The sequence below is a fragment of the Ipomoea triloba genome, chromosome 9 (assembly GCF_003576645.1).
Source record: "Ipomoea triloba cultivar NCNSP0323 chromosome 9, ASM357664v1".
Lineage (NCBI taxonomy): Eukaryota > Viridiplantae > Streptophyta > Magnoliopsida > Solanales > Convolvulaceae > Ipomoea > Ipomoea triloba.
The window spans coordinates 14,088,378-14,156,124 of NC_044924.1; the positions used below are offsets into that span (position 1 = coordinate 14,088,378).

At 35.0% G+C, this 67,747-nt stretch overlaps 3 protein-coding genes and 2 long non-coding RNA genes across 6 annotated transcripts; 3 read left to right on the forward strand and 2 right to left on the reverse strand.

The window, feature by feature from the left end:
* The first annotated feature begins 11,781 nt into the window (after positions 1–11,781).
* On the forward strand, positions 11,782–13,330 carry LOC116030435. The gene is made up of 4 exons (XR_004100409.1): positions 11,782–12,193; positions 12,327–12,383; positions 13,061–13,128; positions 13,281–13,330. It is a non-coding gene; the product is annotated as an uncharacterized LOC116030435 (long non-coding RNA).
* A 17-nt stretch (positions 13,331–13,347) lies between these two features.
* Positions 13,348–15,730, forward strand: LOC116030434 (zinc finger protein BRUTUS-like). Of its 2 annotated transcripts, XR_004100408.1 has the most exons (5): positions 13,348–13,415; positions 14,131–14,355; positions 14,780–14,836; positions 14,937–15,188; positions 15,396–15,730. XR_004100408.1 is itself a non-coding variant. In XM_031272684.1 (4 exons), exons 2-4 carry the CDS (start codon positions 14,314–14,316, stop codon positions 15,053–15,055), a joined length of 330 nt encoding a protein of 109 aa, XP_031128544.1. In that variant the 5' UTR covers positions 13,348–13,415; positions 14,131–14,313; the 3' UTR covers positions 15,056–15,134. The 2 variants fall into 2 exon arrangements, 1 of the variants encoding a protein (XP_031128544.1); XM_031272684.1 differs by lacking the exon at positions 15,396–15,730 and having other exon boundaries at positions 14,668–14,836; positions 14,937–15,134.
* A 3,184-nt stretch (positions 15,731–18,914) lies between these two features.
* On the reverse strand, positions 18,915–19,909 carry LOC116028325 (VQ motif-containing protein 17-like). Its single transcript, XM_031270001.1, has one exon. The coding sequence runs from the start codon at positions 19,875–19,877 to the stop codon at positions 19,377–19,379; it is 501 nt and encodes a 166-aa protein (XP_031125861.1). The 5' UTR covers positions 19,878–19,909; the 3' UTR covers positions 18,915–19,376.
* Positions 19,910–46,902: 26,993 nt separating this feature from the next.
* On the forward strand, positions 46,903–53,112 carry LOC116030849. Its single transcript, XR_004100451.1, has 2 exons — positions 46,903–47,033; positions 52,822–53,112. It is a non-coding gene; the product is annotated as an uncharacterized LOC116030849 (long non-coding RNA).
* Positions 53,113–59,004: 5,892 nt separating this feature from the next.
* On the reverse strand, positions 59,005–59,436 carry LOC116029595. The gene has a single exon (XM_031271645.1). It carries the CDS (start codon positions 59,434–59,436, stop codon positions 59,005–59,007), a length of 432 nt encoding a protein of 143 aa, XP_031127505.1.
* Positions 59,437–67,747: the final 8,311 nt, after the last annotated feature.

Genomic DNA, 67,747 nt, shown 5'->3' on the forward strand with positions numbered 1-67,747 from the left:
ATCTTCATACCAAGAGATATGAAAAATATAAAAAAATAAAATAGACATGTACTCTACCATTTGGAAGTTCACTAAACCCATAAGTTTCATCTCCTAGCAGATCATCATCATGAGTTCAGATATGCTTCTGCATTATAATTTGTTATGTGCTTTTATGGTTTAATGTGAGATCTTGGGACTTGTTTAGTTAATTTCATAAGTTAAAGACACTTTTCATAACAATGCAAGTTCTTCTACAAAGATCTGATCACAGGTGAAGGAAGGGATACAGAGACACAGAGGTGCGAACATATGTGTTTTTAAGCTGGCGAGGGTGAGATGGGTGAGTGAGAAAAATTGGTATGCATATACCTTACCATAGAATAGAACTAATCTGCTGTCTCTTTGGAGAATACATAATCTATTATATCTTCCACTCCTAAACGGAATTGAGCCAAATCTTGCATAGAGACCTCATTCATCCAACCACCACCTGAGAATCCAATTAACCCCAGTGATCTGAATTAACCAAAATCAATAATTAAAAATAAATAAAAAAATATTTGTATTAATAAATTATACTAATTTGATCTAGTAACGGCCCACGAAAAAAGAGTGGACTGTTATGCCTTTTGACCACGTCCATAGGCCCCACCTACCTGGCCTATTGGTCGGGCCTTGACTAGCCTAGGCTGAGCATGGGGCTTGGCCTAGGCCCGCAGAGGCCGAGCGCTAAGCTCAGCCTTGGCTGCCGATACGGAGCGTTGGGCTTGGCCTTTGGCTGCCTAGGCCAAGTGCTGGGCTCGGCCTTGGCCCGCCTAAGGCCTCAAGGAGGTCAGGCTTGTCTTAATCCGCCTTATCTGATTAGTTTTCTCTGGACCCATCTCCAATATATTCATCACCACCATTTAATTTTCCCTTACCATTATTGCAATAATCCTTCTGCAACATAGGAGGATCTCCAATAGTCTGCATGGTGCAACAACTGCTGTTGCGGTTGCTAGAACTACCTCTACGACTTCCTCCATTATCCACTGCAGGTTTCCCAGTGAGCCTTTGAACAATCTCACAGAAATCATGGACGCTGGTCTTTATCACTTCGGGCGGAATCATATGAACGATTCGTATCTTCGGCTTCGCCTTCATCTTGGTGGTTGCATGTGGCGAGCCCTTGTGCGTGATGGATACCTTAGAAGATGAAGATGAAGAAGTAGTAGTAGTCGAAGCAGCTTTTTGTGACGACGGCCTCATTTTTTTGTGACGACTAAAATTAATTATCAATGAGACATATAGGGGAAACACACACCCATATATGAATTAATGGCTCAATTATGAACCTATGGTAGTATATGTATGAATGTTTTCTGTTTGCCTGAAATCTTGCGTTCTATGAAGGCTTTATATGTGTGTATGTATGATGTATCTGTGACGACGACTGTGTAAACATAAAATTTTTACTTGTTCAAAGCGATCGACATAATTGAAGTATTAAACTAAGATATTTGTCTCACTTGTTCAAGATGTAAGGGAAAGAAAAGTTCATAAGATTGACTGAAATGTAGTTGGTAATAAAATAATGTGTGACGACAAATTTAATTAGTACAATAATGTGTTTACACAGGCTAGGGAAAAAGTCAATAGTCGTGTTCTGTATTTTGTCAGTACGTGTTTGAGCATGTGTGGACTTTAAGTTGAGACCAATGAAGGGACATATAATTTATCTGTCGTATGTCCACACTTGAGTTGTTGAGTGTAAACAATTTTAGACTTTGTTCACACTTTATGCTTCATGCTCCCGACCACTACTAACATTATATTGTTTACATTTTACAGATAAAACATTTCTTCCGAATTTTTTTTTTTTGGGTGACGAGGGAAATTCATAACTACTACTTGAGAATTACACTGATACGACAAGTTCGACCGAAAGAGTGTTAGCAATTATCAACCCCATTAATTACCTTTAGGTACAATAATCATATTTTATCTAATTGGTCCCCTCTTCTAGAATTGTTTAATAGGTTACCGTTGAATTAAAAGTGGTTGAATTTTCATGGTATAATTTGCCATGTTGAATATGTAAGATTATGACCCAATAGTACATTTATTTTTACTTGGGTCACACTTGTGTGAGACCGTCTCACGGATTCTTATTCGTGAGACGGGTTGGGTCAAGGCACCATGCAAATGTCATATTTATATGTGCAAATGTTATACTTATATGCTCAAATATAACACTAATCAATACTACAATTTTTGTTATTAGAGAAAAAAGTAATACATTTTTCATAATAAGTAATGTTGACGAGTGCCATTTACTTATAAGGGCAAATATAATACTTTTGTGGAGAAACGTAATACTTTTAAATCGAAATGTAAAAGTATTATATTTTGCCTTAAAAGTATTACATTTACCCTTATAAGTAACAAAAATTTTATTCCTGATTAGTATTACATTTGAGCATATAAGTATGACATTTCTACATATAAGTGTTACATTTGCATAGTGACTCGACCCGACGACCCGTCTCATGGTGAGACGGTCTCACACAAGTTTTTACCTTTTTATTTTTATTTTTATTTTTATTTTTTTCAATTTAAAGGGTTCAAACGAGGCTTTGTTTTATTTTTATTTTCAGTTAGGGACTTAATTATAGTATTTGCTTGATTAGGGAGTTTATTTGATTCATTTTATATTTTATTAAGCTAGTCTATAGGTTATAGAGTTTTTGTTTATGTTGTGGCAGGTAACGTAACTGAAATTATGGTTAGACTAAGACTGGATCGGATCTAATTTGTCTTCTGCCTCAGGGAGTTTTCACCTATACCTAGTTTAATTTCTGCCTATTAAGAAGCAATTAAGGGATAATCAAATACAATAAAATAAGTTTATCGATCATACATTACGAATATCATGGATTAAGGTAAGTACACTATCATTCTATTTAATTATTTTTTATTATTTATATGTTTCTATAAATTATGTTGATCTTTCTTGAGGTGTTTGACAAAAGTTTTCTTAGCTTTTTTTCTTGGTCCCATGAAAGAAGAGGAGAGGGCTTGTAATTTGCCTCTCTTCAAATCGTCTAGAAAAAACTTGTAAATATTGTCCAATAAAGCATCAAGAATAATATACTTCTCTTTGTTCACCTAATAACTTAGAACTAATAACCATTCTAAATGGTGTATTAAAAGTAAGTCGAAGTCTGCAAATGATGTAGGATATTTTTTAGGTAAGTACGAGTGTTATGCCCTTTTCTAAGATTGGGGGTTATGTCACGTAATACGCAATCATAAGTAACTAGACACTAATATAAGGCAATTAACAAGAAAGTTAATCAATCTATAAATAAAATTAAGAGTTTATTACCGAAATGGTCCATCGATTATTGTGAAATTACCAATTTGGTCCTCGACAATTTTTCGTGCCTTATTAAGTCCCTTGACTTTGAAAAATTTAACCAATTTGGTCCTCCGTTTATTTTACGGTTAAGCATCCGTTAAATCGGGATCAAATTGGTAATTTTGCTATAGTCAAGGGACCAAATTGGTAATTAATTTTTCACTGAAATGGTCCATTGATTGTAGCAAAATTACCAATTTGGTCTCGATTTAACGGATGTTTAACCGCAAAATAAACGGATGATTAAATTGGTTAATTTTTTCAAAGTCGATGGACTTAATTGGGCACGAAAAATTGTCGAGGACTAAATTTGTAATTTCGTAATAGTCGAGGGACCATTTCGGTAATAAAATCTAAAATTAAAGTGAGCAATTATGACTAAACAAAATAAGACTAGCACGCCAATGACCTTGTGGTCAAGTGGCATGTAGTGACTCTCCCAAATTGGAGGTCATGAGCTAATGCCAATAAGTGGTACTCTTCTCAACACTGGATTAAGTAACCTTAATATAATACAATAAGCTTTATAGTAATAAACTAGTTTTACACGCGCATTGCGCGAATGGGTTAGTGCCCAATGTTTATATTTAAATAAATATTTGGTATATCAATGCAAGATTATATAAGAGAAATTTATACATAGGTAATTGAATGTCAAATTTTTTTATTTAAATATGTAACTTAAAGTATATGAATCCAAGATAATATAGGAAATTCATTATAATTGTTACTAAAATAAATATTTGCAACCTTGTAAAATCGATAGTTTAAATATTTGGTCTAAAAATGATAGTCTAAATAAATATTACTTTTAGTTTAAATTTTTCTAAGTGTTCTTAATTCTTTTTTGAGTAACATTGTAATTGTCTTCATCTTTACTATTTGTTCTCTTTCTTAGCTTTTTGTTGGTAGTGTGTTATTTGCAATTCGGTTATTGTTGGTAGCATATATAGATGACAACGTCATGCAAAGAGATTATGATATAGGAGCTATGGATTTTCCTTTAGGTGTTCTGTTTGGGGTTCATTTGGTTCAACCATTATTGTTGAATGAGTTATTGTAGATAAAGAAATCCCTAATTTAAGAAAAAAGATTAAATAAATTAATAAAAATTTAAAAATTTAAAATATGATGTATTCCAAAGATATTAAAAGGTAATTTCTCGCTTCAATTTGCTGGGTAATGGGTTATTTGAGTACTTTCATTGTCAACAAATTCCCAAGTAGTTAATATGATTGGTTTCAAACTATTCTTTTTTATTTTTTTCATGGTATTAATAAAATATTTGGTAAATAAATATATAACATTATTTTGTACTACGTATTATAACTTTGATATTTAACTACAAGATAGTGTAAAAAGAACATAATGGACAATGTAATGAATATCAATTGATGAATTTGAATGTACAGAATCTTTGCATTAGAGAAAATAAAGACAATATAACAAATGAAATTATTTTGATAATGAATCATTGTAGACACATAATTCTAAATTAAAGAAATACACATATATCATTTTTTTGGTGTAACTACTAATTTATTTAATTCAATTAGAGTAAAATAGAATGATTCCGCTTCAATTTGTTGGGTTATTTGAGTACTCTCTTTGTCAACCAATCCCCAAGTAGTTAATATAATTAGATTCAAATTATTTTTAAAATTTTTTTCATAGTATTAATAGAATACTTTGTAAATAAATATATAACATTACTTTGTACTATAACTTTGATATTTAATTACAAGATATTGTAAAAATAAGATAATGGACAATGTAATGAATATCAATTGATAAATTTGAATGTAAAGAATCTTTGCATGAGAGAAAATAAAGACAATATAACTAATGAAATTATTTCTCTTATTTAATTTAATTTTTTGATAATGAATAATTTTTTCAAATAAACGTATTGTAGACACATAATTCTAAATTAAAGAAATACATATGTATCATATTTTGTTGTAGTTACTAATTTATTTAATTTAATAAGAGTAAAATAGAGTGAGAAACTTAATTACACCTCTTAGTTTTCTTGTAAACTATTTGGTTGATGATTTAATGAATTAATTTCTTGTCTTAAAAAAAAAAAGAGTAAAATAGAGTGAGAAACTTAATTATGTCAAATTTGATTGAGATGAGGTTCGAACCTAAGACCTTTCTTATAGAAATTAATGAGTAAGTTAAAAGTTAACGGAATATTAACGGAGAAGAGAATATTTAACGGAAAACTTAACGGATAATCATAAAAGTAAGGTTAAATTCGGTAATCTCTATTAATAATATTAATCTGAATTATCTTAACCATCTATTTGATTAAGTAATTCATCTGAACCATCCATTTGATTAAATAATTTGACTGCCATTTTTTCTACCAATTTTAGGCCTAACTCTCTTTTGCTCTTATTAGTATAGTAGATATATGCAAATCTCGATCTTTTGAATACCATAAGCTTTAGAGTAATAAATAGATGCAAATCTCGATCTTTAAACTACATCGAAGTCATAATATAATTCTATCGTACTGTACACAAGTTCACAAAATAGAAAATTTAGCTTTAGCTACATGGGCATCAACGTTATTTAATAGCACAACACTTTCAAAAGCCCTTAAATCATTTTTTAATACATGACTCATTGGCAGCCTACAACCACCATTATATCATGTGACACAGGTCATTATCGGCATAATGGTCCAAAAAGACTCAACGATTCGGAATGAGTCAGACTAGACGATTAAGAATGAGCCGGATGGAACGTTCGAACAAATAATTGAAAACTAAAGACTCGACGATTCGGGATGAGCTCTTAGGAACGTTCCAAGCCGAACAAAACAAACAACATAATGTAGGTTGCCTCATGAGTTTGGCTAAACGTTCAAAATAATTCTTATAATCAAATAGCCCATTGTAGGCTTGTAGCAAAAACCATTTCTGATCCTTAAAAATCATGTAACAAAGTACATATCCAAAAGTAATATGGAATCCGTATAACTCATAACTTGGCAAAACAAATATGAAATCATAAACTAATAATTGTCAAATAAATTACTTGATCCTCTTTTAGAGCAAAACACCTTAGTACAAATCATACACATACAATTATAATAAAAAAAAATAGTCATATTCACTTATTCATGAAATTCATTCTTAGGCATGCCCAAAGATATCTTTAGTCATGCAAGTTTAATAGTCTAAAAACATATCACAGCAATTCTTCGAACATATAATTAATAATTAATAATAACAACCCATCCATAAATCGAATAATAGTGAAATCACACTTTAACAATCGTAACTAGCTTGATTCATATTATATCAAAAACCCAAAATGTTTTAACTCATACTAACCCTAAAATGGGTATTATTCAAGTAGTAGAGATTCTAAAATAGGTTATGGATTTTACAAAATAAGGAGAGAAGAGTTAACCACTTACCTAAAACATCCAAATCTTACCTATTTAGCTCACCCAAATACTCCTTGTCAAAATCCATAATATTTTCAAACATCAATCTTAGGGCTCCAATGATAAACTCAACTAAAAAAGAGTGAAAATGGAGGTTAAACTCACATAGAATACTCCAATAACTTGAGACCTAAGCTTAAAGAAGATGGAGATCAAAGCTTCAAGATTTTTCTTCCCCTGTCTCTCTAGTCAACTCTCCTTATCTTCTTTCAAATGAGATGTTTATCCAAAGACCAAAGTGATGATTTCTTAACCTTTAAGGGTAAAGAAGAGTAATTTAGTAATTTTGTCCAATATCAAACTTTGATAAGCTTTGACTTGTTGACCTCATTTAATAAACATAAATATAATTGTATTTTTAAGAAAGTGGGTGTTACATGGATTAGAACAACGAATTTCCCTACTCTCATGATGCACCAACTCCAAGTTCTTCAAGCACACAAGAATCAAAACCCTTAATTTCCTCTATTTTCATATAGAAAAATAGGGCTTATGCATGGAGTGACTTAGAATTTTGACTCAACTCTCATCTATTAATGATCAGTTTACTGTTACATAGTCTTATGTGTAGACCAAGTTATTAGCCTATTGTATATGGTTGTTTAGCTCCTATATTATTGTGATTAACCTTGTATTATCCTTTGTGGAATTCAATCAACACAACACTATTGTTCATTTGGTATCAGATAGCGTTAGGAAAACCTCCTCCTCTTTCTCCTCCCAAAGATGTCGACCAACTCCAGTGAGAGGACTGTGTCTGCCGCCTCCGACCACTGCTAACCCACTCACCGCCGCCCATCATTTTGTCTCAATCAAACTCACCACCCGCAACTTCCTCTTCTAGTGCACCCAGTTAATCCCTTTTCTCCGCGGCCAAGGATTGATTGGCTACGTTAATGGCGATCACCCCTGTCTTCCAGCAGTTCTCACCACCCCCGCCAAGCGAAGGCGCCGCCGCTGGTACCCCTCCCACGACTGTGGCGAATCCAGCGTACGCTCCTCGAGTTCAACAAGATCAGTCGATCCTCTCATTACTCATCTCCTCCCTCTCCGATGGGGTGATATATCTGGCAGCCACACCACTTCCCGTGACGTCTGGTTATCCCTTACGGGTAAAATCTAACATTTATAAAGTTGTTGACTTGTTTCGGGTGATGGTTGAACACCGTTTTTCGAGTTCTATAAAATCCACCCAATCTTATTACACTCTATATTCTAGTCACTAGGCATTGTTCATCGGCAATCGTGCGCCTATACGCACGAGCAAAACAGCCAGGTAGAACGCCAAAACAAACACATTGTTGAAACTGGTCTAGCCCATCTAGCTCAAGCCTCAATTCCTTTAAAACATTGGGAGTCAGCTTTTGAGACAGCTACATATCTCATAAACTGCTTACCTTCGTCTGTCTTGCAATTCACAAGTCCCTATGAGTTACTATACCATACCTCTCCACCATACACATTTCTACGAGTCTTTGGGTGTAGGTGTTACCCCTATCTACGGCCATATAATCGGCAGGGCCGGCCCTAGGCAAGTCTGCCCAGGGCCTTTGCACAGGGCCCCCAAAAATTGGGGGCCCCATATTTAAAAAAAAATAGTATATGTATTATGTATAAAGTATTACTATACAAATAAGGCATTGAGTTCACAATTACGCAGCATTAGCCCATACCCAATAGCCCTTAACTCTAGTATTTAAGCGCAACACTACAACCCTTTCCGTTCCGTCGTTCGGCTTCTTATTCGGCGGATCAACGCACATTACGCAAATCGCACAATTCACAAACAGTTGCAACAGACAAACGACAATTCACAAATTATGAAGTTCTTCAATTTTCGGTAAATAAAATTATAAAATATTTCACAATTTTTGTTTATTGTTTCATTTATATGACTTAATAATTCTGATTTTAAAATAATATATTCAAAAATTTGTTTCTTGATTAATTATTTAATTTACCCATAGAGTTTCTAAATAAATTCTTTTTTTTAAGGATTTTATAATTATGTCTTCTAGAAAATATTCATCAAGGTTTGAGAAGCGCAAAAAGAAAAGAAGAATTGAACAACTAACTCAATCTCAAAAGAGAGTTCTTGAAAAATTCATTATAAAAGAAACTCAAATAGATGTGCAAAAAGATGATGGCTAAGAAAAAATTGTTAGATGGTAATCTTCAAAGAGAAGATCAAGATGATTGTGAGATTGAAAAAAATTTAAATGATAGTGTGCACAACGATGATAGGTATTATTGTGACAATGAAAATAATAAGAGTGTTGATAGTTGTTTAGATGATGTTGGCCACAATAATAAACCAAATGATTCGCTTTATTTAACATATATGATCCAAGAAATTGGGATGCCCTTAATTCTAAATTAATAGATATTCTTGTGAAAGATGGCCCGAAAAGAGATTTATCAATAAATAAAGGTCCTAAAGATAAATTCTCTTGAAGATTTTTGTCAGCATTTTACACAAGATATTTGCCAAATGGAGAGAAGTGTGATCGAGATTGGCTTGTATATTCAAAAGAACTTGACAAGGTGTTTTGTTTTTGTTGCAAGATTAAAAAAAAGTATAGGAAAAAGTGTTTTGGCCAATGAAGGTTTTTGGGACTTGACAGATCTTGGTGCGTCTAAATGTGCACGACGCATGTCACTTTTTATATGAAATTTAGATGTATTTTTTATACAATATTTATATTTTAAATTTTTTATACAACTTTTTGCACAACTATTATTTATATATACACATTACTTGAAAAAAGGGATCCAATTTAAGATATTGCACAGGACCCCAATTTTTATTGGAATGGCCCAAACAATCGGCATAAGATAGAGTACCACTCTGCACCCTGTGTCTTCTTAGGTTATCCAACTGGTTTTAGGGGATATCGGTGCTTAGACCTACACACTAGAAAAACATTTGTCTGTCGCCATGTTAGATTTGATGAAACTGTTTTTCCCTTTGCAACAGACTCTCGCCCGCAGGTTGCGTCATCGAAGCAACCGCACAATGCCCAGTATGGTTCTGGACCCGTGGTTCCAGCCATTGTTGTTATCCCGTTAGCTGCACACCACCCGACTGATGGGCCTTTACCCATACTAAACACAAACCCAGAAACTACGGTTGATGGTGGTCCGTTAGTCCTAGTCGGGCAGTCTTTCTCAACCATGATTGTGAGATGAGGGGCACGCACTCAGCCCCTGGAGCGGGGGCATACCATGCGACTGCGGCACATGACACGGAGCACTAGTGAGCAGTTTCACGCCCTCATCATAACATTAGATCCCACGTGCTATTCACAAGTAGTTAGTCACACCGAATGGCGGGATGCCGTGGACTAGGAGTTTAATGTTCTTTTGCATAACAGTACGTGGCAGTTTGTTCCACCAACACCGGCTATGAATGTAATAGGATGCAAATGGCTTTATCGCACCAAGCGTAAAGCAGATGGCACAATTGACAAGTACAAAGCTCGCCTGGTAGCGAAAGGGTTTAACTAGGTTGCATGTGAGGATTTTTTTTGACACGTTCAGCCCCGTGGTGAAACCAACTACGGTCCGGTTATTACTATCCCTAGTAGTCTCGTGAGGTTGGACACTACGTCAACTTGACGTTTATAATGCATTCCTGAATGGCCATCTAACTGAAATCGTATACATGCGACAGCCGCCTAGGTATGAAGACCTAGCTCACCCCGACCATGTGTGCCATCTACAGCGGCCACTCTACGGTTTAAAGCAAGCTCCCCGGGTATTACTATCTGCAGGTTTCTCAACATCCAAAACCGATGTGTCACTTTTTCACTACTCGGCTCAGACCTCCCGTGTCTTTCTCCTAGTATATATAGACGACATTATCACGGTCGGTAGCGACGCAAGCCTGGTGGACTCATTGCTACGACGGCTGTCTTCCACGTTTAAAATTCGGGATCTGGGCACACTGAGTTTTTTTTTTTGGGAATTAAAACTCTGAATGTATCCGATGGCCTTCTACTCTCTCAGCGTCGTTACATGGAGGATATATTACACAGGGCTGGGCTGACTAACTACAAACCACTTGCCACCCCGGCAGCTCTAACTCAAACCATTTCACCGTTAACGGAGTTATTTGACAATCCCACGCAATACCGACGTCTAGCATGAGCCCTTCAGTACCTTACCATTACTAGGCTCGACCTTTTTTATGCCGTTAATCGCCTGTGTCAGTTTATGCATGCTCCAATCGAGGAGCACTGGGGTCTTCTAAAGCGTGTCCTACGCTATGTAAAAGCAACGCTGCAATTTGGGTTACGGTTAACGAAGTCTGCGTCCTATGATGTGCATACCTATTTCGACTCCGACTAGGTCGGCTGCCCCAATGACCGGAAGTCCATGAGTGGGTACGCAGTCTTCCTCGGCGCCAATCTGATCTCCTGGGTATCAAGAAAACAGCGGACTGTTGCGCGCTCTTCGACGGAGGCCGAGTATAAAGGCTTGGCGGATGTCGCGGCTGAGGTTACTTGGGTGGTGTCACTACTTCGGGAGCTCGGTTTACACTCTGGCACGCCAGCCACCCTCTGGTGTGACAACCTCAGAGCCACTTATCTTGCAGCGAATCTGGTTTTCCACGCCCGCACCAAACATGTGGAAATAGACACTAGTACAAAATGGCACATAAAACAGTCACATTTAGCTACTGTTCTTGAAAGAACAGTTGTGTATTCTTAAAAAAAATCGCGCGGTGGCAATTCCGTAAATAAGTGAAGAACAATCCGCTACCGTTGTTAGTAGGAACGAATGCGAATTTTTTTTAAAAAAAGCGCCCTTTACATTTCGCTACCGTTTCTACACGAAACGGTAGCGAAATATAAGTTATTAAAATTAAAAAAAAAAGTGAAAAATACATTTCGCTACAAACATACACACAGATCCCAGATCTGCTTCAAACAAATTAGATCCACGGCCACAGACCACTGCTTCCACACAAACGCAACTAGACCACTGCTTCCATCTCCACACCACCGCAGCCTCCACCGCTACCGCATCCGCCTTCCACCGTCGCAGCCACCACCGCTGTCGCAAACAGATCTGCCGCCCGCACCAGCCACGACCTCCATTGCAGCCTTCGTCCACTACCTCCGCCTCAGTCACAGCGACCGCACCTCCGCCTCCATCGCCTTCGCCGTCGTCTGCCTCCGCCACCAGCGAGCCTCCGTTGTAAGCACCACCACCGTAGCCACCATCCATTTTCGCCTCCCCCGCAGCCAGCCACCAGATCTGCGCAGCGCAACCACCACCACCGTCCGCCATTTTGCCCTCCACAACAGCCACCACCGTCCGCCATTTCCGCCTCCATTGCGCAGGTTACATTTTTTATTAATGTTTTTTTGTTTTAATTTGTTGACCTAATTGATGATCAAGTGAATAATTGAAGTCTTTTACTACTTATTTGATGCCTGCCTTATAATTATATTCTTTGTGATTCTACTTGTGTAGGTACAAAATGTTGACGACATAGTTAAAGATTTGCTAATGCAAATCCAGAATGGTGAGGTAATAATTTGGACTGAATCTCTCTATCTGCTTCATTCTATTTTTAGTGAGAATTGGTTTTACCTTTTAGTTGATAGTTCCATGTTAGGTTAGTATATCTAAGAGTTGTTTCTTCCACTTTTAAGGTAATAGTTCATTAGTTCTAATTGATTCGATCTAGCCAATGTACTGTATCTGTCATTCTGTCTATAATTCTATATAAGATTCTNTTTTTTTTACACAAGAAACATTATTTCAAAGGCTTTGCTTGACATAGTGGAAATGTGCTTGACTAAAAGAGATCAAATGTTAAATTACATTGTTCTTCCTTTTAAGACATGCATGGTCAAAGCCTTTTGCATTGGGCTTGACCTCTAAGAGGCATATTATTAACATTATGCCATCACTTGTCCAATTGTTAATGGAGACATTTATTAGCAGAGAGCCAGAGATTGATACTTACATTCTATGTCAGACAATTTAGTCTCGTCCTATCATACGAACATGCCCTAGTAGTTCATCTTTTTTGTGTATGATGTTTTTTTAATGATAATCATTTCAGCTAGTGCATTCTCATTATTTTTTTGAATATGTAGTTACTGAGATTTGCTTGCAACTTTATGTGTACTGCATTTTCTCTTTAAATTTATTATGCTTCTTCTAGTTATACTTTAATTAAAATTCCGTCTCCATTGCAGGCAGTAGATCCAAAAGATATTGATGGTCTTAAGCGAAGAAATTTGATTGCCCAACAGTAATTATCTAGGTGTTTGTTAGATTTCTGTCCTTTATACTTCTCAAGTTAAAATCTTTTGTAATCTCCATATGTGTTAATCTTCTCATTTCTTGACTGTGTCAATTTGCTTCTCCTGTTAATCTTCTCATTTCTTGACTGTGTCAATTTGCTTCTCCTTTTAGGAGTTGGAAAGGCTACTCAGTAAGGAAGGGTCCTAAGTATGCTCCCAAAAGGATAAAAGAAGCTACTAAGGGTCCTAAGTATGCTCCCAAAAGGATAAAAGAAGCTACTGACCTCACTCGGGAGAACTTGCATAGGTAATTTGCTGAACTTATGGCTCTGCCATTAATTTGCTAAACTTAATCTCTGCCATTAATTGCTGAACTAAAATCTCTGCCATTACTTGTGGTTTTGAGTTCCAGCTATGCCATATAATGCCATGACATTAAGGCAAACTGTGGTTAGGGATCTCATAAATTTAGAGGTTCAATTTTTTAGTTTGGCTATCTCGTTGGCTGCTTAGTTCTTACATCTGTAATACATACTTGAGCTTGGAAGTGACTGAAGATGGAAAAAGAAATTGCTTTTCCACATCCACCTTAGTTGCTTGTTAGGTGTGGGGGTTGATGTATGGACTTTCTTTTCTCTCTTAAGTTAATTATAATTTATTGTGGAGTTAATATTAAATGGGAAAAGGGTCAAATAGACCCTCCAACTATTGGTGAAAAAGCATTTAGGCCCTCAAACTTTAAAAGTTAATTATATTACGACACTTCTATTCCCTTTTTTGACATTTTTCTTTCTATATAAGAATACTTGCCTTTTTCTTTTATTTGCAAATTTCATATTTTAATTATTCTCTTTGACTTGCCTCAATGCTGCACGTGCCCCAATTTTTACATTTTTCCATGTGCATTCTTTAATGTAAAATTGGAAATTTTGTTTTCTGTCAAAATGATAAGCTCCTAATGATGGTTTATAGCATTATGCTTTCCTATTCTGAGGTTCTGAGCTTATCCTGTCTGACTGCAGCATCGCTGAGGACAAAGTTATATTCCCTGTTGTAGACACAGAGTTGTCTTTTGCCCAGGAGCATGCAGAAGAAGAAAATGAGTTTGATAAGCTCAGGCCCTCATAGAAAACATTCAGAATGCTGGAGCTAACTCACCTTCTACTAAATTTTATTCGAAGTTATGCTCTCATGCTGATCATATAATGGAGATAATAGAGAAGCACTTCCACAATGAGGAAGTTCAGGTGAGTGATTGTCTGATTGCTGCTTACATACTTTTGGTGTATTGTAGCTCAAGTTTTCCAAAAGATGGATAAGTTTCCTCTCATAACTGTTTTTGAAGGCTGTGAGAGAAAGCATGACTTATCTATGGACTATGACTCTATGAGTTCTCTGCTATCTATTAAGATTTTCTTTTCCATAGAAAACCATTTACAAATGGTGATATTTTCCTTCTTGCATTAATAATACGAGTAAATTTTGTTTCCTGTCCATTTTGATTTTGAAAATTGAAATTCTAAATTAATTACTTATTTTTGTCACTACACCTGCAATAGGTTCTTCCGCTTGCACGAAAACATTTTAGCCCAAAAAGGCAGCGGGAACTACTTTTTCAGAGCTTGTGTGTGATGCCACTTAGACTGATTGAATGCGTCTTACCGTGGTTAGTAGGATCACTAAATGAGGAGGATGCAAGGTCTTTTCTGCACAATATACATATGGCAGGTACTGTGTTTTTTCTTACCATTCTTTAGTTAGTATCTATTACTATTATGCCTTGTTGAAGAGGATCCACGTTGCCTTTCTCATTTTGTATCTGATGCAGCTCTGGCATCAGACACTGCGTTGGTAACACTTTTCACTGGTTGGGCATGCAAAGGCCGTACAGGAGATACTTGCTTGTCTTCTAATGCAACAGGTTGCTGTCCTGATGAAGAACTGTAAGGAAATCAAGATTGTATAGGCCGATGTTTTTGTGCCAGAAGTGAATCTTTCTCATATGCCCAAGAGGATTGCCAGGAAAGATGTTCAAGTTCCACTTTAGGAGAGAGATGTGATCCTTCTGGAACATGAATTGGTATGTTATTTTTTATTTGTTTTTTTTTATTTGCCGAGTTATAAACTTTTACTGCTTATTTTATCTGCCTTATGAGTTATAAACTTTACTTTTACATACCTTTTACTACTTATTTTATCTCAGAAGCTTGAGCATGTAGGATATAATTCTATTTTAACTAATTTAAGTGTTATTGTCCCTTAAGCAGTGTGATTTAATCCCTTGTAGGCTATGCCTTGGTGCATGATCAGACCATGGCAAAAAGACAGGTGGTTTTTATGCATGCAATCGCTATGAAGCAGCAAAGCACAGGGGAGTGGTATGTCCAAAATTATGTTTGGTCAATTTTGGATGTCTCATACGTTTGTTTTCTGGGTCGTTTAATGCATTGATATTGAGTTAGTTGATGATGCTTAATTTAGTTACCAACTTTTGTTTTGCCTATTATTGATTATAGTATGATGAATCTGAAAGGAGGAGAGAGATGTCCAAAAATTCCTTGGACTAGAGTACTAGACTAGTATTTGGTTGTAATTTCATTCTCTCTTCTGTAGCTTTCAATTATTTATAATTTGGAATTGTAAACTCTTCTGTAGCTTTCAATTATTTATAATTTGGAATTGTAAACTCTTCTGTAGCTTTCAATTATTTATAATTTGGAATTGTAAACCTTTAATTTCATTGATTCTTTTTTAAGCTTTGAAGTATTGTAGTTTAATTTCATTGATTCTTTTTTAAGCTTTGAAGTATTGTAGTTTGAATTGATCATAATGTTTGTGTGAGAATTGCAGGTTGAATATTACTGTTTTGGTTTTAAGTAAAATAAATAAATTAAAATATTTTTAAAAATATATATATAACCATCCGTTACTAGCGGATGATTTTTTTTATTATTATTATAGATCATCCGCTACCGTTCCTAGCTAGGAACGGTAGCGGATGCTTAATTTTTTTTTAAAAAAATACTAATTCTCTACCGTTCTTAGTTAGGAACGGTAGTGAATGATCAAATATTAAAAAAAAAGTTTAATCCGCTACTGTTCTTGTAAAGAACGGTAGCGGATGATCAGCCTTTTCGCTACTGTTGTACAACGGTAGCGAAAAGTCAGCGACATTCAGAGACTGTCCCATCCGCTACTGTTGTACAACAGTAGCGAAAAGTCTTTTACAACAGTAGCGGATGTGCAGTTTTGTACTAGTGAGACTTCCACTTTGTTTGAGACAAGGTCGCTTTTGGGGAATTTGTGGTCCACTTCATTTCTACAAAAGATTAGCTTGCAGACATCTTCACGAAGCCACTCGCGGCCACTCGGTTCTTGGCTTTAAGGGACAAGCTCAATGTGGTGCCTCACACACCTTGTGCTTGAGGGGGAGTATTAATGATCAGTTTACTGTTACCTAGTCTTATGTGTAGACCAGGTTATTAGCCTATTGTATAGGGTTGTTTAGCTCCTGTATTATTGTGATTAACCTTGTATTATCCTTTGTGGAATTCAATCAACACAACACTATTGTTCATTTCATCACGTTGTAGATAAAATTCATCTACAAGCTTGCTATTGAATGTTCTACACTATGATACAAATACAAATCGTTCAAAAACTCAAGAACCCTAGGTTGGCAAAATTTTGCTTTATGCAATAATCAAGAATATGACATCTAGATGGATAATACAACCTAACTCAAGTCCATAAACTAATTTTTCACACATATTAAGCAAAAACACAAGTATAAATTAAAGCATAAACATTACAAATGAAGATATCGATAACAGGGAAATGGAACTTATCAATTGAAATGAAAGTGAAAGGATGAAATTCGGCCAAAATTCAAACCCTTTATCACAAGCCTCCGAAATGTTAAAGAACCTAAATCTAAGTCTAATCTAACCAAAGAATATGAAATAAAAAGTGGAAAAATAGCTAGGGTTCGAGTATGAGTCGAAATCGTGTGTAAAAGGCTCAAAACAAGCATAAATACAAACAGAGCAAGGTAGGTATGCATGGGTATTAGCACGGCCAAGGCCGAGCCCATGTCTAGAAAAGAATGCACACTGGAATGTCGTCATGGGCATAGGCACGGGCGCGGCTAATCCTGTGCCTGCTACTAGCTGGCCAGGCAGAATTTTTGTGCAACTTATTTGACTTCTAGGATTCTTTTCAGCATTTAAACCTTTGAATTTGCCTTTATAGTCTATATAAAAGTTGTAGGACTTTGAGTCGATTTACCAATGACTCAAGAATCACTTGATTTGAACATTCCCAAGCTGATATATATGGTTGAAATACTGAGCAATGGTCTTGTTGTGCGAGAGTTTCAACTCTTTGGTATTTTGCTCAACTTTTGCCTTGGTTTGCCGATGTTATCAAATTTATTGAAAACACCACTCTTCTCTAAGAGGTGTTGCCCCCATCTCTATAGCTTCACATTAGCTCCCATTGAATCTACATGCATCCGAAATGCTCCAAAAACCATTCAATTCATCTAAGTCATCAATAATTACACCTAAACACACACATACATATGAATTAAATGAGTAACACTTTGGACAAAAATAAAAATGGAAAGCAAAATAAGCTTAAATGCATTGTAAAAATATGAACAATTATACACTTATCTACAAGCTAGCCCTACACTGCTCCACGGTGAAGCGAGTTAGTGCTGAAAAGTTTTTGCCTACGAAGTAGGGCTTACGGGTTGGGGCCCTAAACAAATAATAAAAAATAAAAAGAGAAAACTTAAGAGTTAACCCTTAAACAAATAAAACTAATCGAGCATTTGATTATAATGAGAGAATTATGGGAAGGGGCGAGGTAGGGGAAATTGGATTTTCATACTAGATAAATAAAATAGGAATTTAAATTCTATTATTTGATTGGTGGAAATATAATTATTAGGAATTTCAATTCTAGTTTAGGGTATACATGCATGGAAATTGAAAGTAAATAGTAAAAAGACCAACATGCAATGTCTATACATAACAACAACAATGATATAACAAATTAAATTGAAATAAATTTTATAATGAACTAGCTTGGTTGTGAGCGGCCGCGCGTGCACTCTCGTCCCTTAATAGAGGTCAGGAGTTTGAACCCCCTCTCGTATGCAAAAACTAATATGACTAGCACTTTGCCCCTTAATTGCTCTGGCCCGGTGCGAACATGGATTAATCTGAGTATGGTACGAGGGCTTAAAGGTGTCTCTACTAGCCGTTAGAGCCGGCTCAGAACACCTCGTGGTGCTATAGAATCCAATAGCTAGGGGCATGTCAAAATGGACTCATTTGCCTCATTTAAAGAGATCTTCTAGGGCTACATTCTACTTGTATATAATATAGGGATCTTCATCCCTTATTGTAAACATAGTTACATATCATTGTAGCCTTACTCTATTGAAATATTAATACAATCTCTCATCCCGTATATTTTTGTATCTCCATTATTATTGCTTATTTATTATTATTCACAACACCTTAACAACATGAAAAATGCTCTCAACAAACTCTTTTGTGAATGGTATCTTTTGTCATATTTATTTGTTAATAACGTATATGTGATTTCTTGAATTCACTATGTGCTTTAATTGATTAAAGATGTCTCTGTAAATTAACATTAATTATTGTCTTTGGAGCTTTTGGATATGAGTCGTTAGTATAAAGTTTAGTCAAATAAATCAAGAAAATAGAACACAATATTCAACTCGTTACAGGCCGGAATACAATAGTTGGCAAAGGATAAGATGGTAAAATTCAGAAGTAATTAATTATATATAACAAAATATTCAACTCCTTACCGGAACAATATTAAAACAATTCCTATCCCATAAATATATTAACACATTACCAATTTCTAAACGTTAACAATTACTGCTTAGCTTAATACAGTGACCTATACATAATGCATTAATGCCACATGAATAAATATATTCAACAAGATTTGAAGTCATAACTCATAACTTAAATGTCGAAGAGATCCTTTGTGCCATAAAAGTCATTTTTTGTCTTTCACCGAATAAGATTAATTCAGTCCAAACTCCATCTATCGTGATGTTTTTGAGCAAGATCAAACCTAAATACTCCAAGATCAAGAAATCTGTCTTGTTACCGTCAATCCCAAATTAAGCAGAGGAGTCGAATCTGAATTAGTCTTATAACGATCGCTGAGATAGGAGATGCCTTCACTAAAAAAAAATTAAACAAGGAGCCAAACCCTAGAAAAGTGGCATCTCACCAAAAACTGCATTGAGATGGGAGGGTTTGAAAGGAAACACTGCAGCAGGCAATTGACAAAAATCTTCAACAACAAAGCCATCCATTCCAAAACCACCTCCATATACTTGATGTTCATCATCTTCCTTCTCGCCCTTCATCCTACCAAGGTGACTCCTCATCATCTTCATCCGCTCCGCCGGCGGCGATTCCGCGTTGATCTTAGAGCTGCAGCCGCCGCTTCCTTTCCCTTCATCGGCGGCGGCGTGCCTGCCGGTGAGCCTTTGCACGAGATCACGAAAGTTCTCCACGTCTGTCTTTATGATCTCCGGTGCAATAATGTGAATAATTCGTATCTTGGGCTGCGACGACGACGACTTGCCGCAGTTATGCGAGTTCCTGTGCATGGATGATAGCTTTGATGATGAATTGATGCTATCGTTATCACAACTTGATAACGACTTCATCCCTTGATCTGCACCCTCCAATGGAAGTTTATACATATATATATATGTGTATAATAATGGTGAAACAGATCTAGACCTACACAATTGGGCGTGATTTGGAGAAGAAGATGGGGTTATATATAGGAAGAGGGAAGTTTTTTTTTTTTTTTTTGAGGAAGGAAGAGGGAAGTTAGAAAGTCTTGTTTTCAAATCAGCTGACTTGCCTTTTGGAAGCAAGAATGGGATCGGAATCGGATGACTATAATAAAATAACAGCAATTTTGTCCACCAATATGTCAAGTGTGGTTTGCATCTTCCAATCATTCTCCTTTGAATTTAGTTATCAACTATGGTAATTTTTATCAATTTAATCTTAAATGACTTTTTGTACTTAATTAGATTCTCGACTTTAATGAATTTATCTAATTGAGTCCTCTGTTAAGATAGCTTGTTAGTTTTACTTCTCTTAATATCAAATTTTGTTATCAATTATAGTAGTTTTATCTATGTTAATTAGCCATCGACTATGATGATTTTTACCTAATTTAGTCATCGACTATGATGGTTTTTATCTAATTTAGTCATTGACTATAGTGGTTTCCCAATTTAGTCATCGATTATAGTGGTTTATATCAATTTAGTCCTAGATGACTTTTTGTGCTTAATTAGGTTCTCGACTTTGATGATTTTACCTAATTGAGTCCTCGGTTAAGATAATAACTTGATAATTTTACCTCTATTAATATCAAATTTTCTTATGAACTATAGTAGTTTTATCCAAATTAGTCATCGATTATAGTGATGTTATCTAATTTAGTCATCGATTATAGTGGTTTTGCCCAATTTAGTCATCAACTATAGTGATTTTTCTCAATTTTGCTCTTGACTCTAATAGCCAAAGACCCAATTGGATAAAATCATTAAAGTCGGTGACTTAATTGAGCACAAAAGTCGTTTAGGATTAGATAAAAAAATCAATATGTAGTCGAAGTCTAAATTGAGTATTAACACATTTCTCTTTTTACAATATCATAACATGATTATATTATCATATTTTATAGCATTGTTCGGCGGAAGTTTGGATTAAAAAAATCAACATCTTTCCATAAAAGCGTGTTACTGGTTGTTACTGAAATTTTTGGTATATTAATAAACATTTTAACAGTCCCACATGGATGATGGGAATGTGTTCGAGCCTCAGTACAGTGGAGGCAACTCTTGACTCGTTGTGTTTCAGTAGATTGAGAAAGTAGCTATGGACAGATATTACATTGTAACAGAGTTAGTAGTACTCAAAAAATAAACACTTTATTCTAATAGTTTTTCTTTTTTTCGTTAAAAAAAAATGAAGTTTTCTATTGGAGTGTTTTTTTTTTTTTTTTTTAACAGTATATGCCACTCGTACCTATAAATCCATAGATCCTTGCTGTCCAAGAAGCTAGCCCTTATAGATAACACCAAGTGTCATTAATACCTAATTGCACATGTTGTCAATACACCAATTATTGTTTAAATCATAAATCCAATCCAATGATTAATTAATAATTTGTCAACCCTTTCTCCTTTTTTTTTTCTTCTTTTCTTTTCACCAACACTTATTATTTCTTCTTCCAAATTAGATTAATACCAGTGCGCACAAGGGATCTGCTTACTTTAAGCAAAATTCTCACATTAATATTATTGCTGAATTGTTAACATCGGTCTATTCTTAAAAATATTGCATACTGAATCAGTGTACTAAGTCTGTACAAACAACATTTATTATTTCTTTTGATACTAGATGCTGATGAGATTTAATTTAAATTTACTATTTGAATAAAGGTGAAATTTACTGATGAACTATACGATTATTCCATAAATTAAACCCACAACATGTAGTAATATACACATAGAGGGATAACGCTACATTATCAAATATTTTCTATTGAATTTGATACTATCCAATGATGAATTCATTATATTATTTGATTAACTTGTTTTAGTTTCAAATAATTTAATTAAAATGAAATGTTGCAACACTTATGACAAATTCTATCATAATTATGAATAATAATATTTTTCATACGTATAGTATATAGATATTAATGGTCATCCGTGTATAAGTAAAATGTGTGTTTCATCTTAACTAAAATTTTTAATTTATAATAAGAGATGCACGCTTAGTAATTGATATATTTCATCTTTTATACACCTTGTTTTAAGTCAAAGACCCTGTGATCGAGTAGTATAACTATAGCTTCTCTAAGAGATCTTAGGTTTGAACCCCAGTATGAGGGCATTGACTTTTTGAGTATGTATGTGACAGAGTCAATAGTACTAAAAAAAAAAAAATACACCTTGTTTTAATATAAAATTGAAATATATACTCCATCTCAATTAAAATTTTAAATTTTAACTAAAAATATACATTTAGGGTGTGTTGGGCTAATATAATAGGTTTACACATTAGGAATAGAAATCAAAATCATAGTGTTTGGTTGACAACTTTTTAAAACACAACTATATATTTTGACTACCCCTTCAATTAAAAATCACATTCTCTAATTTAAAAAAAAAAAATGTATCATTCTATCTTATTGGTAATCTAATTTTTAAGTTTTGATTAGTACTTTTAGATATTTGTTTGCTTTTTTTTTTTTTTTTTTTCATATTGTTGTTTTGGATGTCATTATATTAGGATCAATCTCCTTGCTTTTTTTTTTTTTTGTTCATATTGTTGTTTTGGATGTCATTATATTAGGATCAATCTCCTTGCTTTTTTTTTTTTTTGTTCATATTGTTGTTTTGGATGTCATTATATTAGGATCAATCTCCTTGCTTTTTTTTTTTTTTGTTCATATTGTTGTTTTGGATGTCATTATATTAGGATCAATCTCCTTGCTTTTTTTTTTTTTTGTTCATATTGTTGTTTTGGATGTCATTATATTAGGATCAATCTCCTTGCTTTTTTTTTTTTTTGTTCATATTGTTGTTTTGGATGTCATTATATTAGGATCAATCTCCTTGCTTTTTTTTTTTTTTGTTCATATTGTTGTTTTGGATGTCATTATATTAGGATCAATCTCCTTGCTTTTTTTTTTTTTTGTTCATATTGTTGTTTTGGATGTCATTATATTAGGATCAATCTCCTTGCTTTTTTTTTTTTTTGTTCATATTGTTGTTTTGGATGTCATTATATTAGGATCAATCTCCTTGCTTTTTTTTTTTTTTGTTCATATTGTTGTTTTGGATGTCATTATATTAGGATCAATCTCCTTGCTTTTTTTTTTTTTTGTTCATATTGTTGTTTTGGATGTCATTATATTAGGATCAATCTCCTTGCTTTTTTTTTTTTTTGTTCATATTGTTGTTTTGGATGTCATTATATTAGGATCAATCTCCTTGCTTTTTTTTTTTTTTTTGTTCATATTGTTGTTTTGGATGTCATTATATTAGGATCAATCTCCTTGCTTTTTTATTTTGGTATTTTAAAAATATTTATTCCAATTATAGAGTCGTACACAACCAAACATTAATATTGGTAATCATTCTAATTTCACCAGACTAAAAAGCATGCAAAATACTTTCACCAAAATTCATTACTATTATCAAGTATTTGATTCGTATTCGATTCCAATTTCATGTGCGAACCCAAACACCCTTGATGTTTATCCAAAACCTGTATTGTATATGTCAAAAGTGATGATGATGGACGAGTTACGATTTAGCTTTCGGATGATGACACACCATATAATTTAATCATAAATTAATTAAGTCAAGTCAATGCTAATAGTTATAATGGTTTAATTGACCACTTGTCCAATTCATATTTTTTGAAAAATTTCAATTTGCCGATTGCAAAGCATAAATAATAAATTAAATATTGATCAAGTAGACAAATAGTTGACGATATTTTAATTGAAAGCACCGCCACAACAGTGATAAGTCTTCTGCGCCAGAGTCAACTTGAACATGGCACCATGAAACAGGAAAATTTTAATAAACACACATTCTCCATGCTCTTATCTCGTTCACATTTTTTTTTCCCCTTAGGGTATGTTTTCAATGCAAAGGAAGTGATGAAATGAATTAAAATGGGTCTATATTAACCAATCTCAAATAATGAACAAGATTGAAATAATGTAATGAGAAAAAGAATGTTTGCATCCAGTTAAATTGTTTGTGTGATAGAAGAATGATGTTAGAATAAGACAAAGAGCATGTCCTTGATGAGATAAGGACTCTACTATTTAAACTAACTCTTCTAATCACTTCTCTCCCGAATAAGCGGCAGCTAGTTTAGTTGGGTCATAGCGGGTGTCAATGTGAATAATGAAAATCTATTGGGCTAAGGAAGCATGAAGCAAAATGTTAAAGATAATACAACCAATAAAATTTGAACCCACAACCTCAAACATAACAACACAAGTTCTTAACCACCAAGCTACTCAAGATCTTATATGTTAAAGGGCAGGAAGCTCTACTTATGCATGAGAGTGTGCTAAAAGCAAAGTAGTGAGGGAAAACGTGTGTGGCCAATAATGAAGGCTTCCCAATATCGTTCATTTGTCAAATCTGTGCATGAGTCCTCCAACAATATAAATAGGCACCTTACCCCTCTTTAAAAGGCATCTCTTGGCTCACCAAGCGTGTTCTGCTCCAGGGTTTAAGTATTCTCTTTCCCGCTGACACGCTAGGGTTCGAGTCCTGTTCATAACATATTTAGTTCTATTTTATTTATTACTTATCTTATTTAATCCTATTTTATTTATTACTTCCCTAGCTTGTTTATTTATTAGTTGGGCTACTGTTTTAGGCCGAAATCTCGAGCTTTGTACATATTCTTTTGGGTCTAGTGCCCCGAGTAATAAAACCTGTACTTCTATACTCGATTTATTATGGACCCGGTCTTGATAAAACCATTGATTACTATGCGCTTCTTTACTACTAGGAGTGGGAATAGGTCAGACACCTACGTAAGGGCCTACGGCCTAGCCTACTTAAGGCCTGGCCTGGCCTATTTAGTAAAAAGGTCAGGCCTAGGCCTATATAAAAGCCTATTAATGTAAATAGGCCCAGGCCTATATGTAAAAGCCGGGCCCACGAGCCTGCAGGCCTGGCCTTATTTGGTTGAATATATATATATATATATATATATATATATATATATATATATATATTCAACCAAATAACCCTAATCGACTAATCCCCAATTTGCTTATTCGCATTATGCCCGAATAAATCATCGACCGTGCGTCCGTGCTTGCTCGAGACTCTGAGCCACTAGTCACTACAGCGGTGACCGGTGAGGCAGCGACTTGCGAGGCGGGAGGCGGAAGGCAGCGAGGCAGTAACTCCAAAGAGGTTAGTGCGTACTGGACTACTAGTTCTTACTTTTCTTTCCGTGCACTGCGTATAGTAGTGCGTACAGCCGTCACTGAGGGCTGAGGCAGTAGTTGCTGTTGTGTCCTTCAGTCGCAACTGTTGTTGCGTCCTTCAGTCGCGGCTGTTGCTGGGGTCCGTCGGTCACGGCGGCGGTGCACCCGGAGGCGGCTGCTGTAGAAGTAGAATTGGCCTGGTTTTATTGGTTTACTAGAAATAATCTGTTACTGTTGGAGTTTACTAGTTCTGTTTATAGTAGTTTTATTGGTTTATTTGTTAAGTTTACTAAATTGGTTCTGTTTATTTGTTTATTAATTCATTCAATTGGTAAGTAATAGACTAATTTGGTTTTGTTGGTTTACTAAATTGGTTATGTTAGTTATGTTTATTTGTTTATTAAATTATTCAATTGGTAAGTAATAGACTAAGGGTGTGTTTTGAAGCCCGGAAAATGATTTCCGGAAATCATTTTCCGGGCTTTGGGTGTTTGGCAACCACTGGAAAACCCAGTCAACGGAAAATGATTTCCGTTGACTGGGGAAAACAAGCTCATTTTGGCGGAATATGACTTCCGCCAAAATTGGGTGGAAGTCATTTTCCGCCGTTCAATTCCTTACGCATGTCGGATGTTTCCGGCGGAAACCAGGGGGTGGGTTGTTTTTTTTTTTTTATTTAAATTAAAATATTAGTTTTAATATTAATATAAATATTTTAATATTTTAAATAAAATAATAAAAATATATAATTATACAATTCTACCCATTTTCCAGAAAATAAACCAAACACAAAAAGACAGTTTTCCAAACTACATCCAAACACGGGAAATGAACCTGTTTTCTGGAGAATGACTCATTTTCCAGAAAATATTTTCCAGAAGTCATTTTCCTGCTTTCCAAACACATCCTAAATTGGTTTTGTTGGTTTACTAAATTGGTTCTGTTAGTTCTGTTTATTTGTTTATTAAATTATTCAATTGGTAAGTAATAGACTAAATTGGTTCTGTTGGTTTACTAAATTGGTTCTATTGGTTTATTGGTTTTGTTTATTTGTTTATTAAATTGAATAAGTTTACTAGTTTAGTAATAAATTACTTACCTTGTTGAGTTGTTTAATGTTTATAAAGTCATTTGTCAATTTGAAGTGCTTGATTGCTTAGTTGGAGATTTGTTTAGTATGTTTACTTGTTTAATGTTAGATACTTTATATAGGATGAAAAGTAACAATACAAATGAATCTATTCCTGAACAAGTTAACGTGCAAGTTACAACTACAACTCCTTGAATTTCTTCAAGTCAACCAATTGAAAGTAACAATTCTGAAGAAGTGAGTAGGGGTGAACTAGCTAATAATTCAATCATATAAAAAAAGTGGCAAAAAACATCCGCAGTATGGAATGATTTTGAAGAAATTGAACTTGATAATGGTACAAAGAAAGCAATGTGCTTGTATTGTAAGGATAAATTATCTACTAGTGGAAGGGGTGCAAGCACTAGCCATCTTAAGAGGTACTCAGAGATTTGCTTGCAGAAAAAGTTGAATATCTCCCGAGAAAATAAGCAAACAACACTACAATTTCGCCCGCCTACTGAATCTAGAGAAAATCCTTTTATTATTCCTGGTAGTAAATACTCTAATGAAAAGATGAGAGAGATTATTGCGAGTGCAATCATGGTGCATGAGCGACCATTTAACATCGTAGAGGATGGCGTGTTCATGTGGACTTTTGAATATGAAAATTCAAATTTCAAAAAAGTTACTCGTAAAACAGCAATTAAGAAATGATTGTTTGCAATTGTATGAAGCTGAAAAGAATACTTTGAAAAAGATTTTGAGTAATGCGAATAAGGTTAGCATTACAATAGACATGTGGAAGTCAAGTCACCAAATAGTTGAGTACATGGTTGTAACATGTCATTTTGTTGATGTAAGTTGGAACCTTCAGAAGAGAGTTTTGAAATTTGTCAAAGTGCCTCCTCCTCGATGGGGAACAGATATAGCAAATGCTATTTTCAAATGTTTGAGAGGATGGGGTATTGAGAATAAAATATTCTTAGTAACCGTTGACAATGCATCTTACAATGACTCTTGTGTAAGAAGTTTCAAAGAAAATATGTCTGTAGACATAGAAAATTTGAAGCCGACAGATGGACTGATTCATATGTTATGGGTTTCATTTTGATGTAATTGAGCTAGTTATTGATTTATTTGGATGAATTAAATTGTCCAATTAAATTAGTACAATTGTTCGAATTAAATATAATTGAAGGATGATGGGTTCGAATTATGTCAATTGGACTGATTAAATGAAGCTAGCAAGTAATGATGGACTGATCCATATTTGGCCCTGCAAGAAATATTCATATATTTAAAATAATTATTTAATTTGAATATGTGATAAAATATTCATGTATTTAAATTAATTATTTAATTTGAATATGTGATAAGATCATGAATTTGGATGCAATGGTGGCTAGGTACATTCTGGATAAATATTCATATTATTCTAAATATTAATTGATAATATAAGGATAATATTGAAGAGTTTGAAACCCAGCGAAAGTCTCTCATATTCTCCCCTATAAATAGAGCCCTTCATTCATTTCAAAAATCACACTTGACGAATTGAAGACACCTGGAGAAGCTCTGGATTGAAGAAATCAAGCCAAGCTAAGCGGGATTGTAGAAATCAAATCAAGCTAAGTGGATTGACGATCAAGCAAGCTAAAGAAGATTAAAGATCAAATATCCAAGAAATCAAGCTAAATGAATTGAAGAAATCAAGGAAGCGAAGCTAAGTGGATTGACGATCAAGCAAGCTAAAGAAGATAGCAAGATTAAAGATCAAATATCCAAGAAATCAAACTAAGTGAATTGAAAAAATCAAGCAAGCGAAAGAAGATTGAAGATCAAATATCCAAGAAATCAAGCTAAGTAGATTGACAATCAAGCAAGCTAAAGTTGATTGAAGATCAAATATTCAAGTGTTCAAGCAAGCTAAATCAAGTGGACTGAAGATCAAGCCAATTTGAGTCCGGACGCCCTTCAACGAAGATCAAGCAACAAAGCCCTTCAACGAAGATCAAGCAACAAAGCCCTTCTTTGAAGAACAAGCAGCGTTTCGGAGGCCCTTCAGCCGAAGTTTCAAGTCAACTTAACCAAGTGAAGAATCAGAGGATTTTCTTGATAGAGATCTTGCACCCGCGCAACATTTGAAATTCAAATATATATTCTTTGTTCACTTTTTCTTGTTCACAGATTTTGCCACTCGACCCCACAATTGCCCCCTCGAGACTTGCCGAGACATGTTGCTTGATGTGCTTAGAGTGAGGAAGTCTCAAAATTTAATTAAAGAGTAATCATCTAGGATTATATGTTAGTGTATTTTCATCTTTCAGGAGCTAATTAAGACCACAATAATTTTCAATCATATTGGGCCTAATGCATCTAATTTTGAAGGCCATTTCATTTTCAAAATCCATCAAGGAAATAGCCAAAAATTATAGGCTATTCCAATTTCAAAACCTTGCTCAAATTACTGCAGAATAAATACTCTTCCTTGGACATGATTCTAGCTTAGCAGTGCAATTGAACTCTGCATCTCATCAAATTTTGAATCCCAATCAAACTTTAAATCCTTATTAATTCAGACTCTCATCTTAACTTTGAACCCTAATCAAACTCAAGGTTTCAATTCAACTCAGATTAAACCACCAAGAACACCTGGAGAAATCTGATGCTGTTTGGGATTTGCGATTTTCTTTCCTCGCCGAAAATTTGCTTCGCCGGAGAAGGGACTTTCCAGCTCTGCGATTTGTGGTGTTGTCTGCGATTTCCAGAACTGCTTCTTGGCTTAGAAGAACACAAATGGCCGCATTATTGCGTGGAAACAGGTTCTTGGAGTCCTTTTAATTATTTTGACAAATCCCATGCCTGAGTGATTTTAATGCTTTGTCCTTTGTGATTTCACTTTGCTTTCTCAATATCTTGCCTGTGTGATTTTTAGGCTTGATAGACAACACCACACTGCAGCACGTGGCTTTGAAGGAAATTGACTTAAATTGCTCATCATAGCTTTCTTTCTTTCCCTCAACTTTGATTTTGACTTTTTTCTTTTTATTGTTTTACTTCAGCGCATAGCACATATACACATATATAATATGCATACATACACATATAATGCAATATAACACATATATACGTGTATATTATATATGCGATACTGGACGTGCATGGCCCATAATCTTCTAATTTTATTCAGTACACACATATATACATAATTGTATATGATGTGCAAGATTATTAGATTAAATATGTTCACTTCTTTCACTGCCTCATTGCATATATAATAGTGTGGTCCACTGGTCATGTTTGCAATTTCGTGTGCTGCATGCATAAAACATACATATGTTTGGCTTCTACCTTGCAAATCATGAAATTTGAGCACAGAAAATCCTGGACAGATTCGCGCCTTCACTTTCCATCAAATTTTCGACCCTTCAAACGTTGTATTCAAGCTTAGATGTCTGCATGTAAGTTGTAGCTCTGTAAGTTAGCTTTCCAAGGACACCTAGATCGCCTCAATCGGATCAACATAGGCTGAGATATGATTAAAATACTAAACAGTGGTCAATTGCTGCGGGAATGCATGCTTTGACAATTCTCTTCCATTCCAAGACTTGCAATGCTCTCCAGACTTCTCCTCTTCTTTTCCATTGCCATATTGCTTGTCTTGAATTATAATAAAATCACCATCTTGGAAACGAATTGGAGTTTTCTTTTGTTATGACTGAACTCAGACAATAAAATTTCTAAGCTACCTACATACTCCCACAAATGAGATCAAGTCAAACGTAGTTCAAATAACTTTTTGAATAGTTAATGCCGTACACAGTTTAAACTCTTGCGGACCAAGAGCTTACCGTACGTAGTTTAGACTCATGCGGGTCAGGAGTGTCCATGACTTGGGCCCAACCATATACAAGTGAGATGGTTAGCAGTTTAACCACGTGCAACATTTTTGGTGGATTTATTCTCATTCATCAAAGAATCATGGCCATGTGATCACCCTCCAACTCTTGGGTGCCTCCACATCTTGACCATTTTGATATATTGCGTAACTCGATTTCATACTTTCTTCGTTTTCTTCTTGCACAAATGTGTGCGCAATAATCTTCGGCCGAGCCTTTAAAACTTCGCCACACAGAACATTGACATCGGCTTCTCGTTTCATACGAGAAGGGACTGCACTCTTCATTTCCTTTGATGGTTCTATGCCAATAGGGGACTTGGTATTCTTCTTAATGATAGTGACAGGTCCAAGTCTCTCATGCACATGCTTCCTCTTGACTTCCTTAGGACTTGCCCCCAACATGTTAAAGACTGATTATCGTGACTCCACCTTACCAATCCTGTCAAAAACAGAATGCTTCTTATCTTGACTTTGCTCCTCAATAGTGATGCAGTTACTTATAGCTCTATTTATGAATATCTTCACGGGTTTTGGTAGAACATACCCCAACCCCTTACATGTATGAACTTCCTGCTGTTTATAAATTCCTTTGCCACCAACTTACGGGATAAGCCTTCCCAACCTTTGTGGCTCCTTAGAATCGTAACCCGACTTGGCTAGGAGTTTATAAGCATTTGGATCAAAGCTCTCAGTGCGCTGCGTGGGCAATACTTGATTTGTCTTATCGTTGTTTCTATCTTCAAGCGACTCTTCTACGCGGGCTTTAAGCGTGTCAATCCTTGTAAGAGGAAAGACAAGTTCCTTGCTTGGTTGATGTTGCTCAACAACTTGTTTCCCTTCCACTTTGGGTCAGGCGACGCATCAACTTCACTTTCATTAATCTCTTCTATAACAATTTGCTTCTTCATATAGAACTTCACATCAGCAAACTAAGACTCAGCCTCAGTGAATGGGCTCTCATCACCAACGACCTTTTCCACTACTCCATTTTCTCATACATCAAACATTGATGCCACGAAGATGGAACCACTCCATTCTCGTGTATCCATGGCCGTCCCAGTAGCAGGTTATAAGATGGTCTCGCATCTATAACATGACACAATGTGCTTTAACTCAGCTTTCCAACTGTCAAATCAAGTCTAATCACACCCAATGCTCTTTGCCCCCCTTGATTAAATCCTTGAATCATCAGGCGACTTTGGGCAAGATCATCTATAGAGAACCCGAGATCTTTCAAAGCTCGAAGCGACAAGATGTTGACAGCCGACCCTTGATCAATTAAAATCCTTTTAAGTTACTTCTCACATGCATAGCCCTCAACGAACAATGGGCGATTATGAGGTATACCACCAAGTAACAAATCTTCATCGCTGAATGTAATCTCAGCAGTATAAGAAGTAGCCTTATACATTTGAACTTCCTCCCCCTCGTCTTCTACATGGGACGAACATTCTCCTACTTTAACTGACGCATCATTGGTGTTCAAACATGAACTAGACATGCATACTTTTTCCAAATCAAACCCCTTCGGCATGTATTGAGCCAGTGTCATAGCGGTTCGCGGTTTGTTAACATCCTTCTTCATCTTTAGCTTGTAGATAGGGCCTTTTGATGGATCCTTCTCAATCCATTTCCTTGCTACTTGCCTTGGCAATCTCACGGGGTTGACCACCTTCTTATGCGTAATAGTCACCCAGTAAACCCTAGAGGTATCATCAACTTGTTACAACTATGGCTGAGCAGCATGCTTAACGACGAACGGGAGTGGACGCTTTTGTTCTCCTCCTCTCCTTCTTCTAGAATCTTCCTCGAGAAGTGGAGCAAACCTTCCAAGTGATACCGTAAATTTATTTGTACTTTCAGTAACATCAGCAAATTCTATCTTTCCATTTTGAGCTAACGCCATGACTCTATCCTTGAAAACAAAGCACTTTTCAATACGATGACTAATGAGGCGGTGATACTTGCAATAATTAGGGTCTTCAACTGAAAGTTGATTTTAGTGGTGATTAAAAATTAAGATTATCGTCCTCAAGGAATGACTTAATGGGAATTTAAGTAATGAGGGTTCAAGCATAGGTTCATGTAGTGTTTGAAAGCTAACCGAAAGATATTTGAGTAGTGCATGTTTAAGAAATAAATAATGAGAATAAGTAAGGGAATTAAAAGATAATAAATTGAATAGAGATTTGAACCGGACATCCTTGAATAAAATCCCGTTTATGTCTAAAGTTTAAGTTATGCAAGTCTAGATGATGAACTTGGGGAAATGGTTTAAGTATCATTGTCACTCTCGTGATCACTTCGACTATCAAGTAATCCTAAGTCTTATTCTCATGGCAACTTGGCTAGAAGATGCAATTTAACAAACACTTTGTGTGCCTATTTCCTTCCAACTCCGTTTTCTCAAAGGTGAGTAAGAAATATGGGAGGTATGGCTATGGTGTAGCCCTATTCTCATAGGTGGAACACCAATTCCAAATATCTCTTGCATAATTTGGCCATAATTGTGAAGAGTCAATTCAATTCTACCCAATTCATAACCAAGTTCAACATTAAGACAATACAAAACCTAATTTATGCAATTTAATTCATATTGGGATTCATACATCAAGGAAGTTCAATTCAAATCCTAAATATGTTTAACTATTCATATTTGGAATGTAAAGCAATAAGCCATTGAAATAATAAACATATAATTCAAAACATAAAGATATTTCAGAACTAACAAAATGAAATAGAAACTTAACTTGATTATACTTGCGAAAAGAATTCTGGAAATTGAAGTTGAATTTCGTAATTACAATGGAATTCTCCCTCTAAATCTTCTCATTGATGATGGATTCCTATGTAGAAGTGTTCTAAGATGGGTTTGTGGAGAGAAATCTAGATGGAGAGTTCAGACATTCAAAAGTAATTAGAAAATAACCACCAATAGGTATTTATAGCTTGAAGTTCACGCCTTTTCGCACCCTTCAGGACCAGGAGTCACGGTGTGAGTCCCACCGTGAGTCTCAACGATCAGAAACTGATCATTGAGACTCACGCTGACACTCACACTGTGAGTGTCAGCGTGAGCCCTCAGCATGGTTTCTAATCAGGGACTCACGCTGAGACTCACGGTGTGAGTCTCAGCGTGAGTACGCTGATCAGAAACTGATCATTGAACTCACGCTGACACTCACAGTGTGAATGTCAGCGTGAGTTCTTCTAATTGACCTCTACGCCATTGTTTTACTCCTTTGGTCCCCAGTGTGCCCTCGGGTGTTTTCCTTGTGCTTTAAATTCCCGTTTTCTCTCAAGATTAACATATTTTCATGCTCGCTTGCCCCTTACTCGATCTTTTCTTCTTGCAAACAAAATACAACAAATTAAGCATTTTTCCACATTCTTTTATATAGCATTTGAATAAAAAGCAAGCATAAATGAGCATAAATATGAGGCTATTTAATGATATATCATCTACTCTAGAAGCTTCCTCGGGACGCTTCATTTCCGGTAGCTCAATCAACTTTAATTTAAGAAGTTCATCAAACATAGGGGAGACATCGGACTCCAGGAATAGATATTGTTTCTCTTGTCTCTCCTCTATAGTCATAATCCTATTTCCACTTGGTGGACCATAAAATGGTCTTGACTTGAGAAGTTCAGCTGCCCTAGCAAAAACTTTGATAGCTCGAGCTTTCACATTCATTGCTTCTCCTTTTTCTTGCTTCGGAAAGGGTTTGCCCCCGTTCTTAAAATCCTGCTTCCCACTATCTTTCGAAGAGCCTGGTATGTTGAGCGCGCTCAACCCACCTCCGGCCACGATATTTAATTCCATATTATGAGCTCGGCTAGATAGTTCCACAAATGTTTTAGGCTTAATCCCTTGCAGGATGTAAGTAAGCTCAAATCGCATTCCCTGAATACACATGTCAATAGCAGCAAGTTGTGATATCCTTTCTTCACAATTTAAGTATAAGCTTCTCCACCTTTCAATGTAGTCAACGGAAGGCTCGCATTTCCACTGGTGGGTAGTGGTGAGTTCAACGAAGCTGACAGTTCTTGTTGTGATGTAGAAACGATCTAGGAATTCACGCTCTATGTCGTGCCAGTTGTCTATGCATCCCGGCTCAAGATTAGTATGCCAATCAAAAGTTGTTCCCTTCAACGAGCGAACAAACTGCTTAACTAGGTAATCACCATACGTCCCAGCCTCGTTGCAAGTTTCTACTAAATGGGCAATGTGTTGCCTAGGATTTCACTTCCCATCAAACTGTTGGAATTTAGGCGGCTGATACCCAAGCGGCATCCTTAGCTCCTCGATCCTTTGAGTGTAAGGCTTGGCATATGTGTAAGAATGTTGTCCCAACTCAAGCCTTTCTTTGATGGCATGCATGATGTAGTCATTCAGTTGCTTAACGGGTATCATGCCCCCAGAGATCGAAACGCTCTTTTCAGCAGGTGGGCGAGATACATTTTCTTCTATCCCTGCATCGTCGGGCCTACCGTCATGCATTGGTGACTCTTTATCAACTTCATCCTCTTGAGTTTGGGGTTGTTTCCCAAAAGCTCGACTTGTCTCTCCATTCCTCCCGCTTTCAACCTTTTTACTGAGATCATTGAGCATCCTTTCTTGACTGTGAAGAAGCGCATTCATTCCCTCGAGAGTTTTGGTGATGTTTGCTAGTTGCTCCTCCACCGAAGCTGCGTTCGTTGTCATAACAGGCATGACTGTGTAGACGTGAGTCCATTCCGATGATGGCTTCCACATGGGTGATAGCGGAGATGAGCTTCCACTGCTAGTGGTTCCTTTTGAAGGAATGGGGGAAGGACTTTCGCTTCCAGTAGCTTCGTTTGAGAGAGTAGGACTTCCGCTTCCGGTAGCTTTCGTTGAGGGAGTAGGACTCTTGCCACCAACAGTCTCTGTTGTTGAGGATGAACCCCTATCATATGTAGCTTTCTTTGAGCTGGTGGATCGGCCTCCAAGCCTTCGGACGACGTTGCGAGCAATGCTTTGGGTCTCGTCCAACTCCACCCCTAGGTCCCTCGCTCGACTCCGAGTCAGTCCACCTTGCACCTCGCGTGTGTCAGAGCCGGCTACAGAAGATGCCTTAGAGCTGGTAGCTTGAGCGTAAATCTTTTTGGAGAAGGGATTTCTTGATGCTATTTGGATACTTGTGAAGAGATGAGAGGTAGAGTTGTCCCACTGGGAATAAGAAAAAGTGAACAAAGAATATATATTTGAATTTCAAATGTTGCGCGGGTACAAGATCTCTATCAAGAAAATCCTCTGATTCTTCACTTGGTTAACTTGACTTGAAACTTTGGCTGAAGGGCCTCTGGAACGCGGCTTGTTCTTCAAAGAAGGGCTTTGTTGCTTGATCTTCGTTGAAGGACGTTCGGACTCAAATTGGCTTGATCTTCAGTCCACTTGATTTAGCTTGCTTGATCGTTAATTCACTTAGCTTGATTTCTTTGATATTTGATCTTCAATCTTCTCTAGCTTGATTTGATTTCTTCAATCCGGAGCTTTTCTAGGTTCTTCAATTCTTCAAGTGTGTTTTGGGGTGTGAAATGAGGGCTCTATTTATAGTGGAAAATGTAACCACTATCCCTCAATAAACTCCCTAAATAAATAATTAATTAATTAATTATTTAAGGAAATGAACCTTGCCAAAATCAAGTCTAAGTTCAAGATTCTATCATTTAATTCAAATTCAAATTAAATTATAATTATTAAATTCAAATATAATAAAATTATATTTAAATTATAATTATAATTATAATTAAATTCGAATATCAATCAGGCTTGAACCAATTAATTAATTCAATAACCCAACAACAATTTAATTGGGCTATTAAATTAATTTAATTATCATGGCCCAATTAATTAAATTGGTCCAATAGTCCATCTCAAACTGAGCCCAATAATAATTTAATCGGTCCATTTTTCGGCTCAAATTTTCTGTGTCTACGTATGCAGTTTAAAGTAGATGCCATTTGAGTAGTAAGATGGTACTTGATGGACAATTATTCCATGTTAGATGTTGTGCTCACATTCTAAATTTGTTGCGGCTTTAGCACTATTAAAGATGTCATTCTCAATGTTCCTGAAAGTGTCAAGTTTATAAATTCTTCAGATGCAAGGCTAAAATCATTTCATGAAGTTGTTGAATTAAAAAGGATTGAAAGAGAGGAATCTTGTTCTTGATTGTCCAACAAGATGGAACTCTACATACTTGATGTTGTGTACTGTGGCTAAATTTAAACACGTCTTTTCATATTACAATGAAAAAGAGCCACATTATAAGTATGCACCATCATTTGAGGATTGGGACAAGATTGAAAAGGTTTGTCAACTTTTGGAGGTTTTTAACGATGCCACACATGTCATATCAGGTAGTGATTACCCTACTTCTAACTTGTATCTTGCTGAAATTCAAAGGGTGAAAAAGGTTATTGATAATGCAGCTGAGTCTTTTGATATGTTCATGAGTGAGATGACAATACATATGAAAGCAAAATTTGAGAAATATTGGGGGGAATGTAATTTGCTAATGTCTATTGCATGTGTTTTAGATCCAATGATGAAGTTAAATGGTATTAAGATAACTTTTCCCTTTTTGAATAAAACAAAAAGTGATGCTGAAAAGAATGTGGAAAGGGTGAAAAGGGCATTAGAAGAATTATATCTTGATTATGTGAACTTGTATAGTCAAGATGCTTCCTCTACTAGTGGACATAGTGAATTAAATGTTGAAAGCACCACTGTGGTTCATGGTGTACGACAAATGGATAAAGGGATGCAAGAGATATTGACTATGATCTACCGAAGTCAATCAATGCCTCTTACAAAATCAGAGTTGGAGACTTATCTTGATGAAAATCTTGTTATTCATTCTTCTTCGTCTTCATCTTTTTGTGCCTTGGGATCGTGGAAAGATAATAGTTTTGTCAAAGATGGCTGCTGATATACTAGTTGTTCCGATTTCAAGTGTGGCATCTGAATCCACATTTAGTGCTGGGGGAATGGTGATTGATGAATATCGTGTTAGCTTAAATGAACAATCTATTGAAGCTCTTATTTGTGGTGGGTATTGGCTTCGTAACAAGTATGGGCTGAAGAAAAAAGAAAAGGTAAGAATCTTATTTTATATTACTACTTAGTACTTTTTTAAAGTTTAAAGTTTTATCTTGTAATGGACTTACTTATTTACTATCATTTTTTTTTAATTGTGTTTGTGTAGGAGGATTCTGGACAAGAGGAGATTATGCTTAAGCCATGACTTGTTTCATTTGAAGTTTAAATATTATTATGTTTACATTGTTGTTATTATGTTTGTATTGCGGATTTATGCTTTTGTTGTTGTTAAACTTGTATTTCTGTACTTGTGTTGATCCGTTGGACTTTTGTATTATGGACTTGTGGTGCGGAATTTGTATTGTAGAATTTTGTATTACGAACTTTTACTTGTGGTGTTGGTCATGTTGGATAATGTATTATGAAATATGAACTTTTATGGTTTTGTCATTTGTAAAATTTGTACATATACACTTTAAAAGGCTTAAAATGTAGGCCTTAAATAGGCTCAAAGCCTATTTAGGATCTATTTACAAGCCTTTTTAAAAGCCTATATGTTAAATAGGCTTTTAAACAAGCTTCACCCCAAGCCATGCTAACTGTAGGCTCAGGCTTGAGCATAAAAAAAAAGCCTGCATGCAGCTCATGCCCAGGCTTTAGATTTCTATTGCAAGCCCAGGCCTAAATTTCTAAAACCCGGCTTGGCCTAGCCTATTTTCACCCCTATTTACTACCTATGTAAAGATGCATATTGTATGTGTATTATAAAAATCTTATATGTGTCTTTACTATATATTAAAGATGCATATTGTTTTTTAATAATATTCATTACTATACGCTTCTTTATTACCTATGAAATGAAGCATATTGTATGTGTATTTAAAAATTATGTTTCAATATTAAAATTGAGGATAACACACTTCTTGGGTATCCTTCGTTAACACCAACTTTCCCAAGGTAATCTTCTGAGCTCATAATTAGTTTACCCGACCTCCCTTTGTGACCAACCCCATGGTTAGCCCTCGATCTGCTTGCTTTACCTTGAATTTGTAACACGCCTTTTAGGCTTAAAAGCTTGGGTCAACTTTGACATATCCACACTACTACAGAATTAGTTTACTACGGCACTTAACAGACGGTGGTTATTTAAATAACCGCCATCTAATATAGATTGTGATATTACGTATTTACGTCACATATTAGACGGCGGTTATCTAGATAACCGCCGTATATACCTTAATTAATTATGTTACGTCACTTATTAGACGACGGTTTTTTGAATAACTGCCACATATACCTTAACTAATTTTTTATGTCACATAATAGACGGCGGTTCTTCAATAAACGGCGTATATATTTTAATTAATTTTTTTATTTTGTTTTTAATTGGTGTATATACGGCGGTTATACAATTAACTGCCGTATATACCTTAATATATTTTTTTTTATTTTACCTTAACCACATATACATTAATGTAAATATTTTATTATTTTTTAATTACATATATATATATATATATATATATATATATATATATATATATATATATATATATATATATATGGCAGGTATACACAAACCGCCGTATATGTGATAATTTAAAATTTTAATTTAATTTTTTATAATATATATCTTAAATAAGTTAACTAAAATATATAGAAGTTAACTAATAATAAGTTAACTTAAAAAATAAGTTAACTAACTAAAAATATATATAAGGCTGTTAAATTAATTACACCAACCGCCTTATATGTATTTTTTAAAAAAGATTTTTTAGATTTTTAGATTAGGGTATATATACGTATTGCGCTGCACTTCTATCTTCATTACTATACATACAATCCTCCTAATTAGACTACGCTTAGAGACGACACTAATTAAACGTGAACTGCAGAACATATCAAACTATGCTAATCCTCCTACTGTAACACCCCGACTCGGCTATACCGTACATCCGGAGTGGTTACCGCCACACCTAGACTGAACCCAATCAAATCCAGAAAGAGTCCACTCTAGATGCACAGGCTAAAGAAGGAAAATTGTTTCACACACTTTCTACTTGACAAAAGCTTTACGTAGATATTGCAGCGGAAGAAAGGAAGGTAGCTAGGTTAGCTACTACTATATATACAAGGATCGACCCATTGGGTCCAAAAACATGAAAGTTTAAGTTGTCCACAACTTGTTAGCCATACTAGGCTACAAAAGATATTCACACAACAAAAAGGAAGGAGTTATTCTAAACAGTGTACTTCGGAATGGGCGGAGCAGGAGGAGCCGGAGGAGCATAGGGATCATCATCAAGCAGGAACTGCACCTAATCATCATAGTCCAACACTGGAAACACAACTTAGATGAGCTCTCAGCGCTCATCGGGCTACAAGAGCCCACGCTAGACAACATCTGATAAGAGACACGGTGAAGTGTAGTTAGCGCGACGGCTAAGTAAGGATATCCATGGGTTATTCAAAACTAAATAAAGGTTTTGTAAAAATTGTTACATAGAAAACCCTATACCTTACTCATCGGCAAATATTCTACCTGCAACAGTTATAAAGAGCAACTTGCATACACTATGAGCAAAATTCAATAACATCTCATATCATCTTCCCTCTTGACAAGGTCATTTGGTAATCATTTACATACCCAATAATATATTGATAAACAATTAAGCATACTAGTAAGTAGTAGAAAACATAAATCACACATCTTGCTTGTAATCACTTTAATAGAAAAACCTAGTACTGGCGCGCCCCCAAGGTGATACACTTGGTCTGATGAATTCTTTTTCCAACCGTTCTGCCGATTGCGCCTTCCGCCCCTCCATCTCTCTGGGTGGCATTCGATAAGGTGCTTTCGAGATGGGTGAGTTTCTCGGTACGAGATCGGTGGTGAACTCTACTTCTCTTTCCGGCGGCATTTTCGTGAGGTCGTCAGGGAAATACGTCAGGAATTCGCATACAACTGGGATTCGATTAATCTCAGGTTCTTCTATTTCGGCATCTTGCACCAAACAGAGATACACTACGCATCCCTGGTGAGCGTACTTTCTCAATTTCTGTGTTGTCAACCACTTTGACTCGGGTTGCCTGCCAATTCCTCGGTAGGATATTCTCCTTCCCTTTGGTCCTCGTAGGACAACCTTTCGCTCATTACACGCTATCCGGGCTTTATACTTATCTAACCAATCCATCCCACGCACTACATCGATGCCCTCAAGTTCAAAACGAACGAGGTTTTCGGGACAGCCAGATCCCGCTATTTCTATTGCAACGTTGTCATAACTCTCTCTACGGGTCACTACTATTCTTAAAGCGGTTTTGACATTTAGATCTAACCTAACGGTAGGCCATAACTTCCATCTATCCGCAAATGTAGATGATATAAAGGAATTGGTAGCTCCCGTATCAAATAATACTGAGCTAAGCATTGGGTTTATGAGAAAGGTACCGGTTACGACGTCGCTAGCCTGAGCTTGCTTGCTGTTAACGACGTAGATCTTGCCCTGGTTTAAGAATCTTCATGTGCTTTCTTAATATTATTATTATATATGATTTTGGATTTTTAAAAGTTTTTTATTTTTATGTGATATTGTATGTCTTAATATTTTCTTTTCAAGAATATATGTTATTTAATTATTTGTGAATTTCTTTTTCTCTAGCTAAATCACAATTGTGTATAGATTTATTTATGCGTAGGAGTTGCTTGAAAAAAATATCTATAAGAGAAAAAGAAACAAAATCCAACTAGTACATAGTTAAATAAAACATTAGGGTATGGCTAGGCAAAACGGTATGGATAACCCGAACCAAATTGGTTTAAAACCGAAAAACTAAACGATTCTAATTTTAGAAGAATCGAACGGTTCGGTTAACAACCAAACCAAAAATCGAACATTTTAAAATAAATATAAATATATATTATGTATAATTAATTAATAAATAAATATATATAATAAATAATATATATTTTATATAAATTCCTTTGGAAATTCATTCCAGGAAAAACTAGAATGAATTTCCAATTTTGGAATTAAAAATATAGTTTTATTTTTTATTTTAATTTGTTGAATTGTTAATTTGCTTTAGTTGCTAATTAATTTAATGTTTTAGGAAGTGAAAGATTATGAATCTTGAATGCAGGTGATATCCTATTTGGTTCCTACTTTGTTTTTAAAACAAATTAAACATCTGTGTTAATAATTGTATTAGATACGTAATAAAAAACAGTGCAGAAAATATAAATGGAACCAGGATATGTTTACGCAGTTCGGAGCACTTCTCCTACGTCTGCGGGGCCACACAAAGGTGAAACCCAACTCCTCTAGATGATCAACGATGTTACAAGGTTCACCAGATATCCATCCACAATGATGGCCTAATCTGTTACACCTACAAACATAACAATCTCCTGAGTTGGTAGTGTGTCAACTTCTTCAGCTTTCCCGGGCCAATCAACAAGCCTTCCACTTGATGTAGGAAACAAGACCACAGCACAAAACTAGTCTAGGAAGCCATATTACAATGAACTTGAGTCTGTATTAGTGTAACAGACTATACATAGTAAAATAGTAGGCTAAAGCTAATATTAAAAAAAAGCAGGGAACTTGGCGATCTTTTGTACGAAGCTGACAGTTCTTGTTGTGATGTAGAAACGATCTAGGAATTCACGCTCTATGTCGGCTAATATTCAAACTCTGAAGCTTCAGCTCTATTTATACTTGAATTCCTGAGCTCCTTCCCTGTACTTGATCTCCTCAATTCAAGGTAACTCACTCAATTACATCTTGCCTTGATTTTCTCATCTCTGACATTTTTTTGTTTGAATAAATATAAACCACACATCACATACAAATAAACAACACTAAAAACTATACCTTAGGCATAATTAATTGGACCACTTAATTAACAAATAAATTGCCAATTAAATACTATACATTAATTTCCCTAACAGGAAGTCCTTTTTAATGGATTAGAGTTGGATAATAGCATCTCGTATTAGTGATGAGTATGAAGATAGGGTTAAGAAATTTTTAGAATTTGCAAAAAAAATCTTCCTAACAATTGCGGAAACTTCCTTTGTCTTTGTATGAAGTGTTGTAATGGTATAAATTTGGATGAAGATGATATACTCGACCATTTAATTTGTAATAGATTTAATCCACGATATACAAAATGGATATGGCATGGAGAAGATCTATCAAATACATCTAGCACATATGTTGAGACCGAAGGATATGAAGATGAGGACACAGAGGATCGATTAGAAGATATGATTCGTGATGTCGGAGAGGAGTTCATTAATCGATCAGAAGAGTTGAATAGCTATCAAGTGATGTTTAGAAACCTTTGTGGCCGGGGTGTAGTAAATATACACGGTTATCAGTTGTTTTAAAACTATTCAACTTAAAAGTTGGGAATGGGTGGAGCGATAAGGATTTTACGGCCTTACTAGAGATTTTAACAGATATGTTTCCGGAAGGTAATGAACTTTCGAAAAGTTCATATGAGACCAAAAAGATTTTGTGCCCAATGGGTATGGAATATAAACATGCTTGTTGTAACAGTTGTGTATTGTTTAGAAACGAATACAAAGCGTCCCATGTGTGTCCAATATGTGGGGCATCTCGTTACAAAGAAAGGAAGGATGTTGATGGTGAAGTGATCTTGAATGGGCCCCCAATTAAAGTGATGTGGTATCTTCCAATAGTTCCAAGATTGAAACGTCTGTTTGCAAATCCAAGTGATGCGAAAAAACCTAACGTGGCATGCAAATAAAAAAATTTCTTATGGGAAGATTCGACTCCAACTGATTCTCTTCAATGGAAAACAATTGATAATTTATTTCCTGAATTTGGCAATGAGGCAAGAAATTTTAGACTTGGACTTTGTACCGATGGAATTAATCCACACGGTAATCTTAGTAGTAAGCACAGCTCGTGGCCTGTTATGTTGGTTATTTATGATCTACCTCCTTGGCTATGTATGAAACGCAAATATATACTTTTGTCTTTGATGATTTCTGGACCAAAACAACCGGGGAATGATATAGACATCTTTTTGGCACCTTTGATTGATGATTTGAAAAAGTTGTGCGATGAAGGTGTGGTAGTATTTGATGCATATCGAAAAAAGTCATTTAAGTTGCATGGAATGATCTTTTGCACAATAAATGACTTTCCAGCATATGGTAATTTGTCTGGGTATAGTGTTAAAAGGGCATAAAGCATTTCCTATATGTGAAGAGGATACATGTTATCAACAACTTGTTCATGAAAAAAAGAAGGTCTGCATGGGTCATCGGAGGTTTGTTGATAGATTTCACCCTTATCGCAGATTAAAGAAGGCTTTTAATGGGTTACAAGAATATGCTGATGCTCCATGTGCACTAATTGGGATGCAAGCTTATGAACGAGTAAAAAATTTAAATGTTATTTTTGGCAAGTTTCAAAAGCTTAAATCTCAAAAAGGCAAGAAGCGAAAAAAATCTAATGTTGAAATACATCCAGCTGAAAAGAGTCCACGGAGAAAAAGATCAATATTCTTTGATCTTCCATATTGGAAGTTATTAGATATGAGGCATAGTATTGATGTTATGCATGTTGAAAAAAATGTGTGTGATAGTCTTGTTTGAACACTTCTAGATATAAAGGATAAGACTAAAGATGGACTCAAGGCTATATTAGACTTGGTGGAAATGGGAATACGACCCCAATTAGCTCCACACCCTATGGAGAAGAAGACTTACTTGCCTCCAGCTACTTATACTCTGTCAAGAAATGAAAAAAAAAAGTTTTTGTGATTGTTTGCATGGTATTAAAGTGCCACAATGGTATTCATCAAATATCAAAAGGTTTCTGAACCTCCAAGATTTAAAATTGGTGGGGTTGAAATCTCATGACTGTCATGCCTTAATGCAACAATTATTACCGGTGGCTGTTAGAGCTGTGCTTCCTAAAAAATTGAGACGCACAATTATAAGTCTGTGTTTCTTCTTCAACGCAATTTTTGGGAAAGTTATTGACCCTCACACATTAGATGAATTGGATAATGGAATCATTATTACATTATGTCAATTAGAGATGTACTTCCCACCTTCCTTTTTTGATGTAATGATTCATTTACTTGTACACTTGGTGAGAGAGATCAGACAATGTGGTCCAGCTTACTTGAGGTTGATGTATCGATTTGAACGGTACATGAAAGTTTTAAAAGGGTATGTTAGGAATCGATATAGGCCAGAAGCATCTATTGTTGAAAGCTATGTAGCTAAAGAGGTTGTTGAATTTTGTACTGAATACTTGGCAGGTGTAGAAGCTATGGTCTCCCCAAGTATCGCCACATTGGCAGAATAACAGGTAAGGGTACTCATAGAGGCAAAGTGTTGACTATGAATTGTGAAGATGTTGAACAAGCCCATTTGTACATCTTGCATAATATGAGTGAAGTTGAGCCTTATATGGATGAACACATGTCCCTAGTAAAGGAGCAAAATCCTCGAAGAAATAACATGTGGATTGCAAGTGAACATAATCGTTCTTTTGTTGAGTGGTTTAAAACTAAAGTTGCTGCTGATAATAATGTTTCTGAAACTATACAATGGTTGGCTCATGGTCCTCGGATGCAAGTCATATCTTACACTGGATATGACATTAATGGATTTTCTTTTTATACTGAAAGGCTGCTAGTAATTAAATTTAATTCGTATTTTATATTTAAATTTGCATTTAATCTATTTCATAATCATTAAATATAGAAGGATATTTAATGTTATGAATGCTAATCGATGGAATACTAACTTTTTATTCAGCCAATGGTTTCTTTGAATATTTAATATCATATTACATTGGAATGCTAATGCTAACCTGTGTAATGTGTAATCAATTTGAACTGATGGATTTTTGAAACGACGCATTGAATACAATTTAGCTTAATAATTATCTGTCCAAAACGCAGTGTTTTCACTTGGCAGGAATATTTTCCTGATTTTATTTACTAAATGGTTCTGCTTTATTATAGTAGAAGATAATAAATTTGTATCCAGTAATCATTGGATATTGATGTTAAAAAAAAAATCATTGGATATTGTATGTAATTTGTCTTGAATAGTTGAAAGTGTACTCTTTTGATTCTATTGAAGGAAACAAAGAACGTACAGATATTAAGAAAGTAATTGACAAGTAGGTAAACCATTTATTTTTATATATATTGCAAAGTAGTATGTTATGTTATGTCATTTATTTAAATAGATGTATTTTTTTTATTTGAATAGTGCACTCAAAACATTACAAGTAAAAAGGAAACTGAAGTCAAATAAAATCAAATTCACGATATGGATTAAATGCCAAGTATGTATTTAATATTTATATAGAATGCATGTTAAGTATAGTTTATTTTGTTGCATTAGTATTGTACTCTAAATTTGTTGCAGTGCCCGAAACAACCCGGATCCGTTGAGTGTGGTTATTATGTGATGAAATATATGTTTGAAATTTACAAATACAATTAGATGAAGGATTAGAAAAGGTAAATAATGATCACTTCAATATATTTTTAAAATTAGATTTAATTCTTTATATTATACTAACTTTTTAAATTGATTTTAAATTTGTAGGTCCTCGGTACTCAAAGTTATTCAAAAGAAGAAATTGATCATATAAGAAATTTATGGTGCAAAGGTTTTTGTGATTTTTGGATTACATCTACATGATGAGAGTGAATTGTTATTTAGTTATTAATATATTGTATTTGATAGTTGGGATTGATTATATGTTTTTGTAATCGTTATACTTATTATTATATATATTTAAGTGTATTATTCTGAATATTGAATTATTGTAAGCATTTTAATTTGATAAAATTTAATATATAGCATATTATTGTATTTTATATTGTAGATTTAAAAATTGTGAAATTATAAAAAAAAATTTAAAAATATATTTATACGGCGGTTTGCCCGTGGAACCGTCATATAAAGTATTTTTAAAAAGTAAATATACATGTATATACGAAGGTTCTATTTTAGAACCGCCTATATACATATATTTTTATTTTTTAATAAAGACTTACGACAGCGGTTATTACTCAAAATCGCCGTATAAAGTACACTATAGATGGCGGTCATTATTCAAAACTGTCTTATAAAGTATATATGTAATGCGTAAATTTGTTTTATACAAAGGTTATTATTCGAAACTGCTTTATAAAGTACATTGTAGACGGCGGTCATTATTCAAAACCGTCTTATAATGCGTAAATTTATTTTAAGGGGTAGAATGTAATACCCCGTAAAATCATTTCAAATAAACGATATTATTTTAATACAAACACTTTCAAAAATAAAATTTAGTTTTCAATCACAAATATTTTTAGTTTAAATGCTATTAAAATCAATTATTTTTCTTTAGGCTTTAAATAATCTATTTTATGATCTAAAAATATTCTATCAAAAATATATTTGAGAGGAGTCTGTTAACATCATTTTTATAAATATCAAAGTCTAGAGCCCAAATATATTTTATATTCCTAAGCCCAATAGTTTTTTAATGAGCCCAAATCTCTACCCATAATTTTCTAACCAAAAATTTAATAATTATAATTTTCCCCATCAAATAATCCTAGCTATAAAAGGCACAACTCATCTTCCTTCCCACATATTTTCCTTCGTGTGTCTCTCTCTTCTTTCACAATTCTTCTCCAAGAAGCAAGATGATCCTAGTCATCTCCTCCTTTATGTTGGTGTTTTGGCTTGAGAAAAGAAAATGAGGGTGTAGAAGACAAGATTAAGAGATGGATTTTTGGAACTTTAGCTTTGGAGGTAAGGATTTATGGATGTCCAAACTATTTTGCCCTAAGTTTTATTGTTGAAATTATTGGCTATTTTTGCTACTTTAAATCCATAAAAATGTGTTAATATGGTGCTATTTTGCTTTTAAAATAGTGTATGTTCATGTTTTAAAGTTTGGAATTGTTGATGTATTCTTGGAGTTGTGTTTTGAGGTGTTTGAAGTGGATTTTGGGGCTGAAATTTCGAAATGGAGCTGCTGGTTTCCGTTTCGGGTCTAATAAACCAGCCTACGGAACTGGGTTACCCTTCTTCTTTTTATATTTGTAAAATGTTTTATTTTGTTCAAAGTGAGGTTTGAACCCCTTACCTCATGATTAATTTATAAATTAAATTCCTTTCCAATTAAGCTAATCTAACTTCTTGATATTATTTTAGTTGAATTAATTATTATATCATTTTTAAAGGGTTATGTTTTGAGAAAACTATTATTTTAAAAAGGGTTTATAGTTGATAAAATTCTTAGTTTGATAATCTTAGCTGCCATATTTGAAAATATCATATAAATATTTTGAGAGAGTATAATACTTGAAAACTTATGTACAATTAATTATGTCTAAGTATATTATCTTTGGAGAACATAAACTATACTTATTTGGAGGATTTATCTACATTAAATTTATATAAATGTTTATATCTATGCATATATATATGTATATTTATTTTTGAGGATATATATGTTTTTGGAGAAAAATTATTCTTGTGTATATAAATTTATCATTGTTGAAGGATTTGAGAAAGTAAGGGCTTGTGACCCTATTTGATTAAATATATAAATATACTTTAATATGAAGGTTACATACTATTTTTGAAATATGTATGTGTATGTATTCTATTTGGAGGATAAATACTATTTTGGAAATAAACTCTACGCTTATAGTTATGACTATCATCGAGTTATACACCCTACTTGACTTTGAGAAATTATATTTTGTAATAGCCTATGGGGAATGAAAATATTTATGCAAACCTATTTTGAAAGAATATTACTACCTCCGTCCCAAAATGGTTGTCTGGTTCGTTTAACGAGGCTTGACTGAAGTAATTTTTAATCCAATTTTTCATGATATTAAGTTTAGCATTAATATTTAAAATTAATATTTAAAATTTTTAATCCAAAGAGTTGGTTTGACCAATGAATAGTAAATAGGATAGGTAAAATGGGACAGAGGGAGTACTATCTAGGAGGAATGATATAAAAATGTACTTATTTTGGAGGTTTATCCATTTCTTTGTTGGATTGTGATGTGAATTGTTCGGGCTAAGGCCCAAATGTTGGAATTAAACCTGGTAGAAATCATCCTAGGTTAGTATTTGAGGGGTAACCTAGTAGAAATCATCATGGGTAACTAGGATTGGTTTACTACCCGTTGGGCTTGGAATCCCAGTTAGGAGGTGTGCACACTTAAGGTAGTGGTCCTGTTTTCACTTGTGGTAAAGTGGGGGTTGTGTTGTGTTCAGTAGAGGGTTGTTGTTCACTTAGGGCTTCACTTAGATGATGTCCTTACCCCACTATTGTGATATTGAGATTGAGATTGATATCTCCATACTTGTGATTGACTATAATTGGGATACCTCCACTTGTTTATTATGATATATTGATATTTGAAAAAGATGATTTGAATTCATCCCTATCCATGATTATTGACATATATGCTTTTGAGAATGATTTATGAGAAAGTCTATACTTGAAATGATTACTTGATGAATATTGCTATATGAAGTTATGATTTTCTCCATATCTATATTATGTTTTGAAAATACAAATGAGAGAAAAATATATGTTTTGAAATTATTATTATGTTGAGAAGTATATCTTGTGAGAAATGTTATTTAGAAATCATTAATACTTATATAGTAACATATGTTTTGAGAAAGTATTATACTTTGATTGGCATATATTATTAGCGCTATGTTTTGGAAATGACTAGAAATGATTATGAAATGATTATAGAGTTTTGAAAGTATTAGATACTTCCTTATTGGAGAGCTATTATGATACGAATCAAGCAGGAAAGGGAAGTTATCAAATCATTCTAGTGACAAGGAAGCATAGAATAATGGATTGACTGATTATGTAAATCCTTGCTTATTTTATGGAGAGTATAATTAGGGATTAAATATGATGTAATCAGTAATTGATGCTCTTGCCTTATTTTACATATGGTAATAGATTATAAATAGGGACCATCTCTTAGAAGAGGGGGCATCTAGTAGAATTGGAATAATTAGCTCTAAGTAGCTGTGGGCAAGAATTTATTCTTGTTGGAGGGATATTCTTTGAATTCCCTTGTTTTTCTTTCCTTTGGTTTTACTTTCTAATATCAATCTCCTAGATTTCTTGATCCTGTCTCTTTACTCTTATCAATTGGTCCGACCTGCCAACCAACATGACACAATTGGACTCAAGAGTTCACGCATTAGAAAAGAGTCAGGGAACAGGACACATTAAATTGTGTCAAGAACTCACCAAGTTGAAGGAATCCGTCACTAAACTAACCAAGGTGGTTACCTTGTGGCTGCATAGTAATGGGCATGACGTATCCAGTCTTGTCACCAAGGCTGGCTCCAAGATTGAATCCCCAATAGAAAATTCCAACACCACCAAGCCATCCCTCTACCCCACCACCACAACTGGCCCCCAACTCACTACCATGAGGATTCAAGTTCCTAACTTCAGTGGGATTGATCCGAGTGAAGATTGATATTAGAAAGTAAACAAAGGAAAAGAAAACAAGGGAATTCAAAGAATATCCCTCCAACAAGAATAAATTCTTGCCCACAGCTACTTAGAGCTAATTGTTCCAATTCTACTGGATGCCCCCTCTTCTAAGAGATGGTCCCTATTTATAATCTATTACCATATGTAAAATAAGGTAGGAGCATCAATTACTGATTACATAATATTTAATCCCTAATTATACTCTCCATAAAATAAGCAAGGATTTACATAATCAGTCAATCCCTTATTCTATGCTTCCTTGTCACTAGAATGATTTGATAACTTCCCTTTCCTGCTTGATTTGTATCATTACCGACCCTAATGAAACAGCCTTGTCCTCAAGGCTGGAGTGCAAAGAATGGGTTGTGTAACATGCCCGAGTTGTGACCCATGAAAAACATGGTGTGCTCAGTGAGTGCACTTAATTTTTGCAAAATTCTAAAAGGCCCATAATACCATGGAGCTAGCATTGCGTTAATACGACGTTGGATTGTAGAGTAGCAATGAGGTTGGAGCTTAAGCAACACATTGTTACCCTTAGCAAACACTAAGTCACACCTTTTGGCTTGGGTCATCTTGTCCCTGCGTTGTTGAGCGTGATTTAGATTGAACCAGAGTTGCTTGGCAAAAAAGGTTGCCAAGAGCTTTGGTGGTGAATTGATGGCATAGACCTGTGCTCGGTATTCATTAGCAAATTGATCGGGCTGACTTGATGAAGAACAATTGGTTGTTCAACAAGAGGGGTGGAGAGATCACTATTGAATTTGTCCATGAGTTCCACCTTAAAGTTCAATGTTGGGGTTTGTTGTTGTGACACATGGAATGTTGATCCTTCCTTACTAACAAAGGCTGTTGTGCCCTTCAATTCTTCACGTGTTTGTAGTATAGCAAAGGAATGCTCTTCTTGAGCAAGGTAGTCACTCGGATCAATCCCACTGAAGTTAGGAACTTGAATCCTCATGGTAGTGAGTTGGGGGCCAGTTGTGGTGGTGGGGTAGAGGGATGGCTTGGTGGTGTTGGAATTTTCTATTGGGGATTCAATCTTGGAGCCAGCCTTGGTGACAAGACTGGATACGTCATGCCCATTACTATGCAGCCACAAGGTAACCACCTTGGTTAGTTTAGTGACGGATTCCTTCAACTTGGTGAGTTCTTGACACAATTTANTAAATTGTGTCAAGAACTCACCAAGTTGAAGGAATCCGTCACTAAACTAACCAAGGTGGTTACCTTGTGGCTGCATAGTAATGGGCATGACGTATCCAGTCTTGTCACCAAGGCTGGCTCCAAGATTGAATCCCCAATAGAAAATTCCAACACCACCAAGCCATCCCTCTACCCCACCACCACAACTGGCCCCCAACTCACTACCATCCTCTACCCCACCACCACAACTGGCCCCCAACTCACTACCATGAGGATTCAAGTTCCTAACTTCAGTGGGATTGATCCGAGTGACTACCTTGCTCAAGAAGAGCATTCCTTTGCTATACTACAAACACGTGAAGAATTGAAGGGCACAACAGCCTTTGTTAGTAAGGAAGGATCAACATTCCATGTGTCACAACAACAAACCCCAACATTGAACTTTAAGGTGGAACTCATGGACAAATTCAATAGTGATCTCTCCACCCCTCTTGTTGAACAACCAATTGTTCTTCATCAAGTCAGCCCGATCAATTTGCTAATGAATACCGAGCACAGGTCTATGCCATCAATTCACCACCAAAGCTCTTGGCAACCTTTTTTGCCAAGCAACTCTGGTTCAATCTAAATCACGCTCAACAACGCAGGGACAAGATGACCCAAGCCAAAAGGTGTGACTTAGTGTTTGCTAAGGGTAACAATGTGTTGCTTAAGCTCCAACCTCATTGCTACTCTACAATCCAACGTCGTATTAACGCAATGCTAGCTCCATGGTATTATGGGCCTTTTAGAATTTTGCAAAAATTAAGTGCACTCACTGAGCACACCATGTTTTTCATGGGTCACAACTCGGGCATGTTACACAACTCCATTCTTTGCACTCCAGCCTTGAGGACAAGGCTGTTTCATTAGCGGTCGGTAATGATACAAATCAAGCAGGAAAGGGAAGTTATCAAATCATTATAGTGACAAGGAAGCATAGAATAATAGATTGACTGATTATGTAAATCCTTTCTTATTTTATGGAGAGTATAATTAGGGATTAAATATTATGTAATCAGTAATTGATGCTCCTACTTTATTTTACATATGGTAATAGATTATAAATAGGGACCATCTCTTAGAAGAGGGGGCATCCAGTAGAATTGGAACAATTAGCTCTAAGTAGCTGTGGGCAAGAATTTATTCTTGTTGGAGGGATATTCTTTGAATTCCCTTGTTTTTCTTTCCTTTGGTTTTACTTTCTAATATCAATCTCCTAGATTTCTTGATCCTGTCTCTTTACTCTTATCATATTATCTACGCCTTGTTTTGAGTATAATGAAATGGTTATGATGGTCTGGAATGTTAAGTACTCTTATCTTGAAATCTACTATCTTATGTAATATGAATTTTTTTTGTTGAGATTAAGTGTATTATGGCTAGTGCCTATTTTATCCTTGGGAAAAAGAACTATTTTGAGATTCATATACTATGAATCTTATCTAATGCGTTGACTTGAAAACTACTTCACAAAAGCCGTGGTTTAAAGTAGTTGTTATTACTTGGTGTTGTAACTAGAGTCTCAATTGTTGTATTTTAAGAAAAACCTGTCTTCGGTTTGATGTGCGTACTTTTGGGGAATAAATGATCTTAAACCCTTGTTTTGGTGTGAGTTGTACTTGTAGTGTCTCCCTCTCTCCTATTGAAAAACCTCTTATCTGGTCAAATGTTCTTTGAAAGTGTTCCATCGAAGCCTTTGGCTAAAATGTTTTGTAAATCGTGGTATATATGAGTTTCAAAACTTATTTACAAGTATAAACTAAAAATGTACATATTTTACAGGGCAAAGTGGACCTTACTTAGCATTTTTATGCTAATGTTGTTTGCGTTTTGAAATCTTATTGTTTTCAGGAATGGAGTCTGTGGCTAGCTTTGAGAGCGCATTGTACAGGCATAGTGATATTTCTGATGGTATTACTTTAGAACTGGTGGATTGTGTAATGTATTATATTGGAGATTAGTCATTTATGGTTGTTTAATGTTTGTAGATTCATTGATAGTTAGATAGAACCTTTTAGCCTTTGCGTTTGGGTTTAGTGAGTTGACCCGAGTGTGGCGTGACACCCATAGTTTAAGTTTTGATTTCGCTTTCGCATTTATTTTCAGTATGGTTAGTAAGAAAGATTGTTGATTTATGCTTTATTCTTGTATTAGAATTTGGGGGTGTTACACCCCTAGTGGGAACGATGTGCACACTTCAACCAACCAACCACCCTTTACGCCAAAGCCCAATGCATAAGAATAAGTGAGGGTAGGGACATGGACCGCTCACTGCCAATGGTTTGGGTGGACTCTCTTTCTTCTCAACCCGCTTGGATAACACCATCGGGCACCCGACTTCACATGGAGCCCCATGCTTTTTCGAAGATCGGTGCAATGGGTACCCGAATCCCAGTGGGGTGGCTCACCTCCTCTCTATTTTCTCATCTTCTAGGATAACGTCGTTGGGACAACCGACTTCACGTAGAGCTCTACGCTTGTTCGAAGACGGTGCAATGCTTACCCCAAATCCTAGCAAGACGGCTCACCTCGGATTTTACCTCTAGGAGTGGCCAATTTTAGCCTTTTTCAAACATTCTCCATTTTAACCCCTCATGCCTTTTACTTGGGAATTGGGATTTACTCACATTTCTCACCATAGGCTCACCTTTTGCCTCATGCCCTACCAAAATTAGTTCAATTCCGGGCTTCACTTTCATTTATCTTTCTAAAATTAAGGGGTGCAAATCCCACTTCGAGAGATCATTGACTAAGGTCCAAGCAAAAGAAGAGGTGAATATCATTCAAGCATACAAGAATTTAAAAATCATTTGGTCTAAGCAATTGATTGGTAAAGAAGGGGTACTTCCCATGGATATTCAAAGAGAAAAACTTTTTATTTTTGGCACATGATTAACATTCTCCCTAGATAATGCGAACAATGACACACTCTCCAAAGATCAAACACACCTATAAGACAAGACCAAATCAATCAAGTAACAACACAATTTAAGCACAAGGTGCATCATTTCCACACTTTAAAACAAACATCGTCCGCGATGTTGCCTTGAGGTCCAAGTGGAATAAAGGAACACGGTCATTCAAAATCAAGCAAACCCCTTTCCACACTTTAGAAGTGTTTTTGGGGGTGTGGGGTATCAACAACATAGCATTATGAGGTTGCAACATAGCAAGTGCTTATCAAGTGTGCAAGGAACGTGTACAACAACTCTAGAATTGAAAAACGTGGCAAAAAAATTAGAAGAGATAAGAGGTTTACAACCAAGTGAGCATCCCTTCCTTTCCACACTTTAAGCTTCCAACATCTATTTAGCCTCTGTTCTCCAAGCTACATGAAACAATGTTAGTGCAAGAAGACAACCAATTGAAGTGTAATGGTATGGCGGAACTCCCTTTATTCACAATGAAAGCATCAAAGCATAAATAGTAACTAAAACAAAAGTAACAAGGAAGACATGTAAAACAAGAGAAGAGATGATTCTTGGCACAGCCAAACATTGGAGACTCTTAAAAATTGGATGAAAAAAGAGCACAATGCACAACACCCTATCGAACCTTGTCCAGTGGGCTCCACGCGTAGCAGAGCTACGTGGACCAGTACTAGAATTATTCCACGTGGTCTCCACGCGTGAGAGCTACGTGGACAGCAGTGCTGATCACTTTTCTTCGTCTCCTGGCTTTTGCCTTCCACTTTTGATCAATTTTAGCTCAAATTCTTCATGGCTTAGCACCAAGAACACCTGCAATGTTAGCGCAAACGGGCTATTCTAAAAAGAAAGTTGCTAATAAACGAAGAAAAAGAAAAAGAAAAACAAGAAATAAAGTTCTAACATCTAAGGGATAACATTGGGAATGCCTCCCAAGCGCGCCACGTTTAACGTCCCTGGCGTGTGCCCTATCCTTCGAAACACACCAATTTCGGGACATTACCAAGCGTCCCATGTACCTTAGCTTCAAAGTATGTCCGAAGGTGTAGGATATCCTTGAATTCCCAACCAAATAAAGGAAGAACAATTTGCATAGTTGGAAGAATTTTAGCCTCACACACCATCCTCAACCCCTCTAGGATGGTGTGAACTTCCCTTATTTCCTTCGTGTCTTCTCCACCCTCAAGGATCTTTTCATTTTTAGCACACTTTTGATACCATATCACCTCACACCATTTCTCACTTTCAAGCTTGGTAACATCACCCCACTTAACTCTCTCAATTATGCCAAAAGTGAAAATCCCTTCGTTTTCCACCATCTCCTCTTCACACTCACTCATCTCATGCTCCCACTCAATTATACTCAAAGGCTCACCTTCATCCTCACAAGAGTAAAATGAAGCGTCGTCCCCCTCACTCATCAACTCATTACTAAACAAGTCTAAGGATTCATCTTCCCAAAAATTGAAAGAAACATAATCATCATCACACAAAAGAGAATCCTCACAATCATCAATTAATGTATCACAAGTTTCTATGGAATCATCCTCCCAAAAATTAAAGCAAGCATAATCACAGGTATTAGAAATATCATTGCAAAGGGAGTCATCCTCACAAGAATTCCAATTATCATCATCAAACGAATCAACACTCTCACACTCATTAATAGAATCATCATCAACAAAGCCTATGGAATCATCCTCCCGGAAGTAAAAAAAAAAAAGTATTATCACAAGCATATAGATCATTATTGCATTTCAATGGGAGTCATCCACACAAGTGTCAAGAGTGTTTTCAATAAGAGCACAAGAATTTTCAAGAATATTAACACAAGAAGGATTAAGAATGTTACCACATGTCGGCTCTTCATCTTCCCACACTATCTCTATGTCCTCATCTTCATTCTCCATCTCTATTTCCTTTTGATTTTCCAATTTGGAAATTGGAACATCTTCAAGTACCGGGGTGTCACAATCCACTATCTCTTTAACACTCACCTCTTCACAATCATTTTGTTGTTTTTCAACCTCATGTATAACCATTGGATTGGCTTCCAAAGTTGGGAGATCATCTACAATGGTGTAGTTAACCCGTAATGAGCTTGTCTTCATGAGCTCTTCCATCATAGATAGCATTTTCGTTTCCATCTCGTCCAATGGAAGACCTTCCTCCCGGAGGGTAGCAAGATAATCTTTCAATTCGCTCTTGATTTCGGCTTTTAAATTAGTCGTGTCCTCCTTGGCCATCTTTGTGAATGCTTCTATCTTTTCCTTTAGAATCTCAATCTCGTCCTTGGCTAGTGGGAGCTAATCATAAGGATTGGTAGGGATAAAATATGGAAAGGAGGGTGGTGTTTCATAGAACTGTGGAGCATTGTTTCCTTCATTAAATTGTGATGGAGGTGGGTAGTGGGTGTTTGGGTGGGAATTGGGGAATGAATATGGCTCGTGAGTATAGCTTGGGTCGATCTTTTTCAACATTTGGACAAGCTTACTCTCAACACTTTGGAATAAAGCTTTAAAGCTCACCGAGTCCTCTTGAAGAATAGGGGATTGTGGAGGGAGTTCTCCTTGACAAGGTGGAGGTGGGTGTGCATATGGTGGTGGATGATGGCTATGCACATAAGAGGTGGAATATGGGTATGGAGGTGGTGAGTAGTGGTGTGAAGATGGATAAGGATCTGGAGGTGGGTAGTGATATGTTGGTGGAGGGTACGTATAAGTAGAATGGGGGTAATAGGGATATGGTTGGGGTGGAAAATCTCTCCAAGATTGTCCTCCATGGTGTAGATAACCATGGGGATATATATGAGCACACATTGGTAAGCTTTCAATTGATTTTCAACAAAAATTCACTACACAAAGCTTAGCCAACAACAAATCTTTGCAACTAAAAGTAGTTGCAAGTGAGCCACAAGATATTCAAAGACAATTAAGCTCACCTCTCCAATCAAGTAACCAAAAATAGGAAAATAAAACAAACAAAAGAAAGCAATTCAAGAACTCTTAGGAAAAAACTTCCTAAATGTCAAACACAATTCAAATACCGTTTGCCATCCCCGGCAACGGCGCCATTTTGATGTTGTTAGTTTAGTGGTGGTGGAATGTAGGTGGTAAAACGAGGAAGAAGTTCCCCAAGTGTCGTGTTCTCAAGGATGACAAATTGGAGTTGAATTACGTGTTGGCATTTAGGAAGTTAAGAGATAAGAGTTACATGAATGGCTAGAAAACAAAAGAATCATAAAGACGAGGAGAAGCAATGGTAAACTAAAGTAAATAAGGAAAAGGAACGGGGATTGGAAGTCTTAGCTAGCTCATGCGGTTAATCTTACTACGGGGATTATAAACAATGTGATTCGGACTCAAACGAGGGAGCTCATGGCACCATCACCGAGTGGCGTCACACTCGGACTCCCAAGTCCTCATTCGGTTGGGGCATTTCATCAAACACTTGGTCTACTACTCCTCCCAGGCCTCATCCTCTCGGATTAAGGGCGGGGATGTGGTTGATTAGGACTCGTGTGGATTCGCTATCGCGCAATCCACACTTCCCGTAACTTTGCTACCTATTAAGGCCTTAAATAGGCCCAAATCAATCCAATCATCAACCACACAAGACATAGAACCCTAATTTATCATGTCTACAATCATATGGAAGCATTTCAACAAATCAATCACATTAACTAGGTTGGGGCAACCAATCCCCTAAACTAATCTATGCAATTATCATTCAAATCAAAAGAAAACCTAAATCAATCATCAACTAAATGAAATTGTAATTAAGAGAATTAAAATTGCAAGACAAAAGAAGGAGATTACCAATATAAGAGGATTCAATTACACTTCATTTCACCTTGAGATCCAAAAACCAAAAGCTTGATCTACATTCTAACCTAAAAACTAATGGAGAAGAGAGAGTTTCAAGGGATGAAGAGAGAGAAACTAAATCTGAAAACTATAGCTAACTCCCCTATCAAAATGAGGATCATGCTTTAAATAAACCGCCATGTAGCCAATTCCCGAAAATGACCTTAATGAGGCGCTTCACGCAGGCTCCACGCGTGGACACATACTGGAATGATTCCACGTGTAATCCACGCGTGGAAGCTGCGTGGACCAAAAATTTGCCTTTGTTGTCTTCTTCTAGGTTGTAGCCCTTGAATTTGTGGTTGCATAGAAACTTGCATCATCTCAATTGGACACTCCTAGCTCTGGTTATGCCCGTTTTATCGAACTGTCGCCGTAATGCCTACGAAATTTCAGCTTGTACTATTTTTAGCAAACGCAACCTCAATTAGTCCTTAAACCTATATGCAATGAAATTGAGCTATTCTAGCATGTTGTAGGCCTAAAGAACTTCAATTGTAGCATATTATCTTCATACTTACCCCACAAAAGAAGGCTATTTTTGGCACTTATCACCGGTACAGACCATTATAGCGATAATTAATCTTTACTTATACTAAAAACATATATTGACAACAATTTTAATTAAATTTGATTGGTATTCACGTTATTGGAATTCAATCATCGATTTGTATCCATGAACAGGTGATAAATATATAAGGACAAAACGTGTATGGTCTGCATCGCATTCGAGATTGGATAAGAAAATTATAAATATCTTGTACAAAACGTATCTTATCAAAACATAAACCTTATTATTTTCCATTCAAATATTATACTAACTAATTTGAGTCGCGTAATTAACTCATTGGATAGATCATAGTTTTTATGTGTGTACAAGAGACTAATTTAAACTTTCAATCATCTTTCAGTCTTTTCTCATACATGTTTTTAGTGAAATTCAAACTCTACACTATTGATCACCTCCAATCATGACATTTAAGTCATCACAAACCAACTACGCTAAACGTAGGAGTCAAGATACACTTTTTCTTGCCTCACTCTTGTCAATCTGATCTAATGTATGTGGTTGAAATGGACAAGAGGAAGGTAACAATATTTTTATTTATTTATTTATTTTTGGTTTTATGGTGTGCACATATTTTAAAGATATTATAACAGCTTTTTGAAATACGAGATTATATATAGTTCTACTATTTACAACAAAAACTGATTAGTAGAACCAATGGAAAAATGAAAATTTACAGGGCATAAGAGCTGCAAAGAACATCAGCCTCTAGATCGGAGTAATTAAGGTCAAGGAACAAATCAATAGGGAACATCTCATCAACCTCAGTACTAAACGCCGCATGATCATCCAAAAGCTCCGTCAGAGATTCCGACGTTGTCGTCGTGGCCGCCGACGACTCCCGGCCGGAATCAGTCAATGAAAGACGGCCGTCGTCTAGATGATTATCATCGGGGAAGGTCTCGAACTCCGTGGTCCCATTAGTCTCCATAATCCGGTAGATGTCGGAGTGTCTCCCGGTGAGTTGTTGGACAAGAGATTTGAATTTGGAGGCGCTGGTGGTCACCTTCATAGGAGTAGAAATGTAAACAACCTTAACCGACTCGTTTCTCCTCGCTCTTCTCTTGCTGTTCCCACGCTTCATTGCGGCGTTTCGGCTGTCCATTTTTTCCAGAACTTTGAGTATGAAGCAACCTTAAATCTCCAGATTGGAGGTGTCTACAATGCAGTAACTGATTAGTCACTGACGACTAATCGTAGATACCTAGGTAACACCAAAAAAAGACCAGAAAATTTTGGGTATGGAGCAATCTTAAATTTCCAAATTGGAGGTGTCTACAGTTCAGCAAATGATTAGTCACTGACGACTAACCTAGAAAAAAAAAACAGACAATCTTGGGTATGGAGCAATCTTAAATAAAGAACAACAATCTTGGGTATGGAGCAATCTTAAATCTCCCGATCGGAGGTGTCTACAATTCAGCAACTGATTAGTCACCAACGACTAACTGTAGATACCTAGGTAACACCAAAAAAGGAACAAACAATCTTGGGTATGGAACAACTTTAAATCTTCAAAAATTGCTACAATTCAACAAGGGATTAGTCACTGGTGTTCAACTGTGGATATTGGGTAACACAAAATAAAAAAGAACAGACAACCTTAAAAATGCTAATTTTGAATGTGAGATCTATATTTGTAACTGTGTTCTTGTAGCTGTGGAAAGTGGGAATGGCGTGGAGGGTTTTATAGGGTCCGATATTGAAAATGAAAGCTGACATGGGATCTTCCTGGAAGGAGAGAGAGAGAGATTTTATGTATTAAGGTCATAAGTAAATGAATATGGGAAATAGGAAAGTTTGAGGAAATAAGCTAAGAGAAGTTTCTATTGGAAAATGTTGCAATTGGAGGACTGGGAAAAAGTTATTATACGGTGCCTTGATGCAGCCGTACGCGGCCCGTGGTCATTTGTCCATGTTTAATAAATGATTTGCGTAACAATCTTGATTACTTACTATCTCACATCAACTATCATTTACATTCCCTGTTTGGCACAACTAATGTATAAAACTAATTATTAATTAATTGTTGGAAAGCTAAGTGATTACTTAATATATAATCTTTTAATGATGTGCTTTTTAGAAGACAAAAACTAATAGCAATAGATTGAAACTAGTCTTTGAGTTATATGATTTTCGATGTTTCTTAAGTGATCATGTAATTAATTTTCATGTCACAACAATCATCAGTTTTGTTAAGAAATTTACACATATTATGGTCTTTTGTGTTAAAAATGTTAGTGCAAGTAATACGAGAAATTAGAGTTTGCATGAAGTTTATAAAACATAATAATTAACACTTAATTTTGATGATATGAAGAACTAAAATAATCACTTAAGCTTTAAAGATGACATTTGTAACATCATATAACCCACATTTACAAATTACTACATCTTTTAAGGACTAAAAGCATTTTATTGACTCGTTACGCTTCAGTAGGTTAAGAAAATATACATAAACAAATAATATAAAAGGGGGCAAATTATTGCATGGACCATGGTCCACACAATTGTGTGGACCAAAAATAAAAAGTACATTATTTTTGTACTGAAGGTACATTATTTTTGTACTGAATGTACATTATTGATAGTATATATCAAATAATGTACTTTCAGTACAAAAATAATGTACCCTAAAATAATGTACCTACAGTACAAAAATAATGTACCTTCAGTACAAAAATAATGTACTTTTTATTTTTGGTCNTATAAAAGGGGGCAAATTATTGCATGGACCATGGTCCACACAGCTGTATGGACCATGGTCCATGCAATAATGATTGAAGAATAAAAGGGTCAATAGTACTAAAAAAAAAAAACAAATTTTACTTTTCTTNTATAAAAGGGGGCAAATTATTGCATGGACCATGGTCCACACAATTGTGTGGACCAAAAATAAAAAGTACATTATTTTTGTACTGAAGGTACATTATTTTTGTACTGAATGTACATTATTGATAGTATATATCAAATAATGTACTTTCAGTACAAAAATAATGTACCCTAAAATAATGTACCTACAGTACAAAAATAATGTACCTTCAGTACAAAAATAATGTACTTTTTATTTTTGGTCCACACAGCTGTATGGACCATGGTCCATGCAATAATGATTGAAGAATAAAAGGGTCAATAGTACTAAAAAAAAAAAACAAATTTTACTTTTCTTATTTATATGTTATTGGTTGAGTTTTGTATAAAATGATGAAGAGCCCATTCATATAAAAGACTATGAAGTGGGTGTAGGCTGCTTTTTTTTTTTTTTTTAAATTATCTTCCAATTATATGGCAGTAATTGTTTTTACCTTGTTTATTATAAGTTGCAAATGTAGTCACCCTAACTGATCAGTCCTTATACTGTGGACCATGGGTCATGGTTGATACTGCAGTTGTGTTGAAAGGATACTGCAGTTGTGTTGAAAATGAACTGCAGTTGTGCGGAACAGAGGCCGTGTCATTCATCTGGAACTGCAGTTGTGTTGAACGAATACTGCAGTTGTATTGAAAAGATACTGCAGCTGTGTTGAACGGATACTGCAGTTGTGTGGAACGGATGAACGACCTCTGTTCCGTGCAACTGCAGTTTCCTTTCAACACAACTGCAGTATCTTTTCAACACAACTGCAGTATCCATTCAATACAACTGCAGTATCAGTTATGATCATGGTCCACAATGCATTGTGGACCATGTTCCACGATATAATTTGCCCTAACTGATGAGTATATATAAAGAAGATATGAGATAGTGTGTAAACCAGAGATTGCGCACGGTCACGTGCGCAGACGTTTGAGACTGAGAAATTTGGGAAACAGAGAGGAAAAAGGAATCCATATAAAATAACCACACATCTCTTCTTGCTTTGATTTCGCAAGACCAACGTGACAATATAGACCTTTTGGACCATCAATGATTTCTGATCTCTTTCCTAATTTGAGTTACTTGCAATAATAATATTCCTTTTTTATAATGCTCATAGGGAAACAAATAGGCCATCCAATTTTAATGAGAAAGTAATTTTTATTTTTTTTTGAAAATAATGAGAAAGTAATTAGAATCTCCAAACTTAAAAAGTTTCAGTTGAACATATGAATATAGTAAAATAGTACAACCAAGCCTCTTTTACCCATTTCTCTGTTAATTTTAGGTTACCTTACGCATCATTTTCCAATTGTACATTTTGCATTATAAGAAAATTTAATTTTTAAAAATATTTTATTTACATCTAGTTGATGTCGTAAGCCGAGATGCTCATCACAATTAGAAGATCACATTCTCCCGTCTAAAACAAAAATGCAACGTTGTTGTCTTCTTCTAAGTGAAGAAATAGTATCACCATAAAAAAACTCCTTTCTGAGAAATGGCAAACTCCGATCCATAACTTTAGAAGGGAAGAAAATTGAGAAATAAGATTGAGATTCCATGAAAAATGTGATCTTCATTATAGGAAAATGACAAATTTATTGCCAAAAATGTGTTCTCCATTGAAAGAGAATTGAGAAGTAAGATGAGATTGAAAAACGTTTTATTAAAAAAAATTACAATTTTAACAAAAAAAATGTCATGTCATCACCTTTTTACTAGTAACCTATTCGCTATTAGTAAAAATAACTTGGTTACACAATTTTATTGAAGTTCGTATATTTAATTACAACTTTTTAAAATTAGAGAACCAAATTACTTTTTAATCAATAGTTGAAGGATCAATATGATTATTTTTCCTTTTTAATTAAATTTTTATTATTATGTTAACTTTTTGTTAACTCCAAACAAAATTGATTAATTCACAGCTAGTTAATAAAAATAACAAAATTTTCTTTTTGCAAAATTTGTAAACAATCTATACTATTAATAAAACCAAAATCCTGTTTGTAAAAAAATAATAATAAATAAAATAAAAACAAAATCCTCCTTTGCAAGTTCCCGTCCAAACAATTAATAATAATAATGTTAGCTCTAAACAACGGAAAAGAATTAGTAAGGAATATAAGGAAAAGAATCTTTAATGAAATGTTAGCCATGGGAATCTTTTCGACGCGTTATTTTACTATTAATCTTTAAAGAAGATTTTGAAAAATGAAATAGAATCAGTTATTAATAATTTAGCCTTATTTTAGTATTAATTTTTAAGGAAGATTTTGTGTAAAAATGGAATAGAATAGGTTATTAATAATTTCTTTATTTCACTATTAATCTTTAAGGAATTGAAGATTTTGCGAAAAATGGAAAAGAATCAGTTATTAATAATTTAGATTAAAATAATGGTACATATACTTTCCTATCCGTAATACAATTCTAGTTATTATTTTACAAAATCTCCTAATTATAATAGTTGTTGAAATTACACTATAAATACTTCCCTAACATTATTAATACAATTGCACATGAAACATTCAATTGTAAATAAATCGCTCCATAAAAAAATCCATAATTGATCATAATATGAAATTGCAACTATACGTCAAGATTTCTCTATAACCCGCCACATAATATGCAAAATCATCTTTATTTTTGCAAATAATAATGCTCCATAACCAGCCACCTAATTTGCAAAATCATCCTTATCTATACTATTAATAAAAACAAAATTCTCCTTTGCAAGTTCCCGCACAAACAATTAATAATAATAAGGTTATTAGCTCTGAAAAATGAAAAAAGGAAAATAATCAGTAAGAAATATAAGGTAAAGAATCTTTAAGGAAATGTTAGCCGTGCGAATTATTTTACACGTTAATTTACTATTAATCTTTAAGGAAGATTTTGCGTAAAAACAATGGAATAGAATTGGTTATTAATAATTTAGCTTTATTTTACTATTAATCTTTAAGGAATATTTTGCAGAAAAAATGGAATAGAATCATTAAAAATAATTTTAATTAAAATTACAATACATATACTTAAATGTTGAGACAAATTAAACCATTGGATATTATTATATTCACTAATGAAATAATAAATAATAAGTTATAAAACATTAATAAGATATTGTGTGTTCACAGGGATTAACCGACGTTGAACACACAATATCTTATCATGTTTTATAACTTATTATTTATTATTTATTATTTTATTAGTGAATATAATAACAAATTCAATTTAAAATTTGATTAGAATTTATTTTTGTTGAAAATCGCAATCAAATCTCCTAAAGTAAAGTATATTGTATTGCAATTACGATTAAATAATTATTGTTTGAACTCTCGATAGAATAAGACTGTAAGTCTGTAATAAAATATGTTATAATCTATAAATGTATATTAAACTAAGAATAAAGTTACTATTATAAAAAGTCTAAAGTTTCACAGATGCGTACATCTACACATTGTTTATTAATGGGTAATTATTCGCTCGAACTTAAGCAAGAATAACATCAGAAAACACAATTAATCCAATCCATTTCTTCAATTACACTATATAATATTCAATATTTTAATTTATATAATTGTATATTGATCTAAATATTTTTAAAATATTATAACAAATTCATTCCGTAGCTATTACAAGTGAAATTGCTAATTTTACAAGAGTAACATTAAGCGGGGAAATAACATTTTTATTTCTTAATTTTTGTTTACTTCCAACTTTATGTCGTTAATATTAAGACACGTTATGTTGGAAGACTTGATTATTAAATGTGAAAACAAAAGATTTGCTTTTGGTTTTAACGTCAAAGAAACCCAAATATGGAGACTCTTGTGGCCTAGATATAAATGCTTTTTAAACGCAAATATGTAGACTCTATGGACCTAGAGATAAATGCTTTTATATATAATATATAATATATATATATATATATATATATATATATATATAGGGGCTGGATCCAATGAGATCACCCTTGTAAATGAGATTGTGAGATTCCATCACAACCATCTAAAATATTAGATTTAATGGATGAGATTGAATTTCAAATGTCATTTATATAAGGATATAATTAATACATAAGGGTGGCATTGTAATTTCATTATATTGTTAGAATTTGATTATAAATGAAATAGAATATTTTCCTAATTTAAAGGATCCTATCCATGGTAGGAATAAATTCTAGATTTTATTTATAAAAATAAAAAAATAAAAAAAATAAAAAACGCAACAGCCGTGCTTAGAAGAAACTACCGTTGCTGCCGTTTAGATTGCGTCCATGGACGAAGAACTCGCCGGTGTGTGCATATTACGGAACAAGTGTGTGCATATTACTGAAAATGTCCATAATAAAGCGGTGGGTGCATATCACCTATTCAGCGTGTGCATTCTCGTGTGTGCAATAATGACGTTAGGTGTGTGCATAATCCGCCCCCCCCCCTTTTTTGCAACTAGTATGTTTTTTTATTACGAAGTACGTCTAAATTTCTATGAAAGAAAAATAAATGGGTTTCCAATGTTATGTGTATTGCAACATTTTTTCTTTTTGTTGATATTCATATGTGTATGCAGAAAAGGATTTGGAACGTTTTGATTAGAGCGATTTTTTTTTAATTTGTTTTGATTTTCGTAGGTGTGTGTGATAGTGATGACGAGCGTGTGCATAAAGCTGAGTAATGTGTGCGTGTGTGATGTTGGGCGTGTGCAAAAGACTTAATTTATAATTGTTAGCAGTCATTGAGTTAGGCGTGTTTGTAGTTTTTTTTGTTAGAAGTTGCGACGTTCATGGAGTTAGCGTGTGCAAACACCCCCCCTCCCCTTGTTTTTTTGGAAGTGTGTGCATGTGCGATAAACGGAGTGTGCATTTTACTGAATGAATAATTTAATGCCCGTGTGCAAAATAGTGGTGGTAGATGTGTGCGTTACACTGAAGAGAACATATACTATAAACAAAGCTAATGAAATCAAAGAAGTGTAATTACAGTGCATGTGCAATGTCGGTGGTAGATGTGTGCGTTAATCTGATTGAGACTACTAGTACAAAGATGGGGAGATAAGTTTATAAAACTAAGCTAGATTTGCGAGCCCATGATTTGAATCATCCAAAGGTGGATCTGCTTGGACACGAGGAGGCAAGACAAGGGAGATACAAAATCGTCAGGAAACGGGCTCTCTACCATCATATTTTGATCAACTTCAACATTGTTCCCTGTAAATTAACGCGCATCAAGATAAAACGCACCATCAACCATGAAATAACAAAAACAATAATAAATCAAAATCACATACAAACTGAACGCACACACTTAAATACCTAAAATGCACATACCCAAATAACACAGTGACTGAAGTATCCTTTCCACAACACAAAACTTGCCATATTTCAATGACATAATAATACTAATAACTTTGGAGTGCTAATAATGATTTTAATTTGTAAACACCCAAAGTGATGAACAGAAATAATCACTGACAGTATATATATGTTAGAGTTGGTCAGCTAGGAAATGACAAAGATGAAAAACAAATTTCAAATTTTCTATGATTTAAGCTAACCAAAAATAGTAAAATCTATGCAGGAATAGTCAACTCATATGCACAGTAAAAATTAACAACTCTAATATTTCAGTCATTTATACTTTGTCAATAGTATAAACTGTCAATAGTACTTCTATTCCCATCTTACAATCCTCAAAAACTACCTTCAGCATTGAATCATAGTGGGAATGCCTCCATGAATGATTAATCACCTTTATCACATGTCCAGATGTTAAGAGATAGGCATGCTAGATTGCTAGTTACTGAATAATTAACTTTTTTAGTGCAATGAGTAGTAGTAAGCTTCTTTACCATAGCAATAAAAGCATCTAGCAATAATAAACAAGCACACACCTATACCATAAACAACACAAGCCGAAATACCATAAAGAATGGCCAAGTATGGGAAAATGTAGAAAATTAAGAAGAACATAGTGATAAAGAAAAATGGGACACTACTACTCATACGGGCGCACACAATTAAACCGTAAACAGAACACAGGCATAAGTGCACAAACCCCCCAAGCTTATAGAACATGATACACAGATAAATCCATATGTGAATTTCACAACGGTAGAAACTTTAAAAGTTTAAAATCACACTTTTCTAGGGGATTATTTTTTGAAACTATTACGAATTCCAAATCGTAAATAGCTATACCATACTGGTGCACAGACTAAAGGACCAGAAAATACAATGTATTACTTGATGTGCCATCAGAGATTAAACATAATATCAACAATCAATAGTTTTAACTTTTAAGAGAAAATTCTGAATTAGAAACCTATAGTTTAAATGCTATTTACACTTAATAAACTACATTTAATTAAATGCAGCAAGATGCAACCTCTTTTTTTCTTTTTTAATCATTGTAAAATTGATTAAGTTCATGAGGCTATTTTACCCTCTCCGTAGACATACAAACACAAACTGCACATGACAACCAACAGCCCAAACCCCAACTCCCATTCTGGGCAATTCACTCATTCTCTGATAGGATTGAGATTGTTAGAAGCA

What these genes read in the sequence shown, in the direction of transcription:
- LOC116029595 (XM_031271645.1), bottom strand. Translation starts at nt 59,436, where the DNA reads ATGGACAGCCGAAACGCCGCAATGAAGCGTGGGAACAGCAAGAGAAGA.
- LOC116030434 (XM_031272684.1), top strand. Translation starts at nt 14,314, where the DNA reads ATGGAGATAATAGAGAAGCACTTCCACAATGAGGAAGTTCAG. An exon ending in TCCACAATGAGGAAGTTCAG is followed by an intron (nt 14,356 to 14,667) that starts GTGAGTGATTGT and finishes CACCTGCAATAG; the next exon opens with GTTCTTCCGCTTGCACGAAA. An exon ending in GCACAATATACATATGGCAG is followed by an intron (nt 14,837 to 14,936) that starts GTACTGTGTTTT and finishes TATCTGATGCAG; the next exon opens with CTCTGGCATCAGACACTGCG.
- LOC116028325 (XM_031270001.1), bottom strand. Translation starts at nt 19,877, where the DNA reads ATGTATAAACTTCCATTGGAGGGTGCAGATCAAGGGATGAAGTCGTTA.